The 71,284-nt window shown below is 38.8% G+C and overlaps 4 protein-coding genes across 4 annotated transcripts; 1 reads left to right on the forward strand and 3 right to left on the reverse strand.

The window, feature by feature from the left end:
* Nucleotides 1-3,190: 3,190 nt before the first annotated feature.
* On the reverse strand, nt 3,191-6,963 carry BLOC1S6 (biogenesis of lysosomal organelles complex 1 subunit 6). The gene is made up of 5 exons (XM_088539942.1): nt 6,842-6,963; nt 6,283-6,430; nt 5,030-5,117; nt 4,271-4,357; nt 3,191-3,484 (listed from the first exon to the last, which is right to left on the reverse strand). The coding sequence occupies exons 1-5, from the start codon at nt 6,897-6,899 to the stop codon at nt 3,365-3,367; spliced, it is 501 nt and encodes a 166-aa protein (XP_088396068.1). The 5' UTR covers nt 6,900-6,963; the 3' UTR covers nt 3,191-3,364.
* A 2,296-nt stretch (nt 6,964-9,259) lies between these two features.
* Nucleotides 9,260-22,717, forward strand: SLC30A4 (solute carrier family 30 member 4). Its single transcript, XM_010214250.2, has 7 exons — nt 9,260-9,712; nt 14,340-14,486; nt 18,479-18,632; nt 18,838-19,051; nt 19,174-19,279; nt 20,740-20,874; nt 21,513-22,717. The coding sequence occupies exons 1-7, from the start codon at nt 9,337-9,339 to the stop codon at nt 21,665-21,667; spliced, it is 1,287 nt and encodes a 428-aa protein (XP_010212552.2). The 5' UTR covers nt 9,260-9,336; the 3' UTR covers nt 21,668-22,717.
* Nucleotides 22,718-34,084: 11,367 nt separating this feature from the next.
* On the reverse strand, nt 34,085-35,955 carry COXFA4L3 (cytochrome c oxidase associated subunit FA4L3). The gene is made up of 4 exons (XM_088526316.1): nt 35,875-35,955; nt 35,655-35,740; nt 34,843-34,903; nt 34,085-34,194 (listed from the first exon to the last, which is right to left on the reverse strand). Exons 1-4 carry the CDS (start codon nt 35,917-35,919, stop codon nt 34,126-34,128), a joined length of 261 nt encoding a protein of 86 aa, XP_088382442.1. The 5' UTR covers nt 35,920-35,955; the 3' UTR covers nt 34,085-34,125.
* Nucleotides 35,956-37,709: 1,754 nt separating this feature from the next.
* Nucleotides 37,710-44,053, reverse strand: AFG2B (AAA ATPase AFG2B). Its single transcript, XM_010216494.2, has 8 exons — nt 42,977-44,053; nt 42,036-42,221; nt 41,250-41,402; nt 40,584-40,793; nt 39,971-40,198; nt 39,315-39,449; nt 38,563-38,688; nt 37,710-37,905 (listed from the first exon to the last, which is right to left on the reverse strand). Exons 1-8 carry the CDS (start codon nt 44,051-44,053, stop codon nt 37,753-37,755), a joined length of 2,268 nt encoding a protein of 755 aa, XP_010214796.2. The 3' UTR covers nt 37,710-37,752.
* Nucleotides 44,054-71,284: the final 27,231 nt, after the last annotated feature.

The raw sequence follows: 71,284 nt of genomic DNA on the forward strand, positions 1-71,284 counted from the left end.
CTTTACTAATACTTTATAACAAACAACTTGTCTTAAAAAAACAAAAAAAAAACAAAACAAAAAAGCCCACCCAGGTTACACTCACATCATTCAAATGTGCAAACTCACTCCTTCTGTCATTTCTAAGATCTTTCTTAATTTCTGCTCTCAGCTGTCCTGGGGTACACAAAGCACATTTTTTTTTGGTCTCTCCAGTCTTGTTTCAACAGGCTGATTCTCATCTCCATCTATGAAAAGATAATTTATTTTTTGACGTGCATATTTTTAAAGATTAAGACTTAGAATATTTAATCTTCTCTATGCTCTCATCCTATGGTCCCCACAGACATTTCAAGAGTCCTACATTTTTAATAAATAGTTTAATATGTTAATCTAGAAACAAAATGCCTAAACTGAACATGAAGTAACTACTCCCTGAGGTAGCCTATGTACAGGCAAAGCCCAGGCCAGCAGGGAGGTAGAGGCGGCTGGGTGAGGGCTGGGGAAGAGGAGCAAACCTGGGTCAAGAGGTCCCCAGGAACAAGGAGAAGCACTCCCTGCCTGCCCCTCAACAGGACAAGTTGGTAAAAATCTAAGGCAGGCGGTGGAAGTTTTTCCCAAGCAAGCAGTCACCTCAGGCATCAAGGAATTGTGTCTCTGAATGCAGGGAGCTTCCTCTTGCTTGTTGGTCCCACTTTCCCAGCACAGACCTGCACCTGCCCAGCCAGGAACATTTCAACAAATATGTGCAGCCATAGGAAGCTTCTCTTAGCAGCTACTGTCTTCAGTGAGAACTCTACTCTACACTGCTTGCCTAAATCCTATCATTTGCATCCATGTCCATCTAGATGTAGACTGTGAGCTCTCCAACACTGGGATCATTGCTCAGCACAAAGCACTTACCTTCGAGCAAGCACTACCTCAAATAAATTTAGTACCACCCACTGGGTGGTGTAGAAAACAAGAAATGCAGCAATTCCTTCATCATCACTGGTATTTTCTCTTGAGACTAAAAGCCTGTGTAGATAATGAATTAGAATTTAGACTAAAGTAATTAGAGTTCATTTAATGAATAATAAACTTTATATAAACTGGTCATATCTTCTCTAATATATCTTCAGTCCTTCTCATCATTATAGGAGGGTTCTTTATTAACATTAGTTTATTTTTTATGCAAAAATAATTTACTACATTTTTAATTAAAAGGTTACCAAGTACATTTTTACATAGGTGTACATGATTCCTCAAACAAGTGCTACAAGATTGTCTCCTTAGTTCAGAGATTACTCCAAAGCAGTGCCAAAATAGGCAATTGCCTAAGTACTGATTTCAATGCTTACAACTTTGTACTTTGAGACCAGGACTTTTAAAAAACAGTTCTTAACAGAAACAGATTACAGCTTGTAACACTAGGTTGCATTCTAGATAAGGCAACACAAAACAAGAAATACTAAAGGAAATTAATTCTGGTTTGGGTATTTCACTGAGGCATCTAGTTTCATTTTAGATTTTAATAACAATTGTTTACATTCCCAGATTCTGATTTTGTAATTATATTACAAATATTCAAACAATAGTTATGTACATTCTGCTCCCAAAATGGACTGTAGGAATTCTGTACATTTCTTTTAGAAATACATACAAACCACAGCACAAGTCAACAATCTGCCAGTGATTAAGAGACACAAGTCAACATAAGAGAAAAACATCTGTGCAAAATTTTATCACTGCTTCGGTAACAGTAGTTCTGAGCCTTTTCAGACTACTCTAACTAGTTTGCCTTTCCTGTCCCACTATTCCAGTTTACTTGGGATGCTGGACAGAAGTTTCTATAAATACCATTACTACATGAGTTCCCCCTCACAGAAGTGAAATTAAGAACAAAAAATTAAGATTTTAGAAAGTTGACACAAAGATCTAGGCAGGCATAAACTATGAAAATTATCCAAAACTTATTAGTTGGTCACAATGCAGGAAAAAAAATTAAAGCTCTTTCAACAGTCTAGACAATATGGCAAAAAACTGCCTTTAATTGGCATATTGGGAAAATTTCATATGGACAAATTCCCCTTATATGGACAATAACATGCATGGAATCAAAGAAATACCATGTGTGGAAAAAGGCATGCATAGGCAAGACATAGGGGCATAATTAGGAAACATATATGGACATATTTCCCATATATGGGGGAAATACATAGGCATCATGCCAAAAATGTCATATATAGACAAAATCACCATCTATAGGCATGATGGAGTGCCATTCATGGGGCATAACAGGAAAATCCATAACAAAATACTATGTGGGCATAACTGGGAAGTGCCATATATGTACAAAATTGTCATATATGGGCATAATGAGGAAAATGCATATTGAGATCTGCCTAGACCACATGCTCCCTGTGGAACCATCACAGAAGCAACAGTTCATGGGTTCAACTCAATCATTTGTGGAAGCCTAAATTTATTAGTCCTTGCTTTGTGCATAGATAAACTCTGAGAATCTTCAGTGTTTTGTTTTTTCACCTTAATCCAATTCAGATGGTAAACAATTCAAAACCTACGTTTAAGCTACTCTTATTTTTTTGATGGCAATATGAGACGATTGCAATGAAGTGAGCTTTCAAGCAAGTACACGGCAACTCACACACCGCAGCTCACACACTCTCCAGATCATTAGACAACTGGCTGAACTAACAGCACATGAGTAAAAAAAAAAAAAAAAAAAAAAAAAAAAAAAAAAAAAAAAAAACGAGATTAGAACATAACAATGTTATCTGGACCCTTCACCATTGTTCTTGGTGTCATAGAGCTTTGCAGCATTCACTTATTAACAATGTTGGGCAAACGGCTAAGTACACCCAGCTGACACAAAAAGCCAGTATTTATGACCCACAGAATCAGCAAGAGAGCCCAACTGCCAGAATCAAAACTGCTTTAGTGAAGCAGGCAATCGTGAAAATCCACAGAACAGAATGGAACTCCAGCAACCACTATTCTGTATTTTTTTCTGTAAAATGTGTGTGCCAGTCAGCAAATATCCCTCAGCCAGAATTCTTAATAGCACAAGAAAAATTAAAAAAAAAAAAAGAAGGGGGTGAGGGAGGTAATTGAAACTGTAATGTCTAAATTCTCCTAAGTATATATCAAAAATTAACTTACACTGTAATAATATCAAACTGCATAGCATTATAAAATAAGGCAACTTGAATGGCTGAAATGGAAAATTAAAAATTTACCAACTGGTTATTACCATTCTGTAATTCACAATACCATTCAGTAGACTGTTGCCAGTAACATCTACAGCCCACTTTATGCAAAGCCTGCCTTAATTCCAGAGAATGCAAAAATTAACAATTTGGACAAGCTGATGCATGCTCTGTTTTCATGTCCTCCTAGCAGGTTTTGCTGTTAACTGCTTTTCTCTTTCAAGTTCCCTCTCACGTTGCTGTTCTCGCTCCAGTTCTTCTTTCTGCCTCTTTTGTTGCAGTTTAAGTGCTCTTTTCTAAAGAGAAAAGACAAGAAAAATTAGAAGTTGGAGCTACAAACAGGATTCCTCCTGTTCTTATCACACACTCTTCCTGAAACCCATCATGGTTATGACTACAATGCTGCACAAAACACTCATTTTTCTTCCTCCCACTTCTTTCATAAAGAACACAACTGTGATCTACATAGGGAAAATGTAACTGGATTCCCCTGAAACTCATCCTCTCTGTATACCAGCCAGGTGAATACTATGCAGTGTATTTTCTCCAACTACTTCTGTTGGCTGAGATGAAGGACTAATCTTGTCAGAATGTAACCAGAAACACAACAAATCTGTGAATTTTGCCAGCATTAAAGAGGAAATATTCTTATGCTTATGACAACATAGTTTGAAAACAACATTCTACTCTCCCGCCACCACCCAAAAAAACAAAAACAAAACAACCTCCCCCCCTCCCCCCCCCAAGAAAAAACAGACAAAAGCCAAAACAGCCACACATGAACTAAAACAACTATGAGAAATAGTTGGATTAGATGGCAAGGCAGAACAAGGAATAGCTCTAGTATTCAAAAAGAGAAACATGATGATGATACTGATTACCATCAAGAGTACAGATGCATAAATTGTTTAAACACAACAAAAAGTAAGCAAAGTTTACAAATAAACATGGTTTAGTGCTACTGAAAACAAGTGGAAAAAATATTTAAGAGGGAGATTTAATGAAGATTCAACTTTCATTTGGGAATTTCAATGTGCATTCAAAATAAAGATTAAAAAGACAGGAAAAAATATCCCACTCACTTTTAACTTTGAGGACTTCTCATGGAGCATCATCATTTCATTTCTAATGTTCACTAGCTTGTTGTGATAGTGCTTAGCTTCTGAAAACTTTGAAAACATAGCAGTGATTGGCAAGTTGCAATAGCTGCTTTATAAAACTATACATCAAAACAGCAATTAAGAACACAGCATCACCAGAACCTTTTGATAATGCATTAAACACGTTAAAGCTTAATATAAAAAGCTTACAGCAAATTGCCACACTGGATCAGGTATGTAAAGTACTTGCATACAGAGTACCTGCTGCAGAATTAACATGCATTAAAACAGAATAAAAATATGAGCATGCACCCTTATTTTATTAACCCTTCCTGTGAGCCCAGGAAGGCATACAGAGCATTACAGTCTTACTGAAAAAAAATGTATATATTTGTTCTGGCTACTGCTTTTGAACAACTGCACACACTACTAGTGGCAGACCAAGCCTGTTCTTAATTCCTGGTACTCTCTCTATTTAATGAGAATATAGCACTTCCTCACCCTGCCAGAGTGCAGTGGGATTGGAACAGAAAATTGAGATAACAGTTCAGCAACAATTTGTTCTAAATATCTCAACCAGAGGATAATTGTCCTGTAGCTTGCTAAGAATAAACAAATATACCAGTGTCCTGTAGCTTGTTAAGAATAAACGAATATACCAGTGGTACAAGCATTGCTGTTAGTATTTCATCAGGAAAACCTGTACTAGCACACAGTTTGTAAAGCATCAATGATACTTACCAAGGCATTGATTTCAGGAATGGAATTACATTCTTTGAATTTTGAAATCTCTTGCTCTATTGTTTCTAGTAATACCTCTTGGTTCTGTCTAAAACAAGACAAGATGCATAAAACCAGAATAAAGCAGAACAGACAAAAAGGAATGTAAAGACAGGCTGCATATGTAAAATTTTCAGGGTACCTCATTCTAACACAAGTCAATTATTTCCTTACTGGCAATCTCTTGTAAAGTTTCACTCAAGAACTTAGGAGAGGTATCTGGGAGATTTATTTTCCCACCAGCCCTTTAAATATATTTTAGTTTCAGTCATACAGCTGTAAATATGTGCTTCCTGAAATCAGATTTCTCTTACTTGAAATTGACATAAAGATATTAGTGGTTTTTTTTTTTTCTTTTTTAATTCCAGCTGAGTACACATTAATTCAGCTCTTTGTTATATGGACTCATACGGGATGAGATATCTGGGATAAATATCTCAAAAACCTGAATAATACAGGCACCAAGTAGCCTTAATAAGGAGTGAATATCTTTGTGATTTAATAAAAGGAAAAATAATTATCTCTGGCTTTCTACTCAGTTGTCCTGCACCATGCTACAGAACAAAGGTAATTCTTAATAGAACTTGCAAAAATCTTAATAAGCCCAAGGATCCAAGCATCTCACACAAATCAGCTAAACTCTCTGGTGTCTGTGCTGTCCTTGTTAGGAACAAAACGACACCAAGCCCAACCTGCAGCCCTAAGATGGCTCTGTAAAAGCTTTTTCAGGTACCTTCATCTCCATGTCAGATCTAAGATGTATTTGAAGTAAACTTCTCTCAGTTATTGAGGAGATGTCCACATACAAAAAATTTAAATATAATTAAGGAGTTAAATAGATAGAAACACCTGATTTGCAGCACATCTTAAGGACAGCACAACAGACAAAAAAAACTGCACTATACATTGCCCCTAATGTTAAGTGAATCTCTGAGACTAAGTTAAGACTATAGATGAAGTTTGGAAATTCACACATCATCTGCTACACCTTGCTGAGGGGGATTTTAGATTTACTTTCTTTGGTCAAAGCACTGAAAAGTTCCACTGTAGCTTATACATTTACTACTATTCCTATAATCTTAAGTATCCATACATAAAATAAAAATACTAGTTTAAGTTATATGCCAGGTAACAATAGTTAGAACATTATATAGAAAAACCATGGCAAATGAAGCACGCACATGTTAAGAAAATGCTTTTAGAAGTTTGCTTACGTCAGTTCCTTTAGAGCTGATTTTGATCGCTGCAAATCAGGCAAATAATGAGAAATTAACCCTTCAGCGAGCTGCTCCACCGCTTTCTCATCTATTAGAGACACATCTTCTACAACTCCTTCATCTGGAGATGACCCATCACTCGAGCCTACACCAAAGAATAAGGTTGAACATCACAAGTTGATATTTACTTTAAATTTCACTTTGCCCTATTGTATTTTTCGCTTTAAAAAGAGCTCTTCAAGACAAGTCACAGCTCTCTGCACTTTACCGACTTTATCCTTTCCCTGTCACTCCCTTATTCCCAGGCCGGTATCCGAAGCTTCCTGGTGCAGAGCAACCCTGCCCTCAGCTCTGCAGCCAGGACAGGGCAGCGGCGCTCGCCTCGGCCGCCTGACAAAAACGCCCCGAACGCTAACGCTGCGGGCGAGCCGCGGTAGCTCCGGTGCGCGCCATTCCCGCCACACCAGCGCCCGGCCCGTTACCCTCCCGGCACGGCCGTTGGCGGCCCCTTCCTCCCGCCCAGCCCCCTGCCCAGGCCCGCCCGCCCCGCACGTACCCAGCGGGCAGCCCGGGGCCGCCGCCCCCTTCTCCTCAGGCAGCTCCGCGACGCTCATGGCCGCCTCTCCCGGCCGAAGGAGAGCGCGACAGCTGCTCCTCCCTCAGCGCGGCGGGCGTCGCGGCGCCCCCACCACCTCCCCGCAGCGCCGGGCCATAGAGTCCCGCAGCGCGCCCGAAAGAGCCGCCGCTCCGGATGCGGAGGTGACGCAGCGGCCGCCGGGAGGCGGCTCTCGCCGCGCGGGGCCGCCCCTGAGGCGGGGCCGGAGCGCGCGGAGGGCGGCGGCGCGGCCGGTGCCTTGGCCGGTGTCTTGAGGCGCCCGCCCGCCCCGAGCCCTGAGCCGCCCGCGGCGCTGCTCGCGCTCTTGGCCTCGCTAACATTAAACCCACTAACTACTCACTAGCGAAGCGCAGTATTTTTCCACCTCTGTTTCCTAATAGCACCATCTTATAACCTGGAAAGTTCTACCCGAAAATGGACCTTTGAGGTACCTTTCATCACAGAATCACAGAATGCTTAAGGTTGGAAGGGACCTCTAGAGATAATCTAGTCCAATCCATAAGACTGTTAAGAATTCATATGTATTTTTTTTATATATATTCTGCTTAACTGTTGATTACAAACCATTACTGTATCATCAAATTAAACATAGCTGTGTTTCTTTCTTTTTGTTTCCACCTTTGCTTTGAAAAAAGGGGTATCGAAGGCTTAGTCTGAAAACAGACTACAACAGGCTCCTGTCAGACTTGAATCACAGTCTTGGCTAGAACCAGTTGGCCATCTCGTTTACTGTTTCTTTTAACTTTGAGGAGCTGCCTTTGGAGGCAAGCGGCAGTTTTGCCACAAAAACAAACAAACAAAACAACAACAACAACAAAAATAAATAAACTTGCTATCTTCCAGGTGGAATTTCCAGCAAGACCCAGCAGCATGTTGATTCTGAGGGACGCTCACTTCACATGTGGGAGTTTCGGATTCCTGCTCCGGCACTGCCTGTTCCCGGTCCTCCCACATCTTACTGAATTAGACGAACGATAGAATATAAAATTAGCATCAGTTTCTCTAGAGCAGTTAAAATTTATCTGTTTGACAAACCAGAAGCCCTCTATCTTTATGTCACAGTAGCAACAAATAATCACGTCTACTTTCACTTCATATTGTAGCAACTGTGCTCAGGAACTTGCTGTGGCAACACTGTCACCTACGCCCTCCGGACTGTATTGCTGGGGCTGATTTGGGCACTGTCACTTACCCAGGAACCCCATCCCCACACATAAATCTGAGTAGCAACTTTAAGGCATCAGCTTTGGGAGTGCTGCACGACCTTGGGGACAATGATATGAAACATTAACAGGTCACTTCCTCAGCCACCACGATGGCTCTAGCCTGCCCAGGGAGGTGGTGGTGCCTCCATCCCTGCAGATGCTCAAGACCCAGCTGGTCTCGGGCCAGGGCCACCTGCTCCAGCTGCCCCTGCTTGCTCAGGGACCGGACGATCCCCAGGGGTGTCTGGTACTAAGTCTAGGCAAGTTAAATCACTCAGAGAACAAGAGCACTGAGCAGAAATGTATGCGGGGGCGTGGGTTTGCTCAGGCAGAAACGCTGGATTAATGGGCTCCCGGCTTTGGTGACTCGTTCCTACCCCCATGGCACTCGCTGCCTCCAGGTTGTCTTGGCAAGTCTGTGCAAGTTGGAAACACGGAAATGGCCTCGTTTTGGCCATGAGATTGGTGAGGAGGGTGATGCCCTATCGGCAGAGATAGTGAAGCCAAAAGCCGCCTTGCTGGAGGCTAGACAGGGCAACAAGTGGGATTAGAGGCCAGCAGGGCCTTTGAGGGCTATCTTTTGTGTGTTTGTGTGTCCTCCTACATCCTTTGAGGAATGTTAAGGTGAAGCAGCACGTGACTCTGCACACCACAGCGATGTGACAGGAATGTGTAAAATGCCTGATATGTTACAGAAGAAGAGAGGGAAACCCAATCCTGCTCCATGTCACTTTCCCACACCTCGGAGACAGGTGTGGAAGGACACTACAGCACTGCGTGGTGGGGACCCAGGCCACCCTGGCCTCTGGGCCTTGGCGCTGACGCCCCTCCGCAACCCCACGCGCAGACCCCACGCGCGGAGTCCGCAACGCTCGGGGCTGGGCCCGAACCCGCGACCTCAGGAACGCGCAGGCAGCGCATGCGCAGTGCAGGCAACGGCGGGGGATGCCGCCTGGCGCGGCCGCGGGCGGCGGGACGGGGCGGGACCGGGCGGCGCGTAGGGAGCCGCGCGGAGGCGCCGCCGCCGCCCGCCGAGGTGCCCGGCGCTCGCGGCTCAGCCCGCTCAAGCGCATGGCGGCGGCGCTGCCCCTGAAGCGCCGGCGGGGAGGCGGCCCCGCGCCCGGCGCCGCCTGCCCGCCCGCAGCCTGAGCGGGGCGGGAGGCCCGGGCGCCCCGGCGTTGCGGCCCCGGCGCAGAGGGGGACATGTCGTGACGGAGCAGCGGCGGAGCCATGGCCGGCGCCGGCGTGTGGACGAGCCTGCGGGCGCTGCTGCGGCGGCCCGAGGCGCCGCTCTTCCTCACCGACTCCAGCGCCTTCGACCTGTGCGACGAGGCGGCCGACGAGGAGGCGCCGCGCTTCAACAAGCTGCGCGTCGTGGTGGCCGACGACGCGGCCGAGGCGGCGGCGCCGCGCAACGGGGCGGCCCCGGGGCCGCCGTCCGACGACGAGTCGCTGCTGGAGCGGGACCTGGCGCTGCGGCCCGCGCGGGCCGAGCCGTGCGGCGCCTGCTCCCGGCGGCGGGAGGGCGCCCGGCTGCGGCGCGTCAAGCGGCGCCTCGCGCTCGCCGCCGCCCTCTACCTGCTCTTCATGGCCGGCGAGCTCGTGGGTGAGCGGGGGGCGCGGGGCTCCGCGGGAGCGGGGCTGGCGGGGCTGCACTCACCTGCCGGAGCACTCCCCCCAGGGCCCTACGGGGCACGCTCATATGCACATTTATATACGTTACATACATATATAGAGAGATATATAATTCTTTTTTGTAAGCGGCTTTTCATGAGGGGCGAGTAGAATGGTATCGCATAGCCATAAACAAATATGGGTAATTCCACCACCAGTACTTTCTAACTGCTGCCGTGGAATACTGGAGTGTTGGCCCCGGGAGCAGGGGAGCGCGGCTTCTGAGGTGACGCTGGCTCCAGGAGCCAAACGAGTGTTTTGGGGGCATGTGAGCATGTGTGACGCAGCGGGGTACGGCGGGGTGTCCCCATCCTCAGCAGCAGCTACAGCCGTGCGCGGTTTCTTCTTGCACCTGAAGAGACAAAATACGGAGCTGCAAGTAATAACATCCCATCAAGCAACTGCTCTTTGACAACTTGCTGGTTCCTGCTGTGTCTGTGCTGGCTCTCGCTTCATATGGACAGCAGTCAAACTCCCTTGTATTCTTAAGTGTTGTAATAGGAAGCTTTTAAAGACCTATTACTTTAATTTGCTTCACTCACAGGATTTAATTCAATTCTTTGTGGGTTTTGCTTATTAGTGCTTGGATGAAGTACATTGGATTTTACCTTGAAATTTGTTCCTATATAAAGATCAAATTAGTGGTTGGAAGAGCAAATCTGGTGGTCAGGTTCAGCTTTTATTGCTCCCCTTTCAAGGCCTGCTATCACCAGCTATCCAGGCTCAAGAGAATCTGTACTTATGTATGAAACAAGACTTCATTTAATAGACTACAGTGGCAAAGGCTTGAAGTAAAATCTAAAGTTAAAAGCACCTTGGATTTGTAGGCGAGCTACGGAAAATTATGCCTTCCCCATTATCTAATCGTTTGTAAGTGTAGCATTCATCTTACAATCATTGTTCACCTCTCTGTTCATTATTGTCCTGTTACCATCTGTAATCTGGATATGTCCATGAACACTAGTGTGTCCGCTGGGTGTTCCTCATCTTCCCAAAGGACGTGTAAACTCTGTCCTCCTCTTGCCCCTGATAACAAGGAGTGGGGAGTGTGAGATTGTGCCAGGACATTGCATCAATCATTAGACATTCAGACAGGTGGAGATGGGCCTCGCCAGCAACTGTGCCAATTAATCACTTTTAAATTGCTTTCATTTTACCATACAAGTCTATGTCAGAGAATTTATTTGCCATAGTTTGCTAGAGAAAAAGAAATCAAGTTGACTTTTTTTTTTTCCTTCTGATGACCGCTCTTGTGAAATGGGTAGTCTCTTATCCTATTGCAGCTATGAGTGGTATATTGAAGACAAGCAACTACAGTATGAGTAAGGGCCAAAACCATGATCTAGGTGTAAATAATACAATTTGTCCCACATACATGGAAAAAAAAGTACAACCCTTAGGTCTAGTTTCAGAGAGTCCGGAAGATTGACTTTATTTGCACCATGTTTTTATCTGGGGCCTTTTATCAGGAACATGGGGTGATGGAAAATAGTGTTTTTGCCCTTCAAAATCTTCCTTTGAGTGTGTGGTTGGTTAGTCATTAACAGCACTTCCACAGTATGTTATCTAATCATTGATAAGGTACTTGGCGCCCGACCTGTTGTGGAGATCAGCTTGAATGCCTCAGTTGGCCCTTCTCTGGCTCTCTCTTTTTCTGGCTGAGATTTTGGTTCAGCTTGAACTTGAGCAAATTAGACAAAGGTTGTAGCAGAGGACGTCAAGCGTGGACGTCCTCTATCATTAGGATGGTTTTATTAGACTGTGTTCATATTGGAGCCATGATGTATGCTGAATTTAATCCATCTGAAAGGCCACTTGCTGGACAGTATTGCTGAGCTCTTCATAGCTTGATGCTGAATTGCTGAGACTGTATCTGTACCAGGGTTCCTGACTTGCTTCTTGCTATTGCACGGCCCTCTGTAGCTAGTAGTGGGACAGCACTGGAAATAAAAGGTGTTGAGGGTAAAAATATTCCTTTCAGTGTTGCATCACCATTGCTTCTCACTTGCAGCCAGGACTTCTGCGAGCTCTGGCCAGGGTGGTTGATTCGGCTGTACAAAGTGTTAGTACTCGTGCATGGGCTCGCAGGAATCTGGTCTGCGTGTGCTGGACCAGCCTGCTGGTGTCATTTGGGCCCTGAGGCTTAAAGAACTAGGATGCAGGTCCATAAAATACCTAACTCCCACAGAAATAAACAGGAATTAGCTCTCTAAATGTTCTTGTGGATTTTGACTGGAATGCCTTGTTCTAGGACAGGTAATCAGCAGCGGAACAAGTAATTAAAGATGGACCCCTCAGGTTGTGGATCACTGCCCTTGTTTAATTTATTCTACTTAGGTCCTATCGGTTTCAGATTTTGGAATATTTTGAATAAATCTATTCTATGATCCTTGACAGATTTGAGTTTCTGATGAGAAGGCAGAAGACCCTATCAGACAATTAAATTATTCAATAAAAACCTTTCTGCTATCTGTTACTGATATCAAGGTGAAGGAAGTTCTGGTTCAGTAGCCAAGCTCTGTGAAATCTTGATTGGCATTTTTTTTTCTTCTAAGTACAGCCAAGCTCATTAACCCAGCCCACTTCAGTATTAAATTTGATGAGCAGTCTATGTCAAAGTCAGATAAGATAACAACTTGCAGTTTGTGGGTACGTTTTGCATCAAGAAGTGAAAAACATTTTGTGTGTCCTAGGTAGCTTTTCCGGCTAGGGTTTTGATGTGTTCAGATATGTTCAGAGATCCCTATTTGATCATCCAGCAGAACTGCTGTCCGTAATGGGTCAGTGAAAACAGCGGTGAGACATCAGGCCTTCTATTTGTAGGGACTGTAGATTATAATTTTTTTTTTTTCCTAAATTGCCGCTCAGGCAGTTTCTTCCAAGCAAGCAAGCAATACACCTGGAAACTGAGAACCTTTACTTTCAGAATTTCATTTCATTTCAAATCTAAGGGATGTTTTCTTAAGCCTCATGTTACCTTAAAATTAACTACAGTATTTGAAGTCCTGCTTTATATTTTTGTTTTTAAAGATACTTTAAAGAGAAACAACCTGAAATGAAATTGATTCATCTTGGACTGAAGCGACTCAAAATTTAATCTATGTGGATTAACAGCATTCTTTAAATGATCATACGCTTACACTGCTGAACTGAATGTCCTTAGACATGAATTATTTCTTCCGTGTTGACTATAAAACAGACTGAATTTCCCATCTCTAAGTCATCTTTTTCTGAAATCATGGAAAAATACAAATTAATTCAGGAAGGAAAGGTATAATGCATTTTATGCTAAAAGATGCTGAATTGCTAAAGCTTAAGTTGTAGCTCATTATCTTTGAGCCATGATGGCCTCTGGAAAATTTCAGGCTCCCAGGAATTTGAGTAGAAAGTTATGGGCACCTAAAGAAAGGGAATGGGGGAAGGGAGCTCCAGTAGAATAAAGTCCTTGGTTTTCAATAGTTAGTGGCCGTGCAAGCTACCACTACAGTACCCAGCCATGCATTTTTGCATGAGGAGGAGAGCGTAGCTCTGTCTGCAGGTGTACATGTACAGCCAGGTGCACACACACACACACGTTTTCTGACTGGTCTTGAGAGCAATCATCTGGTTGTGAATTTCCCTTTTCTGTTTCCTCATGGTATACGAAGCTATCTCGAGCCGGCAATGTTAGCCAGAGCCGCAAGCCTGCCACATGTCACACCAGCTGCGTGCTCTGTTCAGTGGGACCTGCAGGTTCAGTGACAACCTCAAGGTGAAAAGAGGAACTAAATCATTGCAAACTGCCTCTGAAGATGTAATCTTTTGTGAGGAGATGGGCTTACCTTCCTGCATATGGAAGACAAAAAAGCCTATCCTTGATTCCCCAACTGGGTAAGGAGTGTTTAAAAGAGAGGCACATAGATGAGATCTCTCTTGCCCATCCCACAGTAACACTGGGCAACTCAATCAAAATGAAGATTTTAACCTTTGAGATTGTCTCTATGCAGCTCATAATTGTGAGAAAAAATATGGTAGTAAGTAACAAAGCAAGAAGTCCTGCAAGTGAAAGTTGCTGTCTCCAGTAGAGAGGGGCAGAAGTTATATAACCCTGCCAGGACAGGGAGTGATGACACTTAAAAGATAGTGCAGTAAAAATAAAAGAGAGGGCATGGTGAATATCTTTGCTCTTGAGTCACTGGATCTCTGTCCCTGTTCTGTAGTGTCAAAAGATTTAACAGCCAGAGCTTAATGGAAGGATCAGCTGATTAAACACACTCTACAGAGGAAAAAATGTTAAACTATTTGATCTGATCTTGCAAGCCGTATGAAACAAGTAGTCTCCTTGGGATTACATGGAAGAATCCTTTCTCTGTTACTCTTAACAGAGGGCACACTTCACTGCATTTGTGCAGCAGGCTTAAATTCTAGCAGAGCAGGTTGATTATAAAGGGTAAAAGTGTCTGTTCAGTGTTTGTAAGAAGTACTCTCATGTGCTTAATGCTGTATTTTGAAAATAAGTATCTGTAAACTGTGCCATTATCCTTACTAGCATGTCCTGACTTCTCCATTTTTGTTTTCAGGTGGATATGTTGCTAACAGTCTAGCAATTATGACAGATGCACTTCATATGTTAACTGACCTTAGTGGAATTATTTTGACTCTACTTGCTCTCTGGCTGTCGGCAAAGTCTCCCACAAAGAGGTTCACCTTTGGATTTCATCGCTTAGGTATGTTTTTACTATTGACACAGTATTTTGCTACCAGTTTTTACTATTAACACAGTATTTTAAGCAACAACTATAAAGAACACTGAATTTTACAGAAATAAATACTAGAAGAAAAGGAGTAACAAATTCAGGGCTAAAAAATTCTATTGAATGTAATATCATAGCATAGCTCTGTCCTGCAAGAAATCTCTTAAGTTCGTATCTGTGGCACACCCAGAAACATACAGCGAAGGTCAGAATGTCCCATAGCATGCGATACAGTAAGGTACTTAACTGGGTCTGTAAAACAAGTATAGACAAATAATGAGTTAAACCTTGGAAGGGTATTTTCAGGATTCATTACTTCATATTTGCAAATATAAGACGAGGAGGGTGATTTCATGTAGCTGGTTACTGTACCAGGTATTAATAATTATTCATAATATACAGTAGCAAATCTTGTAGATATTTTTCCAAGAACTTCAAATGTCAGGTTTCATGAAATAGATTGATTTTTTCTCTCTCCTCTATATGTTCTATAACATACATATTTCAGATAATTTCAAAGTCTGGTATAGTCAGTATTTGCAATTATTTCTTTGGCTGCTAGAACAGCAATATAATTCAACAATTCTATCATTCCTGGTCGTATGTCATCAGTTAGTCACTAATGCATGAATGCCTAACCCTGTACACTAAAAAAGATCCTTGAGGCTTTAGCACAAATGGATTAACAATGCCAGCATTTCCCATTACAAACTTTTCTTTCAAGAAGTTTTAATTTTGTGGTATGAGTTTCCCTTAATACTGAAAGCTGACCTTGGAAGTATGCCCCTGGCATTTGCTCATATTCTCCACAAAGATGCTTGGTAGCATTTAGACATAGTAAGTCACCTTAGCCTTATTTAAAAATGATTTTACACTATTGTGTATGTAGAATGAGCATGCCATGTCCTAAATTAAAACAGGAAGCTTGAGCAATTTATCTTAAGAAAACTATGACATTGTTAGCCATCAAAATCTTACTGAATTATGTTCACTGTATTTTCAATTAATTCAAGGGATCCATAGCACTTTGCAAGCATGAATTCCTGATGATTCCTGTCACCCCATTTTCTGAATCATTTTTCCATTTTACTGCCAAAAAAACCAGCACTGGCAAGGCTGATGCAGTGGTGGCCTGTGGGATAACCCATATATCTTGTCCATATGGCCCATCATCTCCTCTATGGTAAGGAGAGCTACTCACTCCTGCAGCAGTTACTCCTGCCTTTCTGCGGCCCAGTGACAACATGTGGTCAAACACTGTCACAGGCTGCCCAGAGATGTTGGGGGGGTCTCCATTCTTGGAACTCCTCAAAGCTCAAATGGGCACAGTCGTGAGCAACGTGTTCTCGTTGTGGCCATTTTGACCAAGCGATTGGACCAGACAGTCTCCAGTGGTACCTTCCCTGCGAGCAGCAGGGCTGCGCTCTGTCAGAGGAAGGGAACCAGAGGTCTGCCTTGCAGGAGGCCCCAAAACCTGCATCTAGGATTTGCAAGTCCTGAAGATGAGCTGGTTCAAAGTGCCCGCACATAGTTTTCAGAAGCCACATTTGTGAGATTAATTTGCTCAGCTGGAACATTGTGGCCTGAGAGCCCGGTTTCACACATCAGTGAATGCTGGCAATGGAACAAAGCTGCTTCTGTGCTGTATCTTTGCTGTAGCATGTTTTCCCAAATATTCTATACTGTAAGAAGCTTGTCAGCAAATAATTTGAGTTTGTCAATAGTTTACATTTCATGAAAAGATATTAAAACATGACAGTGTTAGAATTTGGGTACAGATTAAGCATCTGTCACAGAAAAACTAGGAACATTTGTTTAAAGTTGGGAATATGTACAAGAACTATCTCATAGCTGACCTGCTTTGCATTAAATTTTAAGATAACCTATAGATAGAGTGAGCATGAAAATTTTATAATGAACAATGTTTCCAGTGCTTATTACCACTTTTCTTTGTAGAACCATGAATTTTCGAAGTGGTTTCCATAACCATGGTAATAACAACACAACAGACCGATTGGTTATCTGGTCAAAATTAGCACTACTTCTATTAAATTGGATTCTCTTTGAATACATACTGTGTTTGGTCTGTCTTTGGTTGTGCTCTTATTTTCAGTGGTGAAAAGGAAGCTGATAGATTCAGGAATTGGTTAGAAAAGTGAAGATGAAACACTGGAAATTGCAGTCTTGTTTGAAAAAAGCTATATTGTTGAAGCCAAAAATACTTCTGTTTCACCAAGTGGAGATATCTCCTTTTCAGCAAGATACAGAACAGATTTAAGCACAGATACAGAACCTGGCATCTTTCCATTCCTGCAGAGACAGTGTTAGCAATGACAGACTCGCTCAGTCCAGTGCATAGTTAATTTCAAAAGAAGTGAAAGATCTCAGCACAAATCTACTATGCCAGCAAGGCAGTGACTTTGTGAAAGTTACTGTAAGGAAAATACTCGTTTCCACTCCAAAAAAAAAAAAAAAAAAGAAATCCGTACATGGTTTTAGATTAAAAATACAACATATTATTTATCTGGTACTAATGTGCTGTGGTTTCATAAATTCAAAAAAAAAAAGAATGCTAGAGAACTTTCAACAAATATGTTTAAGGTTGTTGTTCTGAATAATCTGCCTCTTTACAAAGAATGCTACTGAGCAGGGGGGTTGGACTAGATGATCTCTAGAGCTCCCTTCCAACCTCAGCCATCCTGTGATTCTGTGCTTGCATGGATGATTCCAGGATTTTCGTATCGCTGTGAAATCATCGGGGATTGTGACAGTTGCTTTTCAGAGCCTTGTTACTGCCTGGCAAAGCTGATCCTCATCCAGGCATTGACATGCTACCAAAAAGCTCAATGTGTTGGCGTGCGTTTCTCCGCCAGTAACGACGTTAAAATGCAGTCTATGGATCAAGTGATTTTGGTGTTATTAAAATGCTTTTTATAGCTGCATTTTCTTTTCTATCTACAATATTCAATAAATTAAAAGAAGACAATGCTTTTCTGCAAACATCACCTTCTGCAATAACAAAAGCTATACTATACAGAGACAGATTCAGAACAGGGAGGGGAACTGAGGCACGTCTCAGATCACAGCCCCATTTAGCTCACATCAGAACAGCAGAAGCCCTGAGGGGAGTCAAAACCACTGTTCACAGATGCAGGAGGCAGCTGAAGGTGCAGGGCAGTGAGGTATCAGGAGTTTTTATTCAGTCTCTTGTTTTCTTTTTATTTTGACGTACATGCCCTCTTGAAAGCCGTGCTGGTAAGATAATATTATGAGACTGAAAAGTCCCAAATTAATGATATTCTTTATGGAAAAAAAAAAAAGAAAATTTTGTAACCATAACATTAAAACAGCTAATAGAGCAATACAGGGACTTATATTAAGCAATGATTCATAGCTGAAATGTTCAATAAATAATGTGTATATATACGTCAGGAATCTGAGTATTAATATTATTGTGTGGTGAATTTGCATTGTTGAGTGCATTAATCTTTTTATATCTTCTTCTTCATTCTAAACAGTAAAGAATACATAAAAATCACCTCTCTAACCAGCTTAATATTGTGGACAATTGAAACAAGACTTTCTCTGGTTTGTAGGTGGGCTGGTGATGTTTCAGATGCCGATCTTCCTTTCCCCTGGACAGGACTTTGTGACTTTGTGACTTCTCAGGCAGAAGTTCCAGGTAGTCTGATGAAGTCACAGTCGTTGTCTGTGCAGAAATTTTAGTTTAATCAGGGAGAACATCATATGAAGCATAAACTGACAGGAAACATGAAGGAGTTGATTACCATGAACTACTCCCTTTGTTAATTCTATTTTCTAAATCTGAATTACTGCACAACTTATTTGTGTTTTAATAAGCGTACAATAGTGTTGAAATAATTAAGGCTCTGTCCACCTTATAAACAAATAGAAAATAGATTTGAGACTCGCTTTTGTAATGTCATTTCCTTTTCTGTTTGCAGAAGTATTATCAGCCATCATTAGTGTATTGCTGGTGTATATACTTATGGCATTCCTCTTGTATGAAGCTGTTCAAAGAACTATCCATATGGACTATGAAATAAATGGCGATATCATGCTGATTACAGCAGCTGTTGGTGTTGCAGTTAACTTGATGTAAGATCTCTCTTTCTCCCCATTAATACTCATATTCTGTGCTAATTTATTCATGACCTGTAACTTCCTTATCGGATGGCTTTTCTTTTGAACCTCCTCATTCTCATAAAATAAGGGAATGACATTGTATTTTCTCCATTATTTTGATGAAGAAAAAAGGGAACCATAAAACCTGCTTCTTGGAGTGTTCTTCTTTCGTTTTCAGAATGGGTTTTCTGCTGAACCAGTCTGGCCACCTTCACTCCCATTCGCACCCTCACTCCCACGTTCCTCAGCTGAGCTCTCCTAACACAGCCCAGAGCAGCGGCCACGGCCATGGCCACAGCAGCCTGGCAGTGAGAGCAGCGTTTGTCCATGCCCTTGGAGACTTGGTGCAAAGTATTGGTGTTCTCGTAGCTGCGTACATCATACGCTTCAAGGTAAGGAAGGGCCAGTCTTTGAGGGAGGGTGGAATTCTTTATTCAACTCCAGTGAGTAAATTAAAGAGAGTCTTGTAAGTTTTAAAAAATTGTATAGTATTTTGTTGGAACTTCCCTTGCAGCCAGAATACAAGATTGCTGATCCTATATGTACTTACGTATTCTCCATACTGGTGGTTTTGACAACAGTTCGAATTCTGTGTGACACAGGAGTCATTATTCTGGAAGGTAAGATCTGTGTGCAGTCTGTAGTGCTGCATGTCGAATACCAGTGAGGCATGATGCTTTGTTTTGACAAGATGATAACTCTATCAATGTGGGCTGTGTCTAGCTGGTTTGTTTATCCCACTGCTGCTCCGGTCTTTTGGTTCTCGAGAGCTGATCTAAGGTGCAGCAGCCTTCAGGCTTCTTTGACCTTTGCCAGGGTGGCACAAATCTTAGCTCTGCTCACAGATAATTCAGAATCCAGAGAAGGTAAAAGTGGAAAGTACAGAATTTCTCGTGTCTCTTCACTGGACATCAGCTGGGCTAAGTGAAACTTTGCCCAGGTTCAGGTCTACATTTTCACATTAGCTTATATGTGAAGTGAATGGGAATGCATGTAAAAGGAGGCAGCAAATCCAGGCCAAGTGGCTGGACAGCTGGTTGATGCCTGTCCTGCTTTGCCCTTTCCAGCAATTCCTGCTCTGTCACCTCTGTACTTTCTCCTGTAGTAAGAGCAGTAGAAGCACAAGTCAAGAATGATGTTGAAGGGGAGATGGGGAGAGTGCTGAACGTAAGGTGAATAATCTTACCCTGTGTGGAGAGTTAGAGAGAAAAATGCCAGCAACATTCTTTGCTGCATTACAACTAGCAAATCCACTATTGCTGCTTAATCTAATACTTTTAAAGGAAATCCTAGCTGTAACCTGTACCTTCATTGGTGTCTCATGTGCCAGTTAGTATGGTCTTCTGATATCTAGGACCTCAAAATCTTCAATGGCCAGTGCTTTTCTTGTCATTTAGGAAAAACAGCAGCAGCAATAAATAGAAATTCACTCAGAAGACAAAAATAGTGAAATGCGTTAGCAATCACCAGGGCAGCAACTGAGATTTAGCCAAAGAAAACAGATATGACAGGTTAATGTTGTATCCCATTCCAGATGTCTGACTTGTAGCTGTTTGAATAGGCATCCTGATTGTCAAAATGTATATATGTACTTTTGGCAAGTTCTAGAGTGAAGAGCTTGTTAGAATTTATATATATATATAAATAAAGGAATATTTGTAGTTGCATTAGCTAATCTAAACATTTAGAAGTGATGGTTATTCATGCTTCAGGCCATTAGCCAACAACTAATTTTTGGTATTTGGAAGAAATGTTATTTAGGAGTTTTGGTACTTCATTGTACTTTCTTTTGAAGAGTCTGGTCTAAGTAGTTTCCAGTAGTTAGGGGTTGCACTGAAGTTGTGTCTGTAGAAGCACATGGAGCCAAATGATCTGACACTACTACTGCCAGTGATGGGATTCCATGTGCCAGTTTGCATATTCTTCTCTATTGATAACTTGGAAGTTGTTAATCCCTTCAAATTCAACACAAACTATAAAATCTCTTGGCTTCTTGAGATGTGCCAGGGCATCTTATTTTGAAGGCCAGTGAGTGTTTGCAGAAAACAGAATTAATTTTACTTCTTATCTGGTATCACAGGAGTTCCAAGGCATTTGAATGTGGATCGTATTAAGGAAGACTTGATGAAAATTGAAGATGTTTATTCTATAGAAGATTTAAATATCTGGTCTCTCACTGCAGGAAAAACAACTGCCATAGTCCACTTGCAATTAGGTAAGGTGCTGTATAACACAATTCCAGGTTAAGATAAAGTATAGAAAAAATTCTGATTTTCTCTTCATATTAAGTAAATTCAGGAAGCATCATTCAGGAAAAAAAAACTACTAACTTTGCTTTTGCACAGCAAGGTAAAAAATGCTTCAGTTGTGAAGGACAAAGTTTAAGTGGAAATTGTTCAGGGAGAAAATACATTCATACTTAAACATACTTAAACTTAATCTGTACTAGATGTTTGGGTGGAAAAAAAAATATTTCTCCTTAGAAATTCCTTATATTATTTTGGGAAAGATAGGGTAAAGTTCTGAACTAGTATTTGGAACAGTGGGAAAATTAATATTGTGGTTTGTCAAAACCTCTCTGTTTTAGACATCTAAATACATTTAGACATACCTAAATATAGTGCAGGAATATTCTTAGTAAAAGATCCACAGTTTTATCAAAATACAATTCTAATAGGATATAGGCCTAGAGGTGTAAAATATGTAGTACATATTGACTGAAGTACAATATTAAATTACTAAATACCATCAGTGAGAACAAAGTTGGTGAGACTGCATAATAAATGTGAGAACAACTGAATTGTCAAGTTTCTTGAGGAATGAGTTGTATTCATTATTTTCTTGATTTTCCAGTTCCTGGTAGTTCATCTAAGTGGGAGGAAGTTCAGTCCAAGGCCAGACAACTGCTGCTGAACACATTTGGGATGTATAAATGCTCTGTCCAGCTTCAGAGTTACAAACAGGAAATGAACAAAACCTGTGCAAGTTGTCAGAGTTCTAGTGCCTAATTTCGTATGTTTTGGGAACTGCTGCCTTATTCTTTACCTTGTAGTCAAAGACTGAGAGCAATAAATGAAAAAGGAAAATGATCAAATAGAACACTTAACATGTGGATTTGTATCACGTAACACGCAGCAGGGAAGAACTGGTGCTGCAGAAAGTGCAGTAGTTGCCCTACAGAACATGTATTTTACTTTCTCCCTTGTACTGGTCTATTCAATTTATTATGATTTTGAGACAAAGTTGTTGGAAGATTATTGTTTACAGACTGCAACATGGCTCTGCAGATACCTCACAAATTACAGATCAAGGTTGTCCTTTGATAAGTGTGTACCATAAAGTACTTGCACTCTTGAGTGGAGCATCAAGTGTTCAGTATTCCAATTACAACCTCTAATGCTGATCATGCCAGGGTTGCACAATACGTCATGATCCCCGAATACATTATGCAGTATTTTTGCAATAGTCATTTTTATACAGTATCTTAAACTTTGATGCATACAGTGATAGTTGATTTTTTTAATATAAAATTGTCTCTTCAGAAACATTGTAAAACACAATTTATTGTACCCAGACCAGAAATTTAGCTTTAATCTGGGCATTCAGAGATGCAGCCAGGCCGATCCTTGCGCAAGCCTCTAGTGTTAACTGGAGACCCAAAGCGGGACCCAAAATGTTTCAAGTGATCAGTTACCTTTAATGTATTTTAGAATAGGCTTCATACCTTAGAAACAGGTATTTATTTTACAGAGTTTTGAGTTCTAAGATGACTTTATTATTAATATTCTTGAATATCTAAAACATCTGATTCACATTCAAAAGCCAGTTAATTAGCATGCATTCTAATTATAATTAATAAATGTGCTATAATTGAACATTTTCCATTATTGTTTTGCATCGCTAAAAGAATCTGAATGATAGAAAGTGTACTTGGTAGGGAGATCCTCTCACATATAATCTGTAGACATGTAAAATACATAGCTCTTCTAGCAGGAAAGTAGGGACCAGAAGTTTTAGATAAATACTATTTGCTCAGTCTTGAATCTCTGACCTTTTCATTTCATCTTTGCTCCAAGCGCAGCAGTGGAGATATCCTGACAGGAGTGCCACTGAAACAGCAGTACCTCACTATTTAGCTTTGTGAATAAAACAAAACCCAGGCAAGCTCAGTAAGCTATTTCATTCCATTTCTACCAGTCAAGGAATCCATGATCCTTTCCTACCTGTGATGGACAGCAATATTGTAACCACCTTACAGGGGGAATATTCCCTTGGGCCCTTCCTTACATTGGCAGAGGGAAGAAGCAATTTGGAGAGACTCTTTCCTTATCCTGACAGCTCAGAATCCACCAAAGTGAACTGCTCAGCCTCATGGCAGAGTCCTTGTACTCTGAGTGTGTACGGGACAATAACATCTCCTACCTGCCTCTGCCTTGCCTGTGGTTACAGCCACTAAGCTGTGATACCTCCCGGCTCTGCAAGGGCTACATGAATATGACCTAGAAATCTGCCCTCTAATGGATGCTGCAATTTTCAGCTGTGAATATTTAAGCTATCATCTGCTTTGAAACTTGCTAGGGTTTCATATATTCATCAGGCTGATTTATATCTGCAATTGGTGGTGACAAGTTTGGCTTGTTTTCATTCCTCATCTGGACATAGGGATCAGATGACAAATTTTCAGAGGTGAAAAATGACAGCACAGTATTCATGTGGACAAAGCACACCTAACACTGGATTATGTTTGCGCTGGTTCTGGCAAGAAATGGGAACACTTTACTATGGCATGAGAGGCAAAGTAGCAGTATACCTGGGAAGTTAATGCTTCACTACAAACAGTATCACTAATTAAGCCATATCACAGTTCATGAAAAAAAATGTATCCCATCCTTACGAACTTCCTGAAAAAAAAAACAGGTATTTTGCACATACTGATGTTCAAATAGAATTTAAATAAATTGGGGTTTACAGTCAATGTTATTAGAAGTTGAAGTATGGTAGATGTATTGTATTTGGAGTTTTTTTATTGTAATGATTTACTATACATTTGTTTAATTGAAGAAAAGAGCAGAAATGTGTTACTTTATTGTGGTTTTTATTAAATCAATTATTAAACTTCACATTGCTGTCTTATAAAATATTTGTTTGTATTGCTCTCTCTTGTCTTTGAGTGTCACAGCAGCTGTTTGTTTTGTGAATTCTCAAGCTTAACCTGGTTTGGAGACACAGCCTTTACCATGAATCATGTCTCTTCAGACAGGACAATTCAAGTCTTGCTATTTCCTATGCAGTAACTACACTTCAAACAGTCCAAGCTGATATAAAATAAAGTATGGGGAAAGAGCCATAAAGCAACTGGCAAAATGTTATTTAAACCCTGTATTCACCCCTTGTGGGGAGACTTGTGTTCAGGCCTTATAGAAAAACTGGAAGAAGTTCAGAGAGGAGCCTCAGAAAATGAGAATCAGTGTGTCTATCTCCAGGAGATTTTGACAAGTACATTCGCTGGTTTAAAGTCTAACTAAACTCAAATGAAAATTTAGATCTGCAGGACCTACCTCTAATGCTTTTTAAATTTTTTGTAGATTAGTTGGGGCAAAGGTCTGGTACTGCTGTGTTTCATGTAAGAATCCAGTATTCTTCTGAATCTGGTATTAATTGACATCAAAAATAGAGGAATACAATACACACATTATAATTCCTAACACTCCCAATGACAGAATAAATAAGCACAACAGAAGTATAAAAATATCCAAGCACAAGTGATTAGTATACTTGCTTCTATGGAACAGAAAAATCATCACAAAGTAACACCGATGAACTACCTGGAATAAGTGATCTAATACACACTGGAAGTATTCTGGAAGTGGAAAGGGCATATAATAGAATTTGTAAAGATACCACAAGATCATTTTCAAAAGCAGATTAGAGGAAAAGGGCCTTAGTATAAATAAGATTCAGGTGCATCTTTCCAAGCAGCTTTCCAGCACACCTACAATTTTCTTGTGGCTATCACAAGATGATTTACACACCCTTATCCCACTTTTCTCAGCCTGCAAAACCCTTTTTGCAATACATCTCCCAACATATGACTTCTAACAACAGCCATGCAAGGTTTGAGCAGGGCTATGCAAAGCCAGTGTCACTGCTTCCCAAAGCCATGCCAGGATAGTGCTGCTGACTGCACAGCTCCCATCCGGTGGGAATTCTGCCTCTTCCAACAATCTGCACTGGGAAAAAGCTTTTCTGTTACCTTCCTTTTCTGACACACAGATACAGCTTGATGACAGCCTACTCACATGAGTCAATACAGCATTTTTGTGCAGAGCAAACTGCAAACCCTAGCATCCCACTCTTACATTCTGAAGCACTCTGATCCTCAGAAGAAAATAAACAGAATTCTATTTTATTTTTGAACTAATGCTATCCTTGCTTAATGCTAAAATACTTTATAAAATGTATTGACATTTAATCCTTCCTATACCAGAAGCTTTATTAATTAAAATGTCATACCTGAACCAGAGCTTCATTTATTTTACCGCTGTACATATGTACTGTCTCTTGCAGAACACTTCTGCTTTGGGAGATGGCTAAGAAACCAAGCGGGCTGCAGGCTGGCGTTTAGAAGTAGCTTTCAGGCATGAAGTAGATTTCAGGCAAGAAATCTAATGAGTAGTTAAGTCCTTTGATCCTATAGTTAGGCAGAAACTCGGCTGCTTACGTTGCGCTGCCTATGTTGAAAATCGAGTTTCCTTGGGTGGGGCTGTAGACTATCAGTCCCCCCACAGATGCTAGAAGAATGTCACTAATAGGGGTCACTGGGTAATGACAGTTGATACCCCCAGCAGCAGCTCCCCAGGCTCCATGGAGCAGGTCCCCAGCGCGAGAAGCAGCTGCCTGGGGACACCCAGGGACAGGCGGCCGCTGGAAATGCTTAGTTCTTCCCTGTACCTGCCTCACAGGGAGCTGCCAAGAGCCCTTTCCTTGCTGGCAGCTGCAGGCAGGTCCCGGTGTCCCAGGGTGAACAGGCCTGGCTCAGACATGGCATCTCATGGCTCTCTATTCCGCTCAGCTCGCCTTCTGGCGGCACTGCTGCCTCTGCGCCGCTCCACTGGGCACTCGCAGCCTGGGCACCCGCTGCGTCTGCAGCACCGCGCGAGGGACCCCGGGCCCTGCGCACGGCCCCCGTCTCCCGCCCTCTTCACACCCCATGGCCTTGGTAAGAAAAATCTTTTTGGCCTCGGTGAGAAAAATCTGGGCATCAATTGCAGAGTCACAAGAAGGACCTCACTCGGAGGTCGGTACAGCCACTTTCGGACTTAAACAATCTTCCTTCTTACCTCCCTCATCTAAAGCCAGTCCCAGTTTCTCTCTATTCTCTATTTAAATAACAAGTTATTTAAATTCAGATAGAAGTTTGAAAAAATGCTATGAGCAATTTCATAGGCAAGATGCCTCTGCCTGTTCGAATCTAGTATGTAACTAACTGCTCTGCCTTTCCACAGATTTCGTGTGTTCCCCTTCCAAAATGCACTGCAAGAACAGGCCTGAGACGAGGCTGAAGGGACACACGCACCTCACGCTCTGCAGGCGAGGCCTCGAGCCCTTCCCCGAGCTGGCCAGCAGGTAGTGCCCTAGCCCCAGCTTTAACAAGAGTTGCAGCCTGAGTCTCACTATAGAGAACTACTTACATGTCAAAGGAACAAATTTTGTCTCAAAGTTTAAAAATGTCTTAATAGTGACTAAAACTAAAACTAACTAAAATGTTTTACCTTTTTAAGGATTGAATGGGATCACGGATGTAATAAGGAAGAGAGCAAACTTTGCTTTTTTTATTTTTAGGATTTCTTTTTTAACAATATATAAGGAAATATCCATGCAATAGAAAGATGAAATGTTTTCCTCAAGTTCTAACTATGCAATAAAGATTCTATAGGTGGAAATCAATTGTATCTTTGGGTAGCTGAAATGCAATTTAAAAGTATATTCAGTAATGTAAATGGCATCACTCATTGCGCAACCTGTGAAAATTGGTATCGTTTCTTTGTGGTGCTGTCTTTATGTTTCCAGAACACATTTGAAACATTCTCACCTGCCTTCCTTTTTGTAAAGGACGTGATAATATTTTGAATCAAAAAAGACATATTTAGGGAAGAAATTTTGCTTCAAAATGGACAGATAATGTGGCAAATACAGAACACCACTGAGTTTATGCTGCAGTTGCTAGTAAATGTCTTTTCATCTGGTTGAGCAAACCGCATTTAGGGAAAATACAGACGAGTGGCTGACAGCTCAGAACCACGACTTCCTTCCAGTAAAGTCTTCTTTCATTTCTTCATGCTCTTAAGCAATCCGGTATTTTCTAAGCTTTGCAGAAAACACACACCTTCATTAGGAAACTGAAGTTGCTTAACCAGCTGCGGAGATTGGTTGCCTAGTGCTTTGACATTTGCTTTAAATATAACTTAGATGGAACAAATTATGATGGTTGTCAGGTCACGTAGTTGCCTGGGCAAAGGCCGTATTGTATCACAGGAAATTTGAGAGAAAATAACTCTTTGCATATTGAAAGTTAAAGGACAATTTGCAATAAGCTGCAAAATAAGGTTTGTTCTAGTTGTGCTCACTTGAGGACAGCCACACAGGATACCAGGCTACGTTTGATACACTAACTGTCTTTGTAAAGCAGCAACAAAACCAGAACATCGTTCTTCCTCCTTCACAGTAATTGCAATCAATGCTTTTGCTGGAAGAAGCCTAAAGGACAGAGGTTGTCCTTAATTCTCATCTAGTTGATGTCAGAGCTAGAGAGCAGCAGCCCAAGGCCCGCAGAAGAGGAATAGCTAGCAAAATCCGATCTAACTTTTAGTAGACCAAACCACCCAGCAACTGCGTCTGAGAAGAGCTGCTCATTCTGCAGTGACCATTTTTTTTAATCATATTGTGTTGATGATCCAAGGTGTGTTTGTGTAGCAAAAAAAAAGGGTGATGGGAAGAAAACAGATAAAGTCAGGCTACATGGTAGGAGGTAGCAACTGAAAAAAATTAGGCTTCGCTGCCCTTGCCTGCAGCTAGCTGTGGATCATATAAACCTTCCTCACCAAATCTTGCTAGACACAGAGGAAGTCAACGCCAGTTTTGTTTATAGACTGCAGCATTGGTTGATCTATCATGTGGTCCAACTAGCATGTCTGGTGACTGGTTTCACAACCCCTTTCCCTTAAGTAAGGTATGTCTTCCCCAACTACCCCATACCACACACATCACTACTGATGCCAATAAAGAGAATTGAAGGTGCTCCTGACCACCCTCTCTTCTGGGCTGCTATACATCCTGCTATCTGTTCACCTGCATCACCATCTTTTTAATGAAGCATCAGAAAAATCCAATAGCTAAAGAAGTTTCACAACTTTAGCTTCTGTTTTTTATAACCCTGATTACAAACGACTTCAACACATGCTCATCTTCAGCTGCAGTAATAATGCTGCACATCAGTATTACTTATTGAAGAGTGCATATTGTGTTATTGGTGCTGTGAAACAGCCAACTGTGAAGATTAAAAAAAAAAAAAAAAAAAAAAAACCAGCAGGTAGGAAGTCAAACAATTTAGTTCTTTACTGAGTGAACCCACTACTGACTTGGGCAGGAATTCTCCTGAATCAAAGCAGCACCCCGCTGAGGTGTCTACATCTGTGCGCTTCATGCGTAGCAGGGAATATTAGTCTTATCAGCAGGTCATCAAACAGAAGGTTCCAAGTCTCACTCTGTTTGCATACTAGAGAAGTTACTTCTTTGAGCCAATGAACATACAAGGACCTGAGCAGAGACTGGTTCAACTCCTAAATGTTCTGATTTATCTCAGAAGAAAGGTGGAATCTTTTTTAACGTATACTGGTACATATGCACCATATGGCTAAGAGTTTGGCAATGAGGCAACGAACAGAATTGCAAGTCATCATCACTCAGATTTTGCTCTGTACTTCTACATCTGTGAGTAAAGCAGACCCTGCAGTCTTGCAGACAAATTCTGTCTTCTGACCATAACGTATGCTTCATCCAAAGCACTTCTCAAGTGGAAAAATAAACACAGCAAAAACAACATAATGATAATGTAATTTTTCCCAAACACATAGCAAAGACTGAACATAACTCTTACCTAAATACACTCTAAATGTCTACAAAGATATCCAAAATGACTAAAAAAGGGCATTTTAAAAAATATAATACAGGTATAAGAAATGTCACAGAGCAGCAGTGAAAGATGCATCATTAAATAAAACATTCTTAACAGCTTGAATATAAAACAGCTTTCCCTTTGTTTTGATGTAGTGAATCAGTGATTTATTGCAAGTACATGACTTGGGTTTTCGTTGGCAAACTGATAAGATTTTCTTGTTACTAGCAGAGCTTAAAATTAACCTGTTTTTTTCTGCATTTACTTCCTTGTTCGTGCAGCAGCACCAGCAGCACCAAGTCTGGCAAAGAATGGTGTTTTCTAGTTATCTGCCTGCTGCAAATATACTTGCTTGAATTAAAAAGAAAAAGACATACAATGAAGAATGAGAAAGCCTTGCTAAAAAGGAAAGTTTAATCACATTTATTTACACTGAGTGAGATTTTAAACTTGTGTGGCTTTCTACCCTCTCAGCTAATCTGGCTGCATCTAAGGATACCCCTATTTGCTTTCTACAAATCACACAAGGTAATAAGCTCTGTTTAAATAAGCCATATTTGATAATCTATCATACTAATCTTTTATTAATTTTGCAATAAAAATATCCACAATATAATACTATGAGCGAAAATAAATCACATCACATCAAAACAAAGGAGAAGAAGGAACATGAGCATTACAAGTGGAGCCTTTTGGGCCACTTTATGACTTTAAATCACCGATATAATAATTTTGCACATGTAACTTCTAAAAATATCATGAAGATACGCCACTAAGTAGCAGTGACAAGAGAAATAAAATTATTTCTATTTTATCACTTTGTTTTAATGCACCTGATGTACCTGTTTTGGTGGGTGAGGCAGCAATGTGTGGAGGTGTTGCAAGAGCAAACATATGTCAAGAGTGGAAAGGGAGTTTCAGTAGAAAATAAGGAAGAGGGTGGGAAAGAAGGAAAGAGTTTTAGCATAAAAGAGGGAAGAGAGTGTGAAAGCCACAAAGTGAATAATGTAAGAATCTAGTATAGACTATAGCTAATGCCTGAAGTTGAAAAGATGCCTAGTTTTGTACTGCTTGACAGCTGATAAAACTAGAATCAAATATTTTATCTGAATTGTAACAGCTTTACAGAAATGAAGTCATGAAGATGGATCTTCTACTAGCTTTACCTTACAAACTGTGCATTAGCATAACTTATTTATTCACTGCATTTCCTAGAGAGGGTTATCTCCATGCTCCGATCTTGGCCAAGGTAGGAGAGGAGGGGTGCAGGCCTGCGCGGCGCCTCGGCTCCCCGCTCGGGCCTGCTCTCTGGGGTGTCTGCGCAGCCTGGGCTGCTCTGTGGGGACACAGGACATCTACACACATGTCAGGACATGCTAGGACACACCACTACATGCCAGCACCCAGCTGGCAGCCAACAAAAACATGCCCTGAAGAGTGAAAATTCACCACGAACAAGGAAATGCCCAACATGAGCCTTTGACACAAGGCCAGGCCCACATCCCGGCACCACTGCATGACTCATTGGGTTAAACCCTGTAAATTTGAACTAAAAAAAAAAAAAAAAAAAAAAGAAAAAAACATCATCAAAAAAGAGAAGTCCTGTGTGTACTCCCATCCCTGATAGATGAGTTTTCTGGTGAATTTGTGATCGAGATGCGCAGCCTGAGCTTGTGCATGGCCCCTACTCCATGTGTCTAGGCAGCTCTTGCGGGGCCACAGCACCTCGCCACACACTGGACTGGGGGGCTCCGCGTGCACTGGGTCCTCCCGCAGCTGGAGGGGCCTCTGCCCCCAGCAGCAGTGCTGCTCAGGACTGGCTGCCATCACCTGCCTGCCCTGCCCGGGACTGTCTCTGTCCCCAGGGCTGAGTAAGGACCTGGGTGGGGGGCCATGGCCCATGGCAGGACAGGGCAGGTGCTGGTGGTTAACGGTTGCTGGGGCTGCGCCGTCGCAGAGGAGGCCATGAGGGACGGGTTGGACTAGAGGGAGCTGATCCTCCTTCATCGGCTCAGCAGGAGCGTTGGGCAACAGCGGTGAAAGCAGCAAGGCAGCACTGGGCACCGCCTCGGGGCTGAGGCTCCCTCAGGGCTGGGACCCCCCTCAGAGCTGGTCCTCCTCAGGGCCAGGTCCTTGCACACCCTTGCGCCCCCACTTGTACAAAAAGACATCGTGTCCCCATTCACAGCAAGAATCCACAACACCTAGCAAGGATCCGACCTAGAAGGCGGTCATTTAGTTTTTAGCAAGTACGATACTTAGGAGAAGCTTGAGCAGGTCGCTCTGGAGGCCAACTCCTGTGGTGGCACAGCACAGACCGGCTGGTGGAGCTGCCCTCACCTGTGACCTCTCTGCTCCTTGGACAGAGTGAGGCCCAGGTGGGAGATGGCTCTTTGGACTTGCTGGTTTTTGGTCTTTGGACTTCCTTTGAAGAAAGTAATTCCCAGTGGTGATTGCTTTATGATGGGTGATAGCTTTCCGCAAACAACCTGCCTGTTCTCTAGTCAAATCAGCACTTCGAAGGTAAATAATTACTTAGTCCAGCAGCAACTCTTGGATGAATTCACTTCCTCATTAAGGTTTTTACTTTCCATTTCAGCTGTGCTTGCAGCTGAGCTGGTTATGTGGTGTGCTCCCTGCACGGCAGGGATGTCCTGTGCAGCCAGCGCTTTGGACAGTGAATTAAAACTGCTCTGAGCAGTGTGGCAATGTTTATTTAATCTGAAAGCTTTCTTGGGAAAGGTCCAACACCAACTATCAGTGAATTGCTCCCATTATTCTTGTTTATTTTCTGCAGCCAGTGCTAGGGACGACTAAGCTGCTGCCTTAAGTGAGACAGGTGACAACTGCAGGATGGACAGTTTCTTACAGCAAGCGCATCAGGCCCCTGTTTCAGTTACTATTTACTGCAGAAACCACACGCGCTACTGGGGTAACTAGACAGCATCTTGCTGGAGAAAAACGGGGGGGTGCTGATATCATGCAGAAAAATGCTGACATGGCTATAATGTATATGTTAAAAAAATAAAAAAGCTTTTGGATCCAGCTTGTAAGTAATGTGAGTGATAAACTGATAAACATACCTTGGAAGTGGCATTCAGTAGAATCATAAAGGTTGGAAAGGACATTTAGAGATCACATAGTCCAAACCCCCTGCATACACACAGTCTCCTTGAGCATGTGGCACAGGACTACGTCCAAGCAGGTTTTGAAAATCTCCAGAGAAGGAGACTCCACAACCTCCCTGGACAGCCTGTTCCAGGGCTCTGTCCCCCTGCTAAGAAATTTCTCTAAAAGTTCCTGCGAAACTTTTGGTGCTTCAGTTTGTGGCTGTTTCCTCTAGTCCTACCAGTAGCCAGCACTGAAAAGGCCAACCCCATCCTCTTTACTCCCTTCCTTGAGGTATTTATATACACTGATCAGGTCTCCTCTCAGCCTTCTCTTCTCCAGGCTGAACAGGCCCAGCTCTCTGTCTCTTCTCATAAGGCAGTCTAAACATACCGCAGTATTCACAGGCCATACAATTGATATACTGAAAGATAAACTCATTTAATTCATGTATCAACTCAGAGCACAACACATTTTTGCTCAGTACATTCTAATAAGTATATGGAAATACAGAGTAACTTAGAAAATCTATGTCAAATTATTTTCCTACTTAAAAAGGCAAAACTTTTAGAGCAGTGAACTTTTGCAGTTATAGGCTATCCAATCATCTTGTAAAGCCACTCCTTAAAAAGGAAAGCCAAGATCATATTCTAATCGTTCTCTTACTCTTAGATATAAATGCTGCTGAGTCATCCTTACTTGGAGGAAGGAGAAAAAAAAAAAAAAAAAAAAAAAAAAAGCAGTAAATATTGCTGCATGGCAACAGAAATGTAGAAACAGGACAAAAAAAAAAAAAAAAAAAAACACACAACCAAAAACATTTTAACTTCTTTTTTAATGCCTCTGAAACCAGACTAACAGACTTCAAGTAGTGACACAGCACTAATTTCTCTCTTGTCTGTGCTGAAGTAGAGTAACCTAAAACACTTCACTATTACTCACCTAGGTGGACTTTTTAAAGTTGAGTTATTACTGGTTTGCTTCCTTCATGCCAACAAGTAATGCTTTTTCAGTGCCCAATGTAGTAGAAACTGTATAGCATATGTGAAAGTAACTGGAAAGGAACATGTACAGAAAATGCATCCAAGAAAGGGCTGTTTTACAGCTGAAGGCATGTATCTCATTACTTTGTCAGAGGTCCATCTATTATATCCTTTTCCCAGATGATCTTTAGGAAAAGATCTGCATGCTTAGAAAAAGAAATGCCCCTATAAAGATGCATTTCATTTATCTCTGTTGATTTTTTCTGTGGTAAAGCAAATGTCCCTAACAGCATTTACACAGAAGTGTTTAAAAAATATGCTGATAATTGTACAGTACATTTAGACTTGCACGTAAAATGCCATTAACGTGTTAAGTTTTGGATAATGCAAGTTGTTTAACTATAAGAGTGTCTTGTAAGTTTAAACAATATTTAAATATGAAAAACATTTCCTTCCACTTCTGTTTTAATCATGCTGAAGGCTTACATTCTAATCATGCAGTCTTAAATGTGGTGTTAAATAACATTAACTGCTCGGTGGGTTAAGTACATTTCTAAGGTTTTTTTAATTATGAGTAGAACTTTTTGCTTATTTTATCTATCTTAGATGTGATGAACATATTGAGAAATTAAATGTTCTCTTATACAAGAATATTTTATGACTGCATATGTTGCCTTACACAGACATCCTTAGTGATCCTACAATGACTATTTACTCTGTATATGCTTATAAAAATATGTATACAGCACTGAAATATGGCATAAAGAAATAGCAGAGCCAGAATCCCACTTCAAAAGGGCTTTCTGATAATCTCTGTATACTGGATTTAAATAGAACGTTACAAAAAAATCTATATGTTTTCTTAAAAATATGTAAAATCACAAAATTAATATATTTTTGGCAAAATAAAATACTAAAAAGAGTGTGAAGTTTACTTTTTTGTCTAATTAACAACTGAATATTCAACATTTGACGTCAAATGCCTGCTGCAATTGAATATTTGAGACAGATTTTTGGACTAGGTGGACGCTGTATGGCAACTTCTAAGGCAACATGGAAGTCCTTATCCAGAGCCCAAAAATGTAGGGAGACCCTAAAAATGTAGCAGAAGCATTTCCGCACACTGATTTCAGTAGTCAAGTTTGTGCAGAAGTGATTCCACTAGATTCATAGAGTACCTTTTGGAGGCAACTGAAACTTGTCACTTCATAAGCTTTTTGACCTTTTCCAGCTCTTCTATAGGCTTCCATTTTTGCTGGATTGTTAACAGCTGGACAAAATACAGAGAAAAGCATGAAAGCGGGATTAGTAAAATCTCAGTAAACAACTCAATAAAATACATTTCTTCCTCGTCTATCATACATGAACTTGAAAAGATTTTTCTATAATAGCTTAAAACGTATTTAATAATTTGTTCAACAAAATCACTTGATTTCAATAATCTGATATTCCCAAATAATTTTCTTCTACTTATTCTAGACACTCTGCTAAAGTGAATTATCTTCCTTCAGGCTGTTGCACACAGAAACATTTGTAATCAATGTTGAAACCTCTGACTAAGAGGTGTATGACCAGCATTGCCTCTATACTCCCAATTCCCATCATTATCAATGAAACTGAGGAAATAGAAGCTGCATTGTGTAACACCAACAGAAAGCAGATCAGAAATTCAGGACCCAATAGTGAATGACATAATAGCTAAAATCCTATAATAAATAACGCAAGGAAGACAGTTTACATAAAAGTAAAGAATAAAGTCATTGGTTCCACTTTCAAATAGAGGTAAAAAAAATCAGCCTTACATTTTTTCCCATTAATATTTCCTAGTTCTTATACCTTTTAGGTGTAATTACATCATTTGTTGTGCTAGAAACAATATATAGCCTTTGCAAAGATTTTTATTATGTATATAAATTACCTTCTGAGGCTGGGTAGGATCTATAGCTTCCCAAGGTTCTGGATTACCAGTCTTGTTAATGCTGTATGAGAAGATAAACAGGTTTTATATTTTAGGGTCTTCTTTTGATCAGTCTACTGTCCACAGAGCTATATACCTAGGCAAGCACAAGTTTAAATGCTTGAACATTCTTGTTTTAAATTCTGCATGGGAAATAGTCATGTTTCCATATTTGCTGCCTCCAAAGGATCAAGCATTGCTTAAGGATAACATGTTTCCAAAAGCAAAACTGAAATTCAGAATTAGGTAAAGATTTATGTAATATGAATCTCAGTCTTATGACTAAATACCATTCCAGCACAGTTGGAGTGAATATAAAAACTCTCCAATGCTTAATGAGTGTAGGTCTGAGATCTAAATTATCAAACCACTAAGATTTAGAATAATTTCATATTACCAAATCCTGTTTTTTACATACAGATCAATATGATTGGAAAACATCTGCATATCATCTACCATCTTATTTTAAATTCTTGAAGAGAAGGTTTGAAGTGCACTATAGCTAACACTCCTTCCCAGAAATAGGGCCCATTAAAGTAGAAATCCGCAATTAGGCTGGGCTATGCTACAAATTAAGCCATTTCTTCAGTGTTTCTTTAGTGTTTGGGGTTTAGCCTCTTGAGTTATCTTAGTCCTTTCTACCACACCAGGACATCTGCTTAGACCTTTTTTTTTTTTTTTCTCTTTTTCTCTCTCTTTTTTGTCTAAGATGATCAAATACCTCAGTTGAGAAAGAAAATGAGTAAAAACACCAAGCAGCGTGCTTCGCTTACATGACATCGGTCTTGAAGAGGGAATAGATGGAAACAGACACAGCCCCAACCCCCGCAAAACTCACGATTCCAATCAGGGGGATAAGCTAGAAGACAAAACAACGAGAAGGACCCTCAGAACGGGGCTAAAAGCAGCAGGGGAGACGGAGGAGCCAGCGCTGGCACCTGCGCTCCCCTCAGCACCTCGCGCCGAGCAGCCGACGTCCCCTCCCCAACTTACTTCTTTCTTCGACCTCAGCATCTGGAAGAAGCTCATGTTCATCATGGCTGCGGCTGCCCACCTGGAACCAACCGTCTCCGGTTACTGGCCGCCCCAGTCCAGCCGGGCACCGCGCTGACACCCCCTCCTCCCCCCGGGGCAACGACGAGGTCCCGTTACCTGGCGGAGCGCGGACGGGCTGGCAGCGCTGTGGCGGACGTGCCCGCGCCTTTTAAACGCCCAGGAACGCCCGTGCGCGCCCCAGGGCGCGGGGCGGACGGGAGGGGACGCGAGGGGACGCCCGCCCCGCTCCCCTCAGCCCGCAGCGGCGGCGGCGCCCCCTGGCGGCCCGCGCGAGGTCGGTGCGGGGCAACCGTGCGCAGGCCCGGGGGTACTTCACGGCAGCCCGCTCCCCTCCGCGGCTGCCATTTCGCAGCAGGCTCTTCCGGCACTTCTCCGAGGGTGCTTGTCCCGTCAGCAGCCCCCAGGGACTCCCAGCTGTTCCCCACTTCTCTCTTCTTCAAGTCTCCCTCCTCTTCCCTCAGGTCTTGCCTGCTGCCTTTCGGACAGCACGACTTTTGAGTCTGTGGCCCAAAAAACACGCAGCGTGCGAACACACAGGGAAGGCCATGCCCACCTCTTTCCAGAGCTTGGCAAGGATTGTAGGGTGACAAAAACTGCACCATTTCACCCTGTCCCCTGTGCCACACCAACAGTCGGTGTTAGCAGGCACAGGCTCTACACCCTCACCAGCACAGCTGCTGAGGAGCTACCTCCAGGGATCCCTGACACTGGCCTTATTGGTTGGTAGTAACTGGGAAGACCTGGGTAGTCCTTCAGGAAGTGAGGATGAAGCCACCAGGTTGTAGGACAGTCCTTTCCTAGGCCATATTTTGCAACTGGTTTTGTCCTGTGTTGTCACTAACTGCCAAGCAGCTTCCGTTCTGTGACCCGGTCTCAAGGTGAACCACGCTGTGGAGCTCCCCCAGGGTCCTGGAGCAGGCAGATGTAGGATTTGTTTATGGGTTTGTAGTTTTGTGTTTTGTATTTCAGCTGACATTATCTTTGACAGTGAAATACCTCTTTCATAAACATTTCCGTGGGGAAAGGGAGAAAACGGTTAAAATTTCAACCTTGGTAAATGAAGACATTTAGATACAGAAGGAAATTTGTCTCCGCCTTTCAAAAGAGGGCTACAAAAATACATGAGGAACGAATAGTTTTTGAGGTAAAAAATGCTACAGAAACGTTAATAAAACAAACTCTCTTCTATCCCAAAGAGTAAATTATTATTTTACCTTAGATTGTTTTATTCCAAACTTGCTTAGTATTTATTTGTTTACTTAATTTAAATGTTTGTACAGTCAGTGGTAGCTGTTCTGGAATGACTGTCCCACAGCCTACACTTCACCTGCAAGCCCCACACTTCAAACAAAAAACTCCCCAACTTTCAACAAAGTATTAAATGCTGATGACTGTTTAATTAGAAGTTTATCTTGGAATCTGCTTTCCAGAAAGAAAGCTTATAGATGTGCACATATAAAATATATTTTATTATGTGCAGTTCTCTACAAAGAACTTTTTCCTCATACTCTATTTTTTTTTAATATTTACTATGCTTTGGAGACTTCGCCACATGTTTTCATACTGAATGTTCTTATTCTTCCATGGTTTATACTGAGAGTGAGGGAGTCTACAGAACCACTTCATTATTTCCCTTTCATTACCAGTTCCAGCAGATAAAAAGGCTCACATTTTCCTTATCGCTTTTCCTGCTTTTTAGTACTTGTAATAACATTTCACTTGTGATCTCAGTACTGAAGAGTAAAATAAGGTCTCATTTGCTTTAGTTGGTTTGTAATATATTTAAAAATATTTATGCTGCAGCACTCTTCTGATTCAAGAGGTGAATTTCTGATTATAATTTTTTTCATAAAAATCCAAGTCTTTGACAGTTAAGGATGCTTTTACAGTCCTCAATGATTTTACAAAGTGCTCGTGTTTAACAGTAGTTGCTTCAAGTCCATTCTCTTGTAATGCCAACAAAGCAGCCTTTAAAAGAAAAAAAAGGAGAAACAACTTGAGTACTTGTAATGCCTTCTGCTAACTTAAAGTGTTACAAGTATTTTAAAATATTTTACAGTTTAAGATAAAATATCTGAAAACAACATTGTATGATTTACGGTTATATATACATGTATCTAATAAGATTAATAGGCCTTTTTTATATATACTTCTTGACTGGATTAGACAGATTATCCTTGATGCACATTTGTGCATTTTCTTTCTAGTCTCTTTCTTAAATACTTCTCTCAAATGCTTATGGATTGCTCTCTCCCTCAATGTTTTTTTCTCTTTAGCCTTGATAGTACATGTTAATTTCAATTAAATGCTGTAATTGTTTGCAGTACATAAAATACAATTTATCTAGATTTAAACTTGGACTATACAAAGTTATGTAAAATCGAAGGGCAGTACAGTTCCTTAACTTTTCTCACCAGTAAGTTATTGAAGACAGATATCACACTTGCTTGGCTTTTTTATTTAAAGAATTAACCCATGTTCAGTTCTCTTTGTATTCATTTCTATCTTTTCATTACAACTTGTGAGAAAAATGTGTACTTCAGATGACTTGATAATAGCTATGAGATAAGCTATAGATGAAACCTTTCAAAAGGTATTTCATTGATTGCCAGGAATATTCCTTACCTCCTTGCACAGATTTTCAAGATCAGCTCCAGAGAAGAGGTCTGTTTGGAGTGCTAAGTCTTGTAATGACACGTCAGTGTCTAGTGGAATTTTTTTTGTGCAGATTTCCAGAATAGAAAGTCTTCCCTATGAATTGGTGCATGTTTTAGAAGAAAATAAGAAATAAAGCAATAAGTACTCTCACTCCAAAACACTATAAAACTTCAAATTAGAACAAAGGAAAAATGAATGAGCCTATCAAAATTGGAACTCTTTTAGTGGGAGAATAAATAAAATGGTATTGATGGAGATAACACTTACTCTGAATGGTTATCCAATTTATTAGAAGTCCATTCACAGTATTTTATGAAACTGTAGTATTTTAAATTGAAATTTCCTGTATTTGGTCTGCTTTGGAAAGCTCCGTACAAGCACACCACTGCTGGGAATATGGCTTGTGAAAAATCTGAAATAAGGACAGCCAACTTGCTCTGTTTCTTCCTAAATTGTAGCTCGACTTTGCAAGAACAGTTATTTAAACAGATTTTAACTATTTTTAAATGTAATAGTACAACTAAATATATCTGGTAAAGTGTTATAGATATTTAAATTATTTTTCTTAAAAGTCTTTACATACTTTCAGTTTGGTGACTAATCTTTTAGTGATCTTCCATTAGTTGTTCAACATAGGATTACGCCCCCTTTGCACTTTAAGTATGCCAGCAATTTGTGTCTCTCAATTTGAAGATACATGTGGAATTATAATACCTCACCTTCAGGTCTGGAGGCGGAATATAGATCATCCTGTCTAGCCTTCCAGGACGCAACAAGGCATCATCCAACATATCCGGTCTATTTGTTGCAGCAACTACCATGAAATCCTTGTTCAAAGTTTCTTGAAACTCTAGCTGAGTAAAGCAATTTTTATAAAAATTAGTGAAATACATCTAGAACAAATATTTATCCCAAGACATTATTTAACCATGGGAAGAAAGGAAAAAAAATGCATCTAAATATGTAGTCACTTTCATTATTAACATTTTACTTTGGTTTGGGAAATAAAAGTCCTTGATTCAGGCAGGCAAAAAATAAATATAGTTAATATCCATCTTGGTAATAATAATAAATACACACTATTAAGAGGATTTTTGTGACAGATGAGCAACTATTAGCAGTGCCATCTAGTGCATTTTGTTCAAACATCTCCACTCCTTTGCCCCCCTCAGAAAAGTGTCATTGAGGAACTCTATACATAAAAATGGTTAACAGCATAGATACTGCATGTTATAAAAGCTAGAAATAAAAAGACTTAAGATGCTGTTCTAATATGTCAAGCTTGATGATTTTAAGAAGTGTGAATGCTAACAACTAATATTTTTGCAACACCCCAGCAGTTCTGTTCTTTATATATATGAGGGAACATAAATACCTTTCTCTCCTCATCACTTTGTTCCTGACATTCACCCTCAAGCTGTAGTTTTTTTCCTCTTCTTTCTGTGACTTTCAGTCCAATTCCATCCAACTCGTTGAGAAGAACAGAAAGAACTCTCTCTGAGACACCATGGCCACTTTTACAGTGTGACCGAGATCCCAAGATAGAATCAATCTCATCTAGGAATATTATTGCTGGAGTATTTGCTCTTGCTTGGCGAAAAACCTTTTTTGGATTCATAAAGTAAAATGTTAATGTATATTCTATTCCATAATGTGAAAGTCGCTTATATACTGTATTTTAACTTACTTAACTTTAAAGATGCATTCGTATAAACTGAAGTTATAAACTTGAGAGCCAATGAGACTTAACATCTAATACAGGCAAACAGTGCTTAACTAAGTTGTCAACTGAAAATTTAAGGGTAAGAGGAATTCAAGTTTAAAACTGATATCACTGCAGATTGATTATTTTATATAAATGTGAATCCATAGCTTATCTCAGTTTAATAATCAATTAAGTTTTACCTACAAATTTGGATCATGAACTGCAGACCTGACTCCTAGTTTCAGAAACAAACTATAGTTTTCATACAACTTAAAAACTGTACCTGAGACAAAATCTTCTCTGAATCCCCAACGTAAGGCGAGAAGAGGTCAGCACCACTTACAGAGAGAAAGGAACAGTGACAGCTGGTGGCCACAGCCTTTACTAGTGTGGTTTTGGCACACCCTGATGGCCCATAGAGAAGAATACCCTTTGGATGTGCCAGGCCCATCCTAGCAAAAGCCTGAGGAAACTTCATAGGCCACTCAATACTCTGTCAATACATAAAAAAGTATGAAACATTCTCAGTAATGGATGCTATCAATGATATGGTTAAGCACAATATTTTCTCTCCTTGATACAAACATTAAATTGGAAAGTAACACAAAGATACTCTTTTAGGTCTCTTTGGGGGTGTGTGGGTGTTTTATATATATATATATATATAATGTATATATGTGTGCATGTATACACACACACACATACATACACACAGAAGTAATATCAGACAGTATTGTCAGAGTTACCTCTCATTTCCTCTCACTGTGAAACAGAACACGAGGCAAGAGACTTATTACAGTGCTTGTCATTTATTTCATGTATTACAGAATAATTAATATGATTGTAAACATACTATTTGCGAGAGAATGCATGCACCTCATAGAACATACAGAATACTCTGGAATTAATTATTAGAAATTAGTTTATTTACATGCATTTTATACATTACCTGTTTTAACTTTAGTTTCACTTCTTCAAGACCACCAATTTGCTCCCAGGTAACAGGTTTACACTCTGTTAGTCCAACAGCACCTCGAAAGCAGGATGGTTGAATCTTTTTAAAAGCTTCTTGGAAATCTGCCATGCTAATTTCAGCTGAATCCTGAAGAAACCCACATACAACAAATAAGTAATATTTTATATAATCAATGATTATATGCTTCATTATCATGCTCCATTAATATGCAAAATACTCCACAAAGACCAAATGAAAATAATAATCAATTTTCTGCCCTAGTAAGTTTATATATTAAATACAAATTAGAATATGTTCTAAAATTGTTTTTTATATATATACAGAAAAAAACCCTGAATTTAGTGGTTTAGGGAAAAGCAATACAGCTTCCTCTAAGTTATGATTATGCAGTGATCGAGCAAATCAAAAAGTATCTAATTAAACTCTGAAACCAGCAACTGATTTCTGGATTCTCTTGATTACAAATGTTTTCACTGACTAACATTCATTTTGATAGTGTAATGTGCAATGTAAGGCACCTCATTTCAAGTGGCATGAAAATGTAGTTGTTAAAAGCTAAAGATTTATGACAAAATTGTTATATTTTACAAAGGATTTTACTGTTTACAAGACAAACAGGCCATCTGTATATTTATAAACTTATTTTCAGTATTTTAATTTCTGATTCAAGTTGCCGAGCATTTCAAGTAAAGCAGAGTATGAATGAGGAAAAGGTGGTTCATATTAATAACAACCTCCTTGATTATTTGGCAGCCATACCAGAGAGCTTTGGAACACGGCCTGCATAGCAGCTTCCCTGCAGAGTGCCGTAAGGTCAGCTCCAACATACCCAGTTGTCATTTCTGCCAGTTTAACCAGATCAACATCTGCAGAAATTGGCATACTAGTTGTGAGCAACTGCAGGATGGATCTTCTCTGTAAAAAGGTTGGTGTCCCAATAATAACCTAAATCAAACAGAACAAAAATAAATTAATTAGGCATTTTGCTATTCTCTTCTCATTTTTTAAAACAAGCAACATTTTCTCCGTATTGCTTACTGAAGATTTATACTTTCCTACATGCAACTGAGTAATTTTACAAGAAGCTAGTTAGCAGTTCTTCACTCTCACAATAGAAAAACACTATACAAATGACAAGTATTTTAAGCCCCTTTCATTTACACATATTTTCCAAATAAACAGTGTTTGTGTAAATAGTTGTTTGTAAAACACCACCAACCATCGGTCTATAAACTCGTGTTTTATGGTAATTGAAAAATAAGACTTAGAAATAAAATAATACTTTCATTCTAACGGCTGAATTAGAGGATTATGTGCATTTAATAAATAAAATAACCATCAGAAGGAATAGCACCTTGAAGCATGATCCTGTGAATCTGTGCTTGTCTTGCTATAATTCTTAGTCAAATAAGCTCAGATATGAATGCATAAAGTACTTCACTAACACTAGAACACAGAAGTAGATCTTTGAATCCAGAACAAAATCAATTAGATAAGTGCTCATACATTAGTAAAAACCTGGAAAAACACTACCATAAAATACATTTCAACAGCTAATAAACCCTGAAAAATAATGCAAGTTCTAATTGTGAATGCATTACAGTACTTTTAAGTAGCCTTCTCCCCACCTCCAAAAAATGTAATTATTTTGTCTATACCCACCCCGCAAAGGAGGGTATGGAAAAAAAAGGTCAGCTCACCTCTCTGTCAAACCTGCCAGGTCTTCTCAGTGCAGGATCTAAGGCATCAGGCCTGTTTGTTGCTGCCATAATGACCATCCTATCTTTGTGGCCTACGCCATCCAGCAGTGTTAGCAACTGAGCAACAAGACGATCCTCAGGAGCACTGTTTGATCTCCCTCTCTTTGGGCACAAAGAGTCGATTTCATCAATGAAGACAATGGTTGGTCCTTCACGGGACATTTCTCTGCCCTTCTCAAAAACTCTTCGCAAATTCTCCTCGCTTTCTCCTGGTCTTGAGCCATACAGGGCTGGACCACTGATGCAGAGCAGATAAGCACCCACTTCCTTAGCTACTGCCTTTACCAGAAGGGTTTTCCCTACACCTGGAGGACCTACTAACAGCACTCCGTTAGGGACAGAAAGTCCCAGCTTCCTGAAAGTTTTTGGGAAGCGGAAGGGCAAATCAACCATTTCCTTCAGAGACATTCCCACACCATCTAGTCCCGCAACCGAGACTTTCGCTGTGTCCTCAGTTAAGTGCCTGTACCACTCTAAAGTGATGACCTCTTTAATTTTTACACTTGTTTGGGGAGTTACTAGTCCAGCTTCATCTGTCAAAGGGTCTGTAGAGAGTATTTCAATATAAACTACTGGATTTTCCAGAGTTGGTGCAACTGTAACAGTGTAATTAACAGAAACATAGACGTTTCTTAGCAGCTCTTTTATTATCTCCTGCAGCAAGCCCCGGGGGGTTGACTTTTTCAGTGCGGCACTTTTCAGCACTACTCTCACAGCTGCTTTTTTTAAGCGGTGATAGGCCAAAAGCTTCAGCTGGCCCACGTCCACCGTGAGGTTCTTCAGCCCCGCCGCGGTTAACCCTGCTGTCCTGCACATGAGATCCACCTGCACGTAGCCGTCCGCCAGGTCGTGCCGGGGCCACGCGGTGCACACGCAGCAGCCGCCGGGCAGCGTGACCCGCAGCGGGGCCCCGAGCCTGGCGCCCAGCAGGGACAGCGCGCCCGGCCCCAGCCTGCACCGCTGGCTGCTCTCGTCGCCCGGATCCAGCGGAAGCAGCTTTAGCGGCTCCAGCTCCATAACAAGCGGGTTGAGAGGACCCCGTCCGCCTCCACACTCACCCCGCCTTAGCTCCGCGCACGGAACCAACCCGGGTCGGCCCGGTCTAGGAGAGCGGCCCAGCGCGTGAGCGACGCGCGGCGCCTCCGCGCATGCGCTGCAGCGCCGGGACGGGGCCGCGCGGGGCGGGGCGGGGCGCGCGCGCTCTTCACAGCGGCCGCGGGAGCTGCTCGGCGCTGAGGTGAATCCTCCCGGGGAGGGGCTGCCCGGCCGCCTCTTTCCGGAGGCGCTAAACGGGGTGGTCATTGCCCTCTTCTTGCTCTCCACAGAGCCGCTCTTTGCGAGGTTCTCTGGCCCTCTTCGGGGGTATTTGCTCAGCTTCTGGTAGCGCTTCTTGAACGCGTTCCCTCAAGCTGGGCTGCCACCCTGCCGTGTCTCCTGGCACAGACCCTGGCACAGACCTAAGGCTGGGGTTGCTGCAGCTGCTGGTTGAGGAAAGGAGGGGAGGAGCCTCACGCCTGGCTTGAGAAGCTACTGGTGCAAGTCATGGGAGCACAGAAACTCATTCAGCAGTGGATAAATCTATAGTAATGTACTGCTCTGATGCATCTTTTATCAGTGTTTATGTTTATAAGTGTTTCAGTTAATTGTATCACTCTTAGGCCTGTAGCCTTAAACTGTAAAGTGCAATAAACCATGCACTGCTATTATAAATGACTTTCAGGTGATCTCAGCATAGTAGAACAGAGATAAAATCAAACTATTAGAAATTTTAATGTGTATGTAACTTTATCTTTGTAAAGAACTTTATTGTAATTACAGTTACATGTGTACTTAATACATACAGTCTTCAGTTGAGACCACATACCTAGCAAATTGAGATCTCAGATACAAGACACCAGCCAGAATCAGTTAAGGCTACTATCAATTTGTGAAGTTGGAGCCAAACATTTGCTGCCTTTTTTTTTTTTTTTTTTTTTTCTCCATTTTTACATACTTCCAATGGAAGTATGTTATTAAGGGACAATATCATAAGATATTACGGCCCATTGTTTTTTAAGAGAGGATGTTTCTAAAATTTTCACACCTGAAGTGAATTTAAGGCAACCTAAGAAGACAATTTAAGTTCTATTCATCTTCCATTGTCCTGATAATTGCTTGCAGGTGAGTTTCCTTGTGAAGAGGAGGTTCAGTAACTTTTTTTCAGCTGTTAAAAGGAGCAAGCTGCTTTTTTGAATAGACTTATACAAATACAATTGGATAAATATCAGAGCAACATTGTCTAATCTTTCTACCTTTTGTAAATCACAGTCCCAAGATCAAAGTGTCAGAGGGGATTCTGCCTTTAATAGGCCTTAATGTCTAATACCTGTCCTAGCTTTAGTAAGAAAAGCATGAGTATTGCAAAGAATATAAGTTAATCTTTTTTGTTAAATTAGTCACTTGCTTCACCAGTTATTAATCTCATGAATTGCACAACTGTGTGAATACTTACAGCATTGCAAAAAATGGCTTGAAATAGGCAGCTGGAAAATGAGGTAAGTCTGGTAAGTCTGTGACTTCATGTGGTTATAGTCTAACCTTGTTTATATTGATTGTGAAATTGCATAAGGTGGAGCCCAGAAATCTTCAGTAGAACATCCTGGAAGTGTTCAGGATTCCCTGTTTAGAGAAAACCTCATTCAAGACCTCATTTATACACTTTTAATGGAAAACAGATTGCTGAATGGCCTTTCTTTGCTTTGGATTTAATAACTTTTAATAGTCTTGCCCCTGAAACATTTCTGGATCCCCAAATTACTACCAATGAACCAGGAGAAAAAAAAATATCATTCACCAAGAATCTAGTTGAAACTATTTATCAAAAAAGAAAAATATTCTAAACAATTTTCTTATCATTCAGTAGGTGGCAGCTGATCTTCGTGAATGGCTGTAGTTCTGCTTGCAGAGCTGTTAATTTCAGGGGACTAATCATCAGTTCCTGGAGAAATCAGATATAATCCAGCATTATCTTCACTTCTTTTCAACAGATGCTTTCTAAAATCAAACTGAATAAGCAGCACAGTGAGTGTTCAGATAATTTTTGCCTTCATTACCATTCCTGCTTTTTTTGTGTTGGGTTTGTTTGGAGAATAATATTCTTTTATTCTTTACTTTCATGTTTAGTGGGCCAGGTTTGCTCCTTTCTAAGTAGAACCTAAAATATTATAAGAAAATTTCCAAAGGAAAAAATAGCATTGCTGTTTATTCATTTGGATATACTTGTTATTAGGTAGAATAAAATATTGTTCATCATTATGAATTTGTTATAATTCACAAATTAAAATAACTGTGTCTTGTTAAGATACAAAGTATCTCCATACAAAGTAAACAAGATATATAGCTGATTATGTGTTGGATAAGTTTAACTATATTTAGTATACATCAGAACTGATTTTTCTATTAAAGCTTTGTCAAATTAACAGCGACTTTAATATGGTTACATGGCACATACTGTAGGACAGGGTTTTATTGTTTACTGGAGAGTTTATAACCAGCTATTATAACCACTATTATAATAGGCATTATAACCATATTTATAACCAGCTATTATATTTATAACCACTTTTCCTGGATGTTTCGCACTTCAAACACCAGGCTTAATTATATCAGAACTTCTTCACAGGTAAACTGTAAAGACATGGCTAGAGAAGGGCAGGAAAGAGGTCTCAAATATCTGCATGCCTCCTGAGAGGCTCAGTGTATTTACTTCACTTTGCCAGTGCGTATCTTTATTTTTTGGTCTTGTATCTTTGTACGGAAAAGTTCCCATGGCAGTTCGTGGGAATTCTAAATGTGCAAGTGAGTGAGGCAGATCCTGCATTTCTCTGTGGGAAATCAATGGCTGCTGCAAAAAAGCTCAGGGGAAACTGTTGCACCTCAGATAATGTTCAGCCTGCTGCTTACTGGCACTACTGCAGATTCTTATGTGCCTCCACTTAAATTCTTCATTTGCTAAGTCCTTTGGCTTACCTTAAGTTACCAGGGAAGGAATTTTTTTTTTTTTAAGACACTGCATTTTCTTTAGGGTGGATTGAGGCCCAATCATACACAGCATTCTTTTGGCATATCTTTGGAAGAAGAGCAAAATGGACATCTGCAGATAATTTGTTTAAACAGTCATGTCAAAATTTGTAAATATTCATCTTCAGCACATTTTATTTATTCTTAGAGATGTTTGGTTGTCAGTGTTTCAGCTTATCATTCTGTTGCAATGGAATTTGAATGGAAAAATGTAGCTTTTTTTCGCCTCATTTATGCCTTATGTTTTGTTGCAAGAGTGAGTTGGCCATGCATGCAGCACTTTGTATTACTACAGGCAGAGGAAAGTAGGCAAGGTGTTTAGTTGAAAGGACTGATATAATTTGGTTTATTTCAATACAGTCTGTGGAGTACCTAATGAAAATATATGTATGGTTTTAGTATTGAGTATACCCTGGGACATTGCAAGCCTCTGTAATGACGGGTGCAGATTTTATTTGGTCTAAAATGGTGAATCTGGCCAGGCAGAATGCAAAAGGAATTACAGTCACCAGAAGGTGAGTAGTCAAGCAAAGCTAACATGTAATCCAGTGATTCACTATGTCTTATTTTGGGTATGCAATTTGTCAAGATACTTCTGTTGTCTTCAGTATAGGAAGAGAGAAGACTGGAGGATTGCTGAAGATCGTACAAGACTGAGGAATTTGATGAAATAGAATATTGTAAACAGAAAGAAATGCACATGGGTAAGAGTCATCTTGGAATCACCTTTATAACATTGAGATAGATATATCACTGAGAATGTCAACTCAGTGCTTTGTATGGTCACAAAAGCAAATCAGATATTTGCAATTACTAAAAAAGGAATGGTGCAGAAAGCATTTCTGTGGTACTGTGTAATTTTTTTCACTTTGATGAGAACACTTCATGAGAAGAGGGCTTATGGAAGGCTGCTAAAGAGCTAAGCTCATACTGGAGTCGAGAAATTCTACAGTATGTATTCAGGCTGTCCATTTCTGAATACTGTTCTCCTTTCTTTCTTTTTTAAAGGCACATTATGAAATCACCACATTTATTCCTTAAATTATGCAATGATTCTGTCAAAATAATTAATTTCAGGCAAACGGCAGATACATATTTTGTACTTAAATTTTTCTTCTTTGAAAATCCCAGGTAGGGGTTATGCAGAGTATAACTCTGAGTTATACAGAATAATTTGACACAAATCAGTCCAGTTGGATTCACAGAATCTTTTCAGTATCTACTAATTAGAATTTCTCCACATCCTTTTTAGGCTTTTACTCAGAGTTCTCTAGGAATTTTCGGGTTTATACAGTTTTTTGGAGTGTTTTCTGTTATTTTTTTCTAGTGTTTTCGGGGAAAAAGCAGTGTTTTGATTTACCCTTATTTTTCCAGTGTTTTGTTATTTCCTCTTGTTTCCTAGGAACTTCCTTTGTGCTTGTCAAGAATTTTCCTCAGACTCGATAGGAATTTTTCTGGTGGTTTTGAGTTTTCTTCCATTGCTTCCTGGAAGTTTCCCTGAGTGCCTTCCAGGAATGCCTGGAGTTCTGCATGTTTGCAAGGGATTTCTTCGTTTTGTCCCAGAAATGTTCCTGGGAACTGGGTTTGTTCAGTGCTTTCAAAGAATTTTCTTGGTGCATCCAGGAATTCCTTGCAGTCTTTCTGGGAATATCCTTTGAATTTCTAAGAAGTCTCCTGATGTTTTTATGGAATTCCTCCCATGCTTTCTAGAAGTATTTCTGTGCTTTCAAAGAATCTATCCAGAGGTGTCTAAGAATTCTCCCCCAGCTTTTTAGGAGTTCTGTCTGCTTTCTAGGAATTCACCTTCTGCTTTCTAGGGTTTTCCCTGGTATTTTCTAGGAATTTACTTCCTCTTTCTAGTTATTTCTCCCAATGACGACTTCTACCGTTTTAATCTTTCTTTTGGACTGTTATTTCTTCAAATGTATTAATTTGTATTTGTCCAATTTGATTTTTATGGTGGATGCAGTTTCATTTAGGTGGCCTATGGCATTTATGTTAGGCTAATAAACTGCCAAATGTTTTTAAGTGTAAGGGAAGGAAAGATTTCTTTTTTTTCCATTGGGTTTAAGAGTCAGCAGAAGTTGCTTTAAACATTAGAGCTTTTTTGGTATATTATTCAACTTTTATCCTGAGTTATGCCTGGTTTAGTTTATACCTTGTGCTTTCATCTGTGTTTTCTTCCCTATTCAATAAAATAGCAGAAAAACTGGTTTCTGCTGCTTCCAAGTTACTTCTGCCAATAACTATTGCTAAAATCAGTATCTCTGTCTCCATTTTTTATCTGTTTTAACATGCTAATTCGCCTTTGCAGACCCTCCAGTTACATGTTCTTTAGAACATCTGATGAGTTGGGTAAAAAGAGTAAACCTAGTGTGTTCTCTTTGTATTGCTCGGGTTTGAAGATTATTTGAAATAAACCCTGTGAGGTTAAACTGAGAAGTGGTGGTGTGTGTGTGTTTTTTTTTTTTTTTTTTTTTCCTTCAATGGTTTCATTGTCACTACAGAAGGAAATAAATCAAAGAAGTTGAGAAGTGCAAAAACACAAAGTAGTTAAGTATGAAACTTGCTTAGCAGACTTCTGTTTTCCCTACCAGAACTTAGTTTAAAAACAGGTTTAACAAAATACAGTGTTTCTTAGACTTCCCCTCCTCTATCACAGCTATGTATTCTTATTTCTTTTTATCTTTTTTCTTCTGTCCAGGTCAGATTCTCTTTTCCTATTTTGAGTCCCTTCCTTCTGAGTGAACATATTCCCAAACAGTGTAATTGTGGGAGGTATGCAAGCACCTTCAATTTTCTGGGACAAGTGAGGTCTTGGCACTACCCAAGAAATGCTAATTATGCAGGAAAATCTGACTTCAACTTAATACCAGTAATTTGATACAGATATACCACATGCAGTGGTAACTCTTGAATTCTGTTAAACTATTGTATTCTGAACTGAGTACAATGTATTTGTTTTCTCTGCTATACAAATTGTCTTTCAAGCATCAAATACACTACAGTGTTAATAGAAGTCATCTGTGTTCTTCAAGAGGAACAAATGGCAGTCAAAGCAGAAAGGGACCAAAACAGCAAAGAAAGGTCAAGAATCTTGGAAGAAGTTCCACAAAGGCAATATGAAGTAGGAAAGGCAGTTTGAAGAGAAAACTGGGTGTTTGAACGAAACCTGTGATTTTCATGTCCTTACAGTGATAGAAGTATTTATTTCTAGCATTGTGGATGTTTCTGCAAGTATGAACAGCAGCAATACATTAATGCTCTAGCTGAAGAGAAGTTTCTAAAGCTGTCTTTGGAGAGACAGTAATCCAACAACTGGTAGAAGCAATTATCTTTGAGTGGTATAAGAAGTCTTTTAGTTTTTGGGAGGAGTTCTATGCCTTCAGCATTCTTTTTTTCCCTAAAACAAAGATCTTGGAACACAGACATGCCTAAATATCAACATTTTTCCCGTGTCATCATCCCTTAAAAATCAGTTAATTATTCTAGGCTTGTATAAATGTGTATTTTTGTTTCTGCATTTTTGCTTTAAAGCTGCATTATTTTTGCTTACTGATGTCTATAGATCAATATAACTTCTAATGCTGTGGGATGTCACTTTTTCCTACCCCAGTTATTGATATTGAGCTTATCAGCAAGAGAATGCTGTGACTAGTTGGAGAAGTGGGTCTGACTTAAATGTCAGAGGAGATCTGTAGCTCTTTCAGGAAATACTGTAATGCAAAATACTTAGTGTCAAACAGGCTTCTAAAACATCCTGACTTCTAGAGCCTGGCAGTTAAGTGCATAATATCCTTCAAGTGCTGTAGTGAACAGCAACACAAGAGAAGGTCAGGGCAAGAGATTTCAGTGGATGACTTAGTGGGCCTTAGAGTTCTGATGGGCCTCACTCTGAAAGGGCATTTGAGTCTGGCTTTGTGTGGTAGTTTTTTGTTTGTTTGCAATTTGATGGTGACTGTTCACATAGCTTGAATAAGTGATATGTCCAGGTTTTTTTGGCTGTAGTGCAAAGTTCAGTGAATTGAGTGTGAATGGAAAGTGGTGGTTAGTGCCACTCAGACTACTGCCTCTTCAAGTGTTTGGCGCTTAGTGTGTGCACCTGAGGGATATGTGTTAATGCTTTCCTTGAGAGGTGTTTGCTTCCTCACATCTTTAAAGTCAGATGCCAAATAACAATGATTTGGATCTGTCACTTGGTTTTAGTATTGAAATTGGTGTAATCTGATTATTTTCTTGGTGTTTAACATGGGCATTACTGCTGTCCTATCACAGAGCTTACTTGGTCTAAAACATAAATATTGGCAGATGCTAAAATGATCAGTCTGACCACTCAACTGTTGAGCTATATGAAATGATACATTTACATGAAGTTTTCAAAGTAATTGCTATTTGAAATGCACAGATCCATTACTGTCCAAGTGCTAAAAATGGTTTCTAGTTTAAAATACCAAAAATAAACTTAAAACTCAAGATATTCTCTTCATTTTTTTCATTTGTTCCAAAACAAATGAAATCATGAGATCATTTGAAAAGTACAGCTTTAGATTCTGCTGTTCAAGTCTGTGATTCAAATATACTATGAAGCAGTCTTATGAAGTCAGAACATAATTGTTTTGCCTAATAGAATTTCTCCTATTGTACGCATTGAGATGGATGCCTTATTTTTTCAAATTTTCTCCCTACGCATGTTTAAAAAATTCTTGTACATAATCCAAGGACCTGAATAGGGGCAGAAGGTGAATATGTTGTTATATATTACAGAAATTCAATTACCATAGCTACCTAAACATAGTTCTACTTTTGCCAGTACCAATTATGTAATTACCAAGTTAAGGCAATTGCATTAGTGACTTCTCTATGCCAACGTGAAAGTAAAATGAATGCACTCACTCTTTCAGCTGCATTTAATGTGGTATCCAAGTATTACAGTAATTTATCTGACCATACAAACCTCCCCATCATAAAGTTAATGTCTAACATGAATATTTCAGTGCCACACTTGTATAGAAAAGTACATCTGTACCATAGACTTCCCTTTTGCTAGACAGGATCTTTTAGCATACATGCTAGGGATTAATGTGTGAATGGAAGTAGCAGCACTGGTTTTGATGTAGCAGGTAGGAAAAATATATGCAAATTGAAATTCTGACATTGGTTATATCTTTTGTTTCTATAGAGATGCAATGGAAATATTGCTAAAGAACTACAAATAACTACTATTGCTTTACAGAAAGAGCAGTCTTGTGAACTAATATTCGTAATGCCAGTTTTGGAAAAAATTGCTGCAGAAGTATCAGTGATTTCCTGACTATTGTCATTTCTCCAGTTGGAAGCTTTGCTTAAAGTCACTAGTATTATTCTTACAGCCATAGAATTCAAATATTTAAATCTTAGAAAGGTTTTACTGACATGTTACATACAAAACTCTGTGGGGTCTCTGAGTCACTGATGTTTGAGAAACATTTATATGAAAAAGCAATAAATTTAAGGAAACAATTTTGTTTGTAGTATTGTATTTTAAGTAAGATGTCCAATTTGAAAAACTTGTGTTGCTTTGCATTTACTTAATGTGTAACAGTAATGTAAAGTAATTGATGGTAATAGATCATTTTTGAAGGGAGGGAAAACATGGTTTAACAAATACTTTCTCAAAAATAACTTATTTTACATGTCCCAGCTTCAAAGAAAGGCATAAAATGTAATAGTTATTGAATGTAGGGCTGAGAATGATTTTTTTAATAGAATAAGTATTGCCCATCTGTGTCTTAGAAGTGGAAAGAGTCTGTTGTAGCCAAAGAACTCAAACCCAAGAATGCTGGGCAAGATTTTTCCAACTTGTATGAAACAGTATTTAATCAGAAAAATAGGCTTATAGCCTGAATGTTGCAGAAACTAGCCCTTTAACCTGTAACTGGACTGCCTGAATCAGTGCATACTTTTGAGAAACATCAAGTAATAACTGTAAACTGTAGTTTTGGGAAAGTGCTTAAAGTAGATGTATTTTCCCCAGGAAACTTATGCAAGGTGCGTTTAAATATTTTGTAGATATTTTCAGGATGAAAATTGTGGGCGACTAACAGATGAACATTTTGAAGTTGGAAGCTAGATAAAGGGCTGTGAAGTAAATTAAATTGGTGGGCTGATAATTTTTTTACGAAGTTGTTGGTGGTGGTGTGCTTATTCAAATCAGCTGCGCTATTTGGCACACTGGGAAATGTTTATAACCTATACAGAGCACTTAGGTTCATTTCAGAGTAAATCTAATGATGTTCTTTGACCTCATGACCATTAGGATTTACTGAAGTGAGACTGTTTCTTCAGTGAAAGTTTTATGTACTCCTTAAGTGTTTTGCGTGAGCGTGTATTGAATGCTCTTTTATGTTCAATATGACAGTTTTGCCATAGTGATAACCAGGTGAACAACCAACAATCTCAAGTGTTCACTGGTCGTAAGTAAGAAAATGGTATCACAGTTGGTCACTGCAACCTTTAACAATAAGAATACTTGACTAAAGTCTAGTCACTTTTCATTTTCATACCGAAATTTGAGTTATATGCTTGAAACACTAAGTGATACCTACTCATTTTTATTTTTCTCTGACAAGTTTAGAATTATATCTTGATCATATCTTGTTATGATTATATTTGAAAGTGCAGTTTGGTTAATGATTCATACTGCTGCTGAGTCTGGTAAGTAACTGTACAGTTCTGGTCATTTCAAGTTCATCTGTATATTCAGAAATTTACGGAAATTTTTAGATTATTTTTCTTCTGTATTTTCAAACTCATTCTTTAAGCAATCAAGTGAGTAGCATGAACAACAAGATTAGTTTTAATTCTCTTTTCTTCTTCTAGTCAAAGTCTAAAACTGAAAATATGATTTTCTAATCATACTTCTAAAAGCTTCATTTTCATATCAGACTTGCCTTCTAAACTTTTCAGTATAGTTTATGTAGATGGGTAAGATTAAGACATCAGAAATTATGAAGATTTCAAAAAAAACCTAAATACAAATTGAGCTGAAGAGAGCAGCAATTTCCTTGCTGCTGAGTTTAAAGCTGTCACATTTTCAGGTCCTGTACTGTGTTTCTCTCTCATTGTTGCATCTCTTATGCAGTCTCTCGGAGCATTTTTGTGGACAGTTTGGTCCATTCATTTTATTGATTTTTTACATCCTGAATTAAGCTAGTCTCTCAAAGCATATGATTTTTCATCTCCTGAATCTTATTTGTAAATTGATGTGGGCTTGCTCATTTTCAGTCTTCTTCCTGAAGAGACAAAAAGTGATCTCTTTGATAAAGAAGCTGAATCTTTTGCACGTTATTTCTATTTCTAGAAATACTTTTCATGGCCAAATGTTGTTCAGGGTAATACAGTGATTAGGCTTAGTGCTTAAGGCAGGTGAGTATTTGTGAGTCAAACAAATTGTTTTGTAAGTATTTATATATTCTGTTAGTGTCCATCTGTCCATTCTCTGAGGAATGACTGACTTCTACAGAATACAACTTTGTTCCACTTGAAGAAAACGAGGGAGATCATCTTCCAATCTGGCAATGAAAGATGCTATATTTTCTGAAATTATACTACATAGCAAGCAATTGGCATTTATTCTTTTAATGTTTTTTAATAGTACGATGCTTGGCATTGTACAGAAAATCCATACAGTTGATAGTCTGCTCTTAAATGAGGACCTTCCAGAAGCTAGTCAGAAAGCTTCTCAAAGAAGGTCAAATCAGTTGCCCTTGATTTATTATTCATTTATTGTGACTAGAATGTCTAATAATGAGTGCTCATGCTCATCTGGTAAATTAGGTGCTGCGGTTTTGTGTGTTTATATACACATATGATAAATAGAGGAGATGAAAACGCAGAGGATTACATCCCTAATTATGCAGTATTACGTAGAAGAGTATTTATTTCTATTCCTCAAGTCAGATAAATATCAAAATAACACACCAAAGTCCATTTTAATAAAAATTTTGCATGTTGTATTTGAGCCCTGTGCTTAGTACTGGAACTCTTGTTTTTGTCTTACTCTGTTTCAAGAGAACCAAGTATCTGTAGAGAATTCAGATGTCTTTAAGTACTCATTAGTGAGTAAAATTTGAAACTTCTTTTTAGATGACCCAGTTGCTGAAGCACACTGAAATTTGGCCCCTTGGTTACTTGATAGTATCTGTTGTATCGCCAGAGCACATGGACTTCTTGATGTTCAGCATTTTTTTCCCTCTTCTGATGTCTTGCCCTTTATCTTTCACCACTTGTACACCACATGCGCTAGACAAAGCATTCATCAACGTATTTGAGAGAGCACTAAGGTCAGACCTGATTTTTCTTCAGCTCTTCTCTAAAATAAAAATTTTGCAGATAAACAGATAACAGCAGTTCTCATTCAAATCTTTTCAAATGCCTTTGCATAGCACACCATATTAAAATCATGCTGCTGTTATTAGTGACACATGTTAGTCACACACAGAGCAGTAATGAAAAGCAGTCCAGTCACTTGGATTTTGTATGCTGTCATAATTACAATTATATCCTTTGCATCATACAAGTGAAATTTGGATAAATGGGATCCTTACTGGGAAGGATATTATAGGCAATCTCCATTCTTGTACCTCTTTTTCTCTCTGCATGTTCTTCAAACATCTCTTAATAGATTTGACAAAATTGGCAACACATTCACTTTTTCATTAGCAACAGATTGTGTTATTAAATCATTTGAAAACTTAATAATGCAGAGCGTACATCTACTGTCCTTATTTAGTAAATGTTGAGGGCAGTTCTTGATCTTCAAAAGCAGTTCTATCTTTGATGGCCTGTCCATATGCATCTATGCTAGAAGTGCATGCCCAAGTATGTAAGGCTGAATAACTTCTCCTTTACAACTCTCTTCCTTCCTATTCAATGCATAAAAGTCAAATGAAACTATCTCAATGTTCTGACTTCTTTCTGTGCCGATCTCTGCACTTAAAGGATGTTTGAATCTCTTTATACTTGACAGGGTATTTTTTACTGCTTTATGTGTGAAAATGTCTATTTTCAATGCAGCAAGACAGAATCAAAGCAACATGGCTGATACTTTATGTTCCTGCTTCTCCAGCCTCTGAAAGTATAACAGGTATTTTACATAATGCCAAAGAGGTGGCCTTTCCTGGACTTCAGGAAATGGACTGTCTCTGCTTGCACAGTAAAGTTCAAATTAAGATTTTTGGCTTCAGGTCTTCCTGTTTCTGAGATATTTTGCCTTTTTTATATCAGGATGGCTTAGAAAAAGTGAGGAGCAAGAGGTTCCTGGGAGCAGCAGCAGTTACTTTGGGCATTAGAGTTCATTGGAGACATGCTGGAATCTGTTGTTATATAATAGTGTGTTTGCCTCAGGACTGTGGTAGGAAAATCAAGCTAACAATCTGGATAGTGAACAAAGGGATGAATTTGTATTGATTTCCCCCGGATGTTTCTGGTGTTAAGTTATAAATTAAGTTAGTGTTTTTGTTCAATTGTTTTAATCATTTAAATCCCTTTAACGGTTTTTGTTGTAGTTTTTTTTTTGTTGTTTGTTTTGGAACTCCAAAATATAAAAGGGGATGAACGTATTTGAAAGGTTAACTTGTAAATATAATTGCTATCCTTTAAGCTGATAATTCTTTTTTTGTTGTTAAAATTAGATTTTTTTTTTAATACTGCACAGTATTTGGTGACAATATTTGTCACCTTTTTTATTTTGATCTATAAGCTTTTATCAAAGATAATTGTTTTTGGCAGCTTTGAGAATACTCCTGCACTTACCTTTCACTTATGATAGTGTATGAGTGATTTCATTTGGATTTTTTTTTTTTAGAGCGTAAATATTAAAGATTTGGCTTATCTCATGTATATGCCATTAGAAATGTGTGTTGTCTTAAGAAAACAGAAATGTTCAGGCACATAGTTTCCTAATTGATGATTTGAGTAACATACAAGATAAGTAGCTAGATTTTTTTCTGAGTGTAAAAGCATGCCCAAAATAGGAAAACTGAAATAACGTCTTGTTGATGATCTGTCCCCAAAATCTTGTAAAAAATATGTGTTAAAAGGCATCTGGCATTAAAGAGAAATGAGGAAGGATGTGAGGATTCAGTCTGGGATTGATTACTGAACTGGCAAAATGTATATTGTCTTTGAAGTATTTTGTTCCACTCCTGGTTTGTAATTCCTCTAATTTTCTTCCACGACTCAAAATGACTCTTTGCAAACCTGTGAAGTGTTGGACTCTTTGGCAGTTAGTACATACGAAACCAGTTCTCCCATAGTGATACCAGATGCCAATAATTTTCAGACTTGCCTGCTTTCAGATTAAAAGGTCTGAACTGTTCGGCTCTCTTTTGCCTTATTTGTACCCTTCCATCTCCCCTTTTGAGCTCCTGTTAGAGCAAGAATTTATTGCTTTGTTTTTTGTGTATTACTATGACCTGGATGCATGGTAACACCAGTCTTGTTTTCATTGTTTGATTGGCATTTATGCAATAAGTTATTTGGTTTGGAACAAGTTTTACATATATTGGGAGGAATTATTGCCATGTTTTTCTACATGTTCATAGGAACATAGTATTTTAGGAAAAGATGGAATCACTTTATGTATCAGCATGGTGCGCAGGGGGCAGATGCCAGGCTGAGATCTGTATGTAGGGATCTGGATAATGTGCAGGCAACTTTGCTGATACTTTTGAGTTCTTTGTTCTGAAGTCTTAGCTTATGTATTATAAACATTTATTTTTAATTTTTACATTAACTCATATGTTTTAACTCACGGATTCTAATTCCCTGAGAGCTTTAGACTGTCTAGACATCCTATATATAGGAGGAATGTAAGTAACAGCTTTACCAGGGATTGCATATCACTAGTACTTTTTTCCTGGTGTGCAGGACCTACTTTAATGGTTTGTAGGAGGTTGATGGGTCCCATATATCTTTGGGAAATTAATAGTAAAACACAGCACATGTAGCCTGTCTTGGACTCTGAGGAGAACTGTCTTATCAAAGGGATGCTTTCTCTTGTAAATTTGGATGACGATCTTTCTGTATTGGTAGATTTGTTGAAAGCAATAGGAGAAAGTGTATTTGTACTGAGTGAAACTAGACCAAGGTAAAGTGCCTTTTTATTTCTTGAATAGAGAAAGAATCAGAGGTAATTCTGAATGCTATTAATTTTCTGCCTGTTTAGATGGTAAAAATATCATTTTGTAAGCATTCATGAAGCTGACTTTTCTTAGTGCTACTCTCCAGTGTAATCTCTGCTGGAATAAGTAGTGTTGTCTTTCATGCAGAAAGATCACTGTTATAAACAGATGAATGATTTCAGAATTGGTTTGCTGTTTTTATTTAAGATGTATGGAGCTAGTTAAAGGCTATAAAATTATTGGAAGTCATCAGGTGTTTATATTGCAGACAACTCCTAAGTTTAATTTATTTGGACATATTCTGCAAGCCCTGTAGACAGGGGGAAGTGCTTATATTGAGCTGTGATTCCATTTAGAAATTCTATTTAGAAATGGAACAGGATAACAGTTTGGAATCTTCTTGGATATAGTTACCTAGTACAACTATAAAAAAAAAAATGATGCCAAATGTTAGCAAGAGATTTGCCAAACTAGTCAAGGTAAAATTATTAGTCCTACTGCAAACAACATTTTAAAATAAATATAGGCCCCACTGTGTGGGCAGATGCTTAAAGACTTGTTTAAAGTTCCTCTGTGGACATGGATATGTGCAGTGTGTGCATGTATATATTTATGTGTGTGTGTTAATGATGTAGAGGAAAATGCTTTGCTTAAGACTGACTTGCTTAAACAATTTTCAGTGGCAGAAAATGCAGAAAAGCTTTTAAGTAATTCAGAGGAGTGAAGCTCCAGCTATTATAATGAGGGGAATGCTTTCAGAAAGAAGTATGGTGGGTAGATGAATCAGGATGTGCAGGTAATTCCACTAATTTAACTTTACTACTTGTAGGTAGGTCATTACTACTTCTAGATAGGTCATTTCATTAGTAGCTATTTAAGGAATCCTTTCTTGGCATGGTGTTACTTTCAGTTGACTTGCTGAGGGTAATGGGTGAGCTATGTTGGTCTATGAATGTCTTATTCAAGAACCCATTAACCTCGTGCTCTTTGTGAAATGGATTTCAATGCGGTCATGTACGTCTGTTCCTAAAAAGAAGGCCAAGTCAGGTGGCACTTGAAATATGCAAAGCTAAACCTGTTTCAGAATAAAAGCTTTAGTGAATAAGTGCAAGGCTTGTTTAAGTTTAAAAAACAAAAACAAAAACCACCTGTAAGCATGTAGTATAACTTACTGAAACATGCATGAACACAACCTATCCTGAGCTCCTGTAGGAAATAGTGTTCCCTAGGGCAAACTGGGAATAGGTGGTGCCTCTTGCGTCTTTTAATAGCTTTCAGTCCCAGCCAAACCAACCTGATCTCCATTTTTCTGACATCTCCACCCAATGACATTGTCCTGCTTTTGGCAAATCAGCCCATACAATAGTAAAATTCATCTAGAATGCTCTGAGATAATTGTGCTTCCTTCCTCAGCTGATCAAAACAGGCAGTTGGATGCCAAAAGCAACTCACAGTGCATCAGGAAATAGATGGAGAACCACTCCGATCATAGTAGGGGTCTAAGCTACAGCTGCTGTGGAGCTGCACATATCAAAAATAAATCCACCTATTAACCAGTGCGTATGACTGTATTGTTGCTTGTACTGTGACCAGTAGATGCTACGTGGCAGGAGCACCACAGATTTTCCCAAATGCTGACATACCAGATAGATGACAGGCGCTAGCAGGATTGCCAGACTTTATCACTTGTATTTAACTTAGGAAAACATATGAAAAATAATATTCTGCCTTCTTAATAAGATACAGGGTTTGAGTCTAATGTGGGCAGTCATTTATTATACAGACAGGCAGACTTGTGTCATCTTAATAAGTAGAAACAATGGAATAGAGAACATTCTGTTTCTCTGCACTTTCTTGGTTTAATGTTGATGGTTAGAAATATGTCTGTTCTCTCTGCAGATGTTACATGGACGTTTTAAAGTAAAAATCAGAGTAATGGAATAGAAGAGTTCCAGATAATCTGTTCTCATGAGTTGGTGTTGCTTTTATGTTTGTTTTATAAGCTTTACCACTTTAAATTGATTCTAGACTGGGATTCCGTAATATTCCAAACTGATGTTACACAGAGAACTAGTTCACACTCATCTCTGATAGACAGGTCCATTGTTCATACGAAACCTATGCTTAAGGAGCATTAATCCCAATGAGAGCTGGATTGGTGAGATTTGAACTCAACTGAAATTGTCTTGATTGTCTAAATTGTATATTGGTGCACAAATTAAATACGTTTTTCCTGTGTAAAATCACTGTAATGAAAAAAGCATGATTTTATAGTTTAGATACAGGTACGTATATTTCAGATACTTGTATAGCTTGGACATAGATCTGCCTCTTGCAGTCACATCATCACCTTTGATGTGTAAAAGGTTTTATTTTTTTAAACTCTACTAGATTTAAAAAGCCTTGAAAAAGCAAACTCTTCACAGAACAGAAGTTATAGTAAAAGAAACTTTAGTATTGTGTTTATTTAGAGAGAGATCAGTTTTGTTTACTAAATTTGGTCCCCTTAAAAATAAAAAGAAAAAAAATTTGAAAGCTTTTCCTTTAGAAATCAAAAGCAAGGCTGTGTATGTCACAATGATGTGTTACTATTTACAAATCATTAACAGTTGCTGCCTTGTTAAAACCAAAGTTTATAATGAAGGGATGTTGCTCCTTTTGCAGTACCAAATATGAACCACAGCTTAATTTATCTAGACTTACTTCAAAAGATGTCACAGATGAACCTCAGCTCCTGGCTAGCAACTCTGTCAATGGTTCTTCCCTTTTGAATGTTGCCTGTCAGGTATTCTTATGATTTTTATCCCTTCTGAGGAAGGCAGTCTGTAATTCTGTGTAGTTCTGTACTTGCTAATTGAAACAGGATTATGCTTTATTTTTGTTCTGAGAACAGCTTAGTAGCCATTTCAGCTCTTGTTGGGATTAATGCTCCTTAAGCATTGCTTTCGTATTGAGCAAATGAACAATAGACTTGTCGAGGAAATGCCACTTAGAGGTGAGTGTGAACTAGTTCTCTATGTAACATTTGGAATATTAAACTCTGAAGACTGTGGATCTAGGATTCCATTTAGATTGCTAGTAAAGATTAAAACTTCCATCTTCATCAGCTTCTATCTTGACCCAAACTTTGTTCTACAAATGATCTTGAGCAATAATACTGGAGATAATTACATTTCCTACAACTATTTTCTTTAAAGATTATCCAAAAGCATTAGCGCACCTGTAAAACTAAATAAAATTAAGTTAAATATGCTGCAACTAATATACATTTCCCTAGTTAATGAGATAAAGTACAGAAGACAATAGAAATGGAAAACTGGTGCCTTCTGGCTCTAGATGAAAATGCTGTATTGAATGCTTTCCAGAACAACATGTACTTGGATCAGTATTAAAGAGGAGTATTGCGAATGTCTAAGCCAAATGACCAAGCACATTGATAGTGCAGGGTATATTTCACAGTTATATAAATTTCTAAATTGTTTTTCAGTCCATAAAACAAGTAAATTAGAATTTAACTAAAAACAAAGGAAACCTGGCTTTAGTTTTTTGTTTGTTTGTTTTCTGGAACTGACTCCAGTAGCTCCGTCTTGTTAAGCATCCCAAACCTCTAGGAATCAGGACTGTAGGAAACCAGATATGTGAAAAAACATTCTATTTTCCATTAATGCACCCCTGAAGCCTGTGGTGGTGTTGTACATGTAGGTAAAAATGCGAGTGGGCTTCCACTTGATTTCAATCTTCAAATTAAAGTAATATTTTTCCAATGAATAGTTTCCCTGCATTATCAAGAATACAGATATAGAAGAGCATTGCAAAAATTTGCAAGTGAAATATATATGGCAAAAATGGAAAAAGAGCTGATTGTTTCATTCCTGTTTTGATTTTTCTTTATTTACGTCTTCTATACTGCTTTGCTTGTTTTCATTTGTCAGCAACTTTTTGCTTTGTAGTCATGCATACAGAAGTTTATTAAAGACTGTTTTAATCCAGATGAATCTGCCAAGACTCTTACGCTCTTAAATACTTGTGTCACTAAAACATATTGAAGTGCCATAGCTTTTTTGTAATGGAGGCTTTCTTAATAAATGCACAGTGTCAATTTCAATAGATTACCTTAAGCATTCATTTAATTTTAATTTTTTTGCACTTGATAGATTATTGGATGGTTTCGGTACCAAGTGGGTTGTTGCTTTAAACAGGGTATAATACAATTTAGTCACAAGCTCTTTATGCAGATACACAGTCATTCTGATAACGCTTTGTTTAACCCTTCCCACAAGCCAGGAAATTAACTGTGACCGTATTCTCCCAGAATAATAATGAATCTATCAGTTCCTTGTTAGTGTTTTTTAATTTAATGCCCCAGTAGTAAATCCAGCTGTTGTAGTACTGTCATCCCTGACATGTCAAATTTAACAAGGTAAAATGAGAGTTCATTAGAGTAAAACTTCTCTAAGAGTCATGTCATTTAAGTTATTCTCACTGCAAATTAAATACATCAGAATTTACACTTTCCTTCTGAACATGGAGCTGTTGTTATAGGGTTGCAGAATTTGATGGTAAGTAGTGATAATAATAATTCTGTAAAATTAAAACAATTTTTAGATGTTGTTTTTCCTTCCTTTCCTTTTGTTTTTGTTTTTTTTTGTCTTGGTGTGAATGAGCCAAATGATATTTTAGATTCGCCAAAACATGTGACATTGTTCTACATGATGCATTTTTTTTAAAGTGTGTAACTTAAAATTTTATGTGAATATTACATGGATACAAAGTCATTATAACATATGTTTTATAAGTATTTTACATCAGTCATTGTGTATGCATTAGCATTCATGTTTAAATAATTTAATATGATGGAAATATGTATTAATCATCTTTTATAAAGTTCTGTGATGCATTTTTATGTGGGTTGCTTGTATTCTAGCTTTTAAGAATATCTCTTTTTTCATTCTCTAAAGCTAAGGGAGGAAATTATATAGCTTCCGTTCAGTTCCAACTTGAAAGTGTTCATAATCGTTTATACCTCTTGCATCAGTACTCTGATTCTGAAGAATATTTTTCTAGGGCTCTCATCTTTCCACATTTTAAGTGGAAAATACAAAAGCTATACTTAAATGTTTTTATTGGCTAGTAGTTTCCTTTGAGTCCCTTTCTAGTGTTCTTGTTTCTAGTGTTCCCTGTTTGCACTCACAGAATACTGAAAATTTCCTTAACTTACATGAAATACATTTTCAACAGAAAAATATGCAAATAATGAAAGAGCAGCTGAATCAGGATAACTATAAAACTCGTTATTTCTTGGATAGCTAAGCATAACTTAATAGAAAATTGATTCTGCTTCTTTAATTGCTGGCAGATGAAGATTGTTTTTCTGAAAGTTGCCAAGGTGGTGGGCAGTAAGTTCTTATATTGGATCTAGTTGGATAGATCTGGATGCCACTGAAATCTCTTGCAATTTATAACCTTTAGGTTTACATTAATTGGGCCTGTGTGTGGTAGGAAGAAGATAATTTTGCACATGCATTCTGGATGGATAGAATAAGGGAGAGTCCTAGAGTATCAGAAACATCTCCTGATGCCAGTGTCCTGGCTAGTCAGGGGGTTAAGAAAGTCAAGATACCTGATAGAGGATACAAAACTGGGACCACTTTCTTACATGAGGCTTCTACTGAGTGACTGGGAATAGGAGGTTATTAACATCTTGTTGCTTTTCCTTATTGCAAAGTTTGGGCTGCATCTTTAAGGGCCTTACATTCTTTTTTAAAACTTTGTCTCACTCCCTTATTGCTTATAGGATATTGGTTATTATATATTTTCAAGATACTAAGCCACTTAGTCTGGGAGGCAAGGCCCAGGAAACTTGCTCCGAAGAAGTCTGGCACCCTTGTTCCTGCTTGAATAGAAGGGTTTCCAATAGTTTTCATCCGTTCAAATACATGGACTGAATCCTGGGTCTATCTGAAAATGGTCTTTTTGGAGTTATGGCATATGTGTTATATGCTAGAGGAATTTAAATTACTGAAACTGGCAAGACATTTAATCTGTGTTTATTTTTATTCACTTCTTTGTTTTGATGAACACAGGCAGATTATTCCACTTAATCAAAGATGTAGCAGCAAAGCAAAATGGTGCAGGTGAGATTTTAAAAATTCATTTGAAAAAATTATGGCAATTGTCCTTTGTGCTGTCATGCTTATTATAACAGCCTGATTTGATTCATCTATAGGTTAAGTTTTAAAAACAACAAAAAAACAAACAAAACCACTTTTTTACACTACTGCAGATGTATATCAACAAAAAGGGATCTTATAATTGCTTTTATATTAGTGTTTTGAGGACACTTGCAGCTTGAATGAAACATTATTTTTTGTCTTGTATTTTAGTCAAAGTTATCTGATATTATCTGGGATTTCAGGAAAGTATTATGCCCTTTCTTGGTATATGAAAAGGGACTTCTTAAGGTTTTGTTTAAACATTTCATGGCTTTTGTTTTCTAACCTCATGCATGATTTCACAAACACGAGTTTCATTGGAAATGAATTATTTCTATTAGTTCCAAGCAGTATTAGGCTTTATTTAGGACTAACTAGGCACAGAGACTGTGCAGGACAGTAAAAAAAGAAAAAAAAAGAAAAAAAAAAAAAAAAACCTCTCTTGTAATAGTGTATTTACAAGTTCTTAATAACAATGAAAATAGGAGTTTTCAAGGAACAAACCTCCTTCTTCAGCCTAATCAAAAAGGATAGTTTTGCCTGCATAATTCATACAATTTGTAAACTAATGCAGATAGTTCAACACTGGAACAAACATTTTTACTGAATCAGTATTCATTTCCTTTGCTCCTTATTAGAATTTTATAGGCATTGCTCTTTTTTCCCCCAAGTAAAGAACCTAAAAATATCAAAAGCTGCACATTCTTCAGTCTTCTTTCTGTAGGAAACTACGTAATATACCATTTTGCATTTAATAATGTCTTGCCTAGCAGTCTGATTTTTGTCTGCTGTTGCGATCTGCTTTATGTAACTTGTGACAAGTTTACATATTTTTCATGACTGTTAATACTAAATTCTACACTAGTGAAAGGTTTAGGAGTCCTTTGCAAGGAAACACCCAGTACCATGTGGCCATCATGACAGCATATCGTGGAATAGGACAAGAGAAAGATAGTATATCTGTTTAGTAAAATATCTGTCCATAGTTTAATGCTCAGATCTGTTGACAACATAGATGATGGGAGGCATTTAGGTTGATCTTAATTTCGGAGTTCACAGAATGAATGAGAGACTTCAGGCATAAAATTTTATGTTTAAGACCAAAACCGAAGAGTAATTGAAGCATGGATTTAGCATTGACATAGTCAAACTCACTCCTGTCTTGACCTTCCCTAACATCATCACTATGTGTTTGTGCTCTTTTAAGTGATGTGGGGAAGACAGGATAAATTCTTACTTTGCGTTGACATTGCATCCCTGAAACTTAAAGCAAGTTCATTTCTAATGCTTTACTTCCTATAGCAAATGATTTTCCTTCACACATGAAACAAAATTGAAGTGTCTGTCTAAAATAGGTGTTTTCAGAGGCTGTTAAAAAGAACCAATCTGCAGTGGAGATGCATTTCCATATACCAAATGACAGTCAGTTACTCTTAAGGTCCTCTTTTTTGTGATAAAATAAATGCACAGAATTGGTGTCACAGGCAAGTAAGTAGGCCAGTAGTTCACCACAGCAGCTTGTATAAATTATAGGCTTATAATGTAGCATAGGCTTATAGCATAGCTTAGAGTATAGGTTTAGAGAGGTACAGTGATATGCTAATGGATGGATTAAGTAGGCAAATGGTAGGCAAAGCAAGTAGAGATAAGTGGTATGTTCATTTTACTCGGCTCCCACTTGCTTCTGTGAACAACTCTTAAGAGAAACCGCAAAAGAGCCTTTCAAAGGGCTAGTCGATGCACACAGGTTAGTTACCCTCCTTTCTCTGAACTTTTCTCCAGAGTAATCTTTGTTGCTTATGAAGACATAGAGATTGTAAAGGCAGAGAAATGAGCTAATTTAGCCAGTCAGGGTAGTTATCTGCATAGCGCGACATAAAGCCTGAAGCTATAAAGCTCTAAAAAATACTTGCTTTAAATATGGATTTTATGGTGATGAGCATGGGAAATACAGACTATATCAATCGGGTTGACTAAATAATGAAATGAACTAAAGAATCAATATTCATTAAAAGTAGTATTCATTTGTATGTAAAGCACAAAAACAAGAGATTGAGATGAACAAGCATGTTGTATTAGAAGCCTTGTAAAAACAGTTTGTAGAATTATTTTTAGTGACTGGTGGTTTAGTTTGGGAGTAAAAACAATCTGTTCTTCTATTTTGGCATTTCTACTTGACAAGCCACCTGAAATTGTGGAGAAAGTACTATTCAATTTAATAGTGCAAGAAGAAGAATTAGAGAAATGCGAGCTTTGCTTTTGTTCCAGAAGGTAAATTGAATCATCCTTCTAGAAGTTCTTACTCAAACGTGCTTTTTTTCCCCTTCCCCCCCCCCAAGTTATTTATGTATTAGATTTTGAACAGTTATTTATTTGAGCTGTGCATATATTACCTAACTGTCAGTCTAGATGAAAATTTTATGATCAGCTTTAAAACCTTGGAAATAGTAATAAAGAAAATAAGTAACCACTGGCATCCGTTTAACACAAAACATAAAGCTCATGCTAGAGGGATTTTTTAAAATGAAATCAAAGCAGCCAGGAAAAGAAATCTTTGTGTAATATATTACGGTCTGGTGGGTGATCTTATAGCATAAATGACATTTTAATATGAAAGAGCATTTTTTTCTAGTGAAACTAGATACATAGTTTTTGTGTGAAACCAAATGTGCTTTAGATTGCATAATAGGCAATTATTGCATATTGTGCTAGACTACACAGAATTTAGCAATCTTATGTTAACCAGGGCAGTTCAGTTTTGACGTTTTATATTGCACTTCACTCTTAACCTCCAGGGTATGTGAATTAAGGACAGATGCTTTGTTAATTTGGAACCAGTGGCTAACTCAGGGCGCTCGATTTATATCGCCTCTATATGTGGGTGGCTCCTGATTTCCTTCTCAGCGTTCTGTTCCTGCAGGCTGTGGTTTGCCATTTCTGTTGTCACTGTAGAAGAAATGATTCCAGTTGGCCACTACAAGTGCTTGTAAGACAAAAGTTCTTGCATCATAGGATGTCCAAGATGCTGTTAATGGAATTTTTTAGAATATCTCACCATCTGCCACACAGTACTGTATGTTTGCTGTATTTTCCAAATTTGAGCTTTGCTTAATTAGGATCATGGAACAAATTAAACAAAAGTTAAGGGGAGAAAAAGCAATAGGACAGCTGAAAAGAATCACTGGCATTCCAATATACCCTTTAAATAAACACAGGCTGTATTCCATGGTTAAACATGCACTGTACTTGAGCCTCAGTTTTCTGTCTGCGGTATACAGCATTTAGCCAGAGGGTCGTTTGTATTTTTGCCAAAACATTAAGAGAAATATAAAGTGTTCTATCGTAATGCCACTGAAAACACAGCCTGGCTCATACCACGGCAGAGGTTAGGAGCTCCAGTGTAAGCAGAAGATTAGAAACGTGAATTTTTCTTCTCCTCCTCCATATATTTCTGAATACCGGAATACTTCACTGTGAAAAGGTTTTAAGGGAATATTTGATAGATGGATGTTTTAAGGACAGGCCGTGTCACAGTGTATTTGATGCTGAAGAGCAGGTTTTTGTTTGCTTGCTTGTTTGTTTATTGTGATAAATTAATCTTCGTGTTCTTCTGTAGGGGGAAGGAAATTCGTATCAGGTGAATCTAGAACCCTTGTGCTAAATAGCCATGAACCATGCTCTTTGTGGTGTGTAATCTCCATTTAAAACTAAGTAGTGCCAGTTTGTTTTTCAAAATCACTCAGCACGTTGTTGTTCGTGGCAGAGCTAATGGTGTGAATGGTGTGCACAGCTATAACCGTCCCAGGTGGTGCATTTTACTCAGTAGTCTACTCTGGATAGTTCCATATCTCTGAGCAGCCATAAGTGGTATTTTCCTGAGGTTTTAACTGTCAGTGACTGTAAATTTATTTAAGCATATTTAAATTTATTTAAGCATAAAGTTTAGGGAGAAGGTTTCTTGCAATTCTACATTGACATGAGCTCCCATTGTATTGTTCTCATATATGGACAGTTTATATTTAGATGGAGATTATGGGAATGAAGTTAAGAACTATTTCATTTTCAGGATTTCTGACATTTTGGTCATATCATTCATGTCCTTGTATGTGAGGTAAAAGAGAAGAGTTGAAAGCATTTACAATTTTATTACCTGTACCTCAATTACCAGATTTTGTTGTCTTTCTACTTTCTGAAAGTTGATCTTATATGTCTAGTGTGCACATATTTTTCTTTCCCACAATTATCTTCCCGAAAATAGTAACACAACAAGTGTCTTATTCCGTGTTCCCTTCTTGGCTATATAAAGGACTGTGGATATTACCTAGGTTCCATTCAGTAAATATAAACAGTTAGTATGAATTCTGTGGTAAGTGAAGGTAATGCTGTGGTGAAAGTATGGTACTATAAACTCTAAATAACAGAGCAGTTAGTTAAATGCACATGTGTCAGTGTGAAGTCTGACTTTGTGAAAATTCCCCAGGAAGAATAAAAAGAATGGCTTTACTTCATTGGTAGGAAGAACCTGGTGAATATTGAGAGCGAAACTCTTCAGGGTCCTGTTGCCTGTGCTAACAATAATTGATGCTTCATACTGTTTTTTTTTTTTTTTTTCCTATTTGATTATGTGATCAAAAGTTACCGGCTTAAACAGAGCTGCTTCATCATTTGGCATCATAACGGGGTGTTACTCCAAAAAGGCATGCCTGTTGAAGTTTGAACTATGACACTCAGAGGACAAATGGAATATCTTTTCTTAGACAAAATGGGGACTTTTACTCAAAGTCACGATGTTTAACAAATGCTCCATTAATGCTCTGTATAATAAAAAAAAGAAAGCTTTTATTTTTTAGTACAAAAAAAAGCACATAGTTTGATCAGATGATAAACTCTGGTCATTTTACAGAAGCCCACATGGGGTCCAAAATAATGAAGTACTACATTTCCATTTCAGAAAGTAACTTCTGTACTACTAACCTTTCAAAAGAGCTAAATAGAAGTTTGCAGTTGTTGCACAAGGTTGATGCAGTAATACTTCAGAACATTTCTCTGGAAAGCATTTTAGAAAGTAAAGCTCCATTTCCAAGAATAAACAAACTTGTAATTACAAAAAAAACTTTCCAGAATATTTCCAAGCTTCATTCACATAAATACATAAATATACTTTAATCCACATAAAACAGCTCCAATGCATAAATACAACTAGCAAGCTGTGGTTATTATCAATAACACATGCCACTTCATTCAGAAATGAAGTCAGTATCTGAAGATGGCACCTTATTTGTGGGAAATATAATGAAAGTACATTAAAGGTATTCTGTTCTGCATTTGGAAGACTGCATTGTCTTGAGATAGTTTACAGGTATTTTATAATCCTTCAAATACATCAGTCTAGTTTCCTAATCCTACCATGAGAATTTTTTAAAATTTGAATTAAATGTAATCCTCTCTTTTTATGAATTACTGATGCTTTACCTCGTAGTTAGGGTTGAATAAAAATTGTGTCACTTTATAGTTTTCACATTAATACAGAAGATATTTTGAAATAGTTCAATTGTAGGCAAAGTTCTAACTTTTTATAGACAATTCATAAATACGCAGGAGCTGCAGTGAAGAAATCCTTTTCCTTTAAGCCCCCTTGAAATATAGGCATTCATATGCAACATAAAGTCTCTTCACAGTATTCAACAGAAAACACTTCGGTGTCCTGAATTGTCTGTGGAGGCTACGTAAGTTTACATACTAAAGATTCTTGCTTTCAGTGTCTAAATTAGATGCTTAAAATTACACGGTGTGAATATTCACTTTAGTGTAAACAAACACTTGAGTAAAGCTATAAACACAGAATGTCTCCCTGAGTGGGCTTGAATGTTTTCTTCCTCTAAAGATAGCCAAATGTTAAGTGTTGTGCGTATTGAAATATTTAGTTGGTAAGGTAATTTAGATAACAGAATTAATTGCTTGGAATCAGTAGAAGTCTGTGAGTGCAAATTATCCGTTTTTGTGTATTTATTGAAATATACCCTGCTTAGTTTCAATTAATGTGAACTTAAAGAGAAACTGGATAAAATTCTAATTTATTTCATTTTTTTAAAGTTTGTGATCTTTATAAGTGTCCATGTCTAATATAAACCATTCTCTGATTTTTTTTAAAGTATGGTTCTGACATTAAATATACATTATGATCATTTACTGATATTGCTTGCAAATGTAACCATTGTTTTCCTCTCTGTCATAGAGCTTTCTTGGCTTTCTCAATTTTTGCCTAGAAGGGCAACGTGTTTTATGTGAAAACAAAGATAGTCATAAGCATCTGATATATATATATATATATATATATATATTTCCTTACAGTTGCTCAGATGATAGGACCTTGAATTTCCACACTTACTGAGCATGTTGAACAAGGGATGTGTGTGGCCAGAGGGCAGCTGCCATCGCCAGGAAGCAGCACAGTGGTATGGCTGAGGCCATGGTGAATTGTGCAGAATACATGTGCTTAATAGCTAATGACTAAAGATTAATTCCTTGAACCCTGTTCTGTCGATGTGCACCTGGGGTTTCCATAGCCCTGCTCATGAATATGTACTCTCTGTGGTTTTTTCTGAAGTGCAATTTTGCCTTTGAATTTCGTTAGTTCACTTGCTTATTACTGCAAAGGGTGGGCTGTAAAGCCAAAGCTTTGTTACTTTGCAGTCTGTTAGTTTTTGACTCATTTCTTGAATATCAATATCAGGAGATATCTGTAGATTTTCAAGTCCTGTGGTCTTCCTTACTATCTTCCTCAGTGCAGTGTGAAGTGCCATGACTTTCTGAAA

The sequence above is a fragment of the Tinamus guttatus genome, unplaced genomic scaffold (genome assembly GCF_059628265.1).
Source record: "Tinamus guttatus ecotype Peru unplaced genomic scaffold, ASM5962826v1 Tinamus_guttatus_pri_ptg000004l, whole genome shotgun sequence".
Classification (NCBI taxonomy): Eukaryota; Metazoa; Chordata; class Aves; order Tinamiformes; family Tinamidae; genus Tinamus; species Tinamus guttatus.

Bases quoted from the DNA above. Each gene is read 5' to 3' on its own strand.
- BLOC1S6 (XM_088539942.1), bottom strand. From the start codon at position 6,899: ATGAGCGTCGCGGAGCTGCCTGAGGAGAAGGGGGCGGCGGCCCCGGGC. The intron at 5,118-6,282 runs GTAAGCAAACTT...GTCTTGTTTTAG, and splicing joins TCAGCTCTAAAGGAACTGAC to ACAGAACCAAGAGGTATTAC. The intron at 4,358-5,029 runs GTAAGTATCATT...ATGTTTTCAAAG, and splicing joins TTCCTGAAATCAATGCCTTG to TTTTCAGAAGCTAAGCACTA.
- SLC30A4 (XM_010214250.2), top strand. From the start codon at position 9,337: ATGGCCGGCGCCGGCGTGTGGACGAGCCTGCGGGCGCTGCTGCGGCGG. The intron at 18,633-18,837 runs GTAAGATCTCTC...TTTCGTTTTCAG, and splicing joins GGTGTTGCAGTTAACTTGAT to AATGGGTTTTCTGCTGAACC. The intron at 19,280-20,739 runs GTAAGATCTGTG...CTGGTATCACAG, and splicing joins AGGAGTCATTATTCTGGAAG to GAGTTCCAAGGCATTTGAAT.
- COXFA4L3 (XM_088526316.1), bottom strand. From the start codon at position 35,919: ATGATGAACATGAGCTTCTTCCAGATGCTGAGGTCGAAGAAAGAA. The intron at 35,741-35,874 runs GTAAGTTGGGGA...TTTGTCTTCTAG, and splicing joins TGCTGAGGTCGAAGAAAGAA to CTTATCCCCCTGATTGGAAT. The intron at 34,195-34,842 runs GTAATTTATATA...TATTTTGTCCAG, and splicing joins ATCCTACCCAGCCTCAGAAG to CTGTTAACAATCCAGCAAAA.
- AFG2B (XM_010216494.2), bottom strand. From the start codon at position 44,053: ATGGAGCTGGAGCCGCTAAAGCTGCTTCCGCTGGATCCGGGCGACGAG. The intron at 42,222-42,976 runs GTGAGCTGACCT...TGTTTGATTTAG, and splicing joins CTGGCAGGTTTGACAGAGAG to GTTATTATTGGGACACCAAC. The intron at 40,794-41,249 runs GTAATGTATAAA...ATGTATTGACAG, and splicing joins TGAAACTAAAGTTAAAACAG to AGTATTGAGTGGCCTATGAA.